Source organism: Apium graveolens, chromosome 5 (genome assembly GCF_009905375.1).
Source record: "Apium graveolens cultivar Ventura chromosome 5, ASM990537v1, whole genome shotgun sequence".
Taxonomy (NCBI): Eukaryota; Viridiplantae; Streptophyta; class Magnoliopsida; order Apiales; family Apiaceae; genus Apium; species Apium graveolens.
Genome location: NC_133651.1, coordinates 299,200,982 through 299,273,070, shown reverse-complemented (window position 1 = coordinate 299,273,070; position 72,089 = coordinate 299,200,982). Strand labels below are relative to the sequence as shown.

Below are 72,089 nucleotides of genomic sequence, written 5' to 3'. Positions count from 1 at the left end.
ACAGCGTGGCCGTGCGCTAGATCAGCACGAGCGCGCTTGGCTCTTGAATTTGGCCCTGAATTTTTTTCTTTTTCTGATTTTTTTGTGTTTTTCTCCTTTCTTCTTGCTTCCTCTACCTACTAATATACAACAGACTTGGGTTGCCTCCCAAGAAGCACTTCTTTTACGTCGCTAGCTCTACGTAGAATCTTGAGCTCCAACGGACAATAGAACGACACTAACCACCTCACGGTTTGCCACGTCACCATAGAAATGCTTCAACCTTTGACCATTTACCTTGAATGCTTGGCCCAGATCACTTTCAAAAATTTCCATCGCTCCATGTGGAAACACAGTTTTGATTAGGAAGGGCCCTGACCACCTTGACTTCAATATTCCAGGAAAAAGACGGGGATAAGAGTTGAACAAAAGAACTTGTTGCCCCGACACAAATGATTTGAGCACTAGACCCCGATCATGCCACCTCTTGACTTTCTCCTTGTACATTTTGTTGTTCTCATAAGCTTGAAGTCTAAACTCATCGAGTTTATTCAATTGAAGCATCCTTTTCTTTCCAGCAGCATCCAAGTCAAGATTCAATTTCTTCAAAGCCCAATATTCCTTATGCTAAAGCTCCACATGCAAATGACACCCTTTACCGTAAACCAACTGAAACGACGACATTCCTAATGGAGTCTTATATATTGTTCTATACGCCCAAACAACTTCATCAAGCTTCAAAGACCAATCTTTCCTCGATGGACAAACTTTCTTTAAAATGCGTTTGATATCTCTGTTAGACACTTCAGCTTGACCATTTTTCTGAGGATGATAAACCATAGCAATGCGATGATTCACATTATACCTTTGCATCATAGCAGTAAACTTGCGATTACAAAAATGCGACCCCCCATCACTGATTATGACTCTTAGAGTTCCAAACCTTGTAAATATCTTCCTGTGAAGAAAATTAAGCACTACTTTCGCATCGTTTGTTGGAAACACCTTAACTTCAACCTATTTTGACACATAATCAACCGCCAACAAGATGTACTGATTGTTACAAGATGAGATAAATGGCCCCATGAAGTCAATTCCCCAAACATCAAAGACCTCAACATCGAGAAGCACATTAAGAGGCATCGCATCCCTCTTAGACGTATTACCCACATGTTGACATCGATCACATTTCAAAATGAACTAGTGAGCATCTTTAAACAAGGTTGGCCAAAAGAAACCTTCTTGCAGAATACGAGCTGCTTTCTTTTCTCCACCATAATATCCTCCATAAGCTGTTGAGTGGCAATCTCGCAAGATCCCCCCGTTTCGCTGTAACGAATACATCTCCTGATGATTTGGTCAACTCCTTGTCGAAAAAGAAATGGCTCATCCCACATATGCCACTTCACTTCATGTAGAAACTTCTTCCTTTGAGCATAAGATAAGTAGGAAGGCATGATATTACTCACCAGGTAGTTCATAATGTCTGCAAACTATAGTTCTTCTTCATGCATTCCAAACAGCTGCTCGTCGGGAAAAGACTCATTTATCAATCTTATCCAATAAAGTAGCATTAGGGTTCTCTAAATACGAGAGATGATCAGTGACTTGATATTTAGTCCTCTTTTTATCTTTTATATCTAGTTCAAATTCATGAAGCAAAAGAACCCATCTAATCAATCTAGGATTCGAGTCCTTCTTTGAGACGAGATAATGAATTGCAGCGTGATCAGTGAAAATTGTCACCATAGTCCCAAGTAGATAAGATCGAAATTTCTCAAAACCGTAGACAATAGCCAAAAGTTCTTTCTCTGTAGTAGTGTAATTCAGTTGAGCACCATTTAGGGTCTTCCTAGCATAGTAGACTACATAAAATATGTTGTTCTTCCTCTACCCAAGAACCGCTCCAACTGCATAGTCACATGCATCGCACATCATCTCAAAAGGTTCATTCCAATCAGGTACAGTTATGAAAGGTGTCGCGATTAAATTCTTCTTCAATGTCTCAAAAGCTGCTAGGCACTCGTCATCAAACTTGAAACGGACATCTTTCTCTAACAAACTGCACAATGGCTTCAAAATCTTAGAGAAGTCTTTGATGAAACGCCTATAGAAATCCGCATGGCTGAGAAAACTGCGAATTCCCTTAACATAAATAGGTGGAGGAAGATTCTCAATGACCCCTACCTTAGATTTTTCCACCTCAAGACCCTTACTAGAAACCTTGTGCCCGAGAATAATGCTCTGTCATACTATAAAGTGATATTTCTCCCAATTGAGAACCAAATTGGTCTCAACACACCTCTTGAGAACGTGTCCAAGATTTTGCAAGTATTCATAACAAGAATTGCCAAATACCGAGAAGTCGTCCATGAACACCTCCACATTCTGGCCAATCATATCAGAAAAGATGGCCATCATACATCTCTGAAATGTGGCTGGTGCACTACACAAACAAAAAGAAACTCGTCTGAAGGCAAAAGTACCATATGAAAAAGTGAAGGTAGTCTTCTCCTGATCTTCTGAGGTGATACAAATCTGATTGTAACCCGAATAGCCATCAAGAAGACAGTAGTACTCATGACCAGCCAATCTATCAAGCATCTGATCAATGAAGGGGAAATGATCAAGTGATCCTTTCTAGTGGCCTTGTTCAGCTTCCTGTAGTCCATGCACACTCTCCACCCCGTGACTGTTCTTGTAGGAATAAGCTCATTCTTCTCATTTGCTACCACAATAATTCCACCTTTCTTTGGCACACATTGAATTGGGCTCACCCATGAACTGTCAAAAATAGGATAGATGATCCCTACATCTAGCCACTTAAAAATTTCCTTCTTCACTACTTCCTTCATGATCAGATTAAGTCTTCTTTGTTGCTCGACCGTAGGCTTGCTACCTTCCTCTAGAAGAATTTTATGCATGCAATAAGAAGGGCTGATTCCCTTGATATCTGTTATAGTCCAACCAATTGCCGATTTGAACTCTCTTAGAAGTCTCAAAAGCTTTTCCTCGTCACTACCTGAAAGGTCAGATGCAATAATAACAGGCAAAGTAGATGCATCACCTAAAAACACATACCTCAAATGCTCAGGTAAAGGCTTAAGCTCAAGAGTGGGAGCTTCCTCAATAGATGGCTTGAGGCGTTTAGGATCTTTGTTCAATTCCTCCATTCCAAGAGATTCAAAAGGCATATCAATCTTCCTCTTCTAGGGAGAAGCATTCAAATATTTTAATTGTTCTTCACCTTCGTCATCTTCACTCTCTGAATTTCCCAATAAGGCTTTTTCTAAGGCATCGGACCTTAGCAATTGATCAAGTTCTGAAGTCACCACAGAATCAACTAACTCTAACTTTAAGCATTCCTCATTTTCTGTAGTAAATTTCATAGCATTGAACACATTAAAAGTTATATCCTGATCCAACACTCGCATTGTGAGCTTACCCTTCTGCACATCTATCAAGGTTCGGTCAGTCGCCAAGAAAGGTCTTCCCAAAATTATGGGAATCTTATTATCCTCCTCGAATTCAAGAATGACGAAATCAGCAGGGAAGATGAGTTTATCAGCCTTGACCAAGACATCCTCCATAATACCTCGCGAATATGTAATAGAACGGTCGGCCAATTACAAGGTCATATAAGTTGGTTTTGGATCAGGTAAGTCCAACTGCTTGAAGATTGACAAATGTATCAGATTGATGCTAGCTCCCAAGTCACATAAGCATCTGTCAAAAGACACTTTTCCAATAGTACACGGAATAGTGAAACATCGTGGATCTTTAAGCTTCGGAGGCAACTTATGTTGCAACACATCAATACATTCCTCCGTGAGAGCGATTGTCTATAAATCATCTAGCTTCACTTTTTGAGAGAGAATACCTTTCATGAACTTTGCGTAACTAGGCATCTGCTCAAGAGCCTCAGTGAAAGGTATGTTGATATGAAGTTTCTTGAACACCTTCAGAAACTTCTCAAATTGCTTGTCCAGCTTTTTCTTCTGCAGCCTCTTAGGAAAAGGCAGTGGAGGATAGATCTGTTTCTCCCCTATATTACCCTCAAGAGGAATGTGCTCAATAGTAGTCTTCCTAGGTTTCACTAGTACTTCCTACTGCTCTACTTCTTTCTCAGCCCCGGTTTCTTCAGTCAACGCTTGAGTTTATTCAGAATTCGCAACCTTTCCACACCTCAAAGTGATTGCCTTTACCTACTCCTTAGCTTCCCTCTTTCCTGGCACTTCAGCGTCACTAGGTAGTGTACCAGGCTGACGATTTAGCAAGGCATTGGCAATTTGCCCAATTTGATTTTCCAAGGTCTTGATAGAAATAAATTGACTCTTGTACATAAGCTTCAACTCCTCCAATTCAGATTTTTCATTAGCTTGTTGTAGCTAAAGTTGCTGTCTTGGTGCATATTGCGATTACTGAAAACCAGGGGGTTGTATTGCTTAGCTGGATACTGTTGATAAGGCTGTTGAACTGCATTCTGAGCATTGCTCTAACAGAAATTAGGATGCTTGTGGTTGTTGGGATGATTAGTGGCTGGCACGGGTTGCTGCGAATGTTGAAAGTTGCTCACGAACTGAGCCCATTCAATAGAAATTGTGCACTGATCAGTCTCATGGGCACCAGCATAAAGCTCACAGATACTAGCGATTTGATTAGCCCCATAATTAGCCAAAGTTTCCACCTTTATTGTCAAAGCCTTAAGTTGGGCAGCTGTAGCAGTTGTTACATCCAATTTCAGAATTCCTGCTACTTTTTCCTGAGTCAGTCTCTGGGAAAGATTCTGGTATTCATTAGCAGCCATCAGTTCAATCAATTCATAAGATTCATCGTAGCTCTTAGCCCACAAGGCTCCTCCTGATGCTGCATCGAACATGGGTCTAGAAGTAGCACCCAATCTATTGTAGAATCAGTTAATAATCATCCAATCAGTCATGCCATGGTATGGGCACTTCCTTAGAATCTCCTTATATCGATCCCAAGCCTAACACAGAGATTCTCCAGTTTGCTGAGCAAACTGAGTAAGAGCATTCCTGATTGCAGCAGTTTTCGCCATAACGAAGAATTTAGTGAGAAACTTTTGAGCAAGATCTTCCCAAGTGGTGATAGACCCTGCTGGTAGAGAATGTAACCAGCACTTAGCTTTGTCCCTCAGAGAGAATGGGAAGAGGCGCAGCTTGATAGTATCTTCAGTCACATCATTGAACTTGAAGGTGTCACAGATCTCGGTGAAATCCCTGATGTGCATGTTGGGGTCTTCAGTAGGACAAGCCCCAAACTGAACTGAGTTCTGTATCATCTGAATCGTGCTTAACTTGATCTCAAACGTGTTATCCCTGATGGCTGTCCTGATGATGCTTGACTTAATGTCATTGATCTTAGGCTGAGAATAGTCATCAAAGCCTTAGGATTTTCTGCTTGATCTCCCATCCTTACTAACACTGGTTCCTCGACTTTCTCTTCTTCAAAAACTTACTTTCGAACCACCATAACTTCTTCCTCGGTTTTATCCAGTGTTCTCTTACGAGTACGCGAATGCGTAGGCATACACCCTCGCTAGAGTACCTGAAATAAGACAAGGAAATAGATAAGTAATAATGTCCGAGTCAATGAACTTTAATGACCACTGATGGAAAACACATAAATTAAAAATTAACACTGCTTCCTCGGCAGTGGCGCCAAAAACTTGTTAGTCGCTAAATACGCGCTAATAATACACATAAGTATACGCGTTCGCAAATAGTATAAGATGTAAATCAGATTCGTTCCCATAGAGACTGGCTGGTTAACTAATTAATTTATGCACTCAAGCAACAATGTATGGTTATTATTCAATGCCAAGACGATAACAAATTAAGGTTGTTTATAACTAAGATTTAAACTAACAATTATAACTAAGGGAATAATATTGATTGAATTAATATATATGATAAACATGGGATTCTAACTTCATTAAATACTTCATTCAATAGCCTTTTCGTTCTTAACCTTAGCATGTAATGGTGATGACACTAATCAGATAACACTAAACTGATAAATGCCAATTTTCGTTACACGTATAGCATACAACCAGACATCCATAAAAGAGATAGAAGCTGAATAGACACCAATTATATCGAGACCCTATATGTCTATAGAGTCTGACAACATAACGGTTTAAGCACAAGTTATCTATCTTGATTACATAGGGCAAATAAGATGGTTAAAATTACCCATGAATCGTGTATAACAATAACACATGAACCTATGCTAGCATGGTAAGTTCTAAACCCTTAAATTCACTTTCACTTCATTAAGAATTAACACACTATCTTATAAGTTCATGACGCTCATAAGACGAATATGCGCAACCAATACTAGGTTATCATACAATCACTACATACCAAGGCATCAAAAAAAATCAACTAAAGAAATCCATAAAAAAATCCGCTAGAACCCCATGATAACGATTAGCCCATAGTCGGACTCATCATCAACGTGGGTTCCGATGAAAGCATAGTATAATAAACGTAGTCTTTATAACGAATAATCAAACAAAATTAACACAAGAGTATAAGTTCTACAAAACAAGAAACGAGCATCCAAGATTACAATTCAAAACAAAGATTCATAAGAATAAACTAGATCGTCTTCGCTTTTGTTGAATTATGTTATAGGTCTCTTGCCGTCTTCTCCATAGTTCTGATATGTATCTGACTTGATATCTTATGAAAAATGACCTAAAGTTGTTAATATAGCAGCCCCATGAAATTTAGAAGTCTTTCTCTCAAAAGCCAAGTAGAAATAGGATTCTGTTACCCCGACACGGCGCGACCGCGTGCTTGATCAGCGCGGGCGCCTTGGCTCTCTGATGTTTGGGCGTGGGCGCACGCTTTGATCAGCGCGGGCGCACTTGGCTTCAGCCAAAACTTTGACTTCTTCTTTTTCTTACAGTTTTGAGCCGGTCTTCGCGAGATTTATTCCTTGGACACCATCCTAACACCATATTAACATCAAATTAATGCTAATTCACCTGATTCTCAGATTAATGCCTGAAATGCAAAAACACTAGAAAACACATTAAAACACCTATAACTTGAGTACAAATACACCAATTCAAAGCTTTACAGAGCGTAATAAAGTATCATAAATTCCACTCAATAACATATTCTGGAAAGTTTGGATCTTCAAAACCAAGAGGCTGACTGACATAGATTTCCTCTTCCAAATCTCCATTCAGAAAGGCACTTTTGACATCCATTTGATAGACTTTGAAATTGCATGGGCTGTATAGGCTAAGAAAATTATGATGGCTTCAAGTCTTACAACAGGAACAAAAATTTTATCAAAATATATTCCTTCTTGTTGACATTAGCCCTTAGCAACCAATCTAGCTTTGATCCTGACAACTATGCCATTTTCATACATCTTGTTTCTGGATACCCACTTGGTGTCAATTAGATTCTTTCCTTTATGCTTGGGTACCAGCTTCCATACCTTGTTCCTTTCAAATTGTTTTAGCTCTTCCTGCATAGCTACAACCCAATCAGGATCCAACAGAGCTTCTTCTACCTTCTTTCGTTCTTCCTTAGAAAGAATGTTGCTATACAGATATTCTTCTTGAGTTTCTTTCCTTGTTTGAACTCTAGAAGATGCATCACCAATAATGAGCTCAAAAGGGTGATCTCTAGTCCATTTTCTCTGTTATGGTAGATTAGCTCTAGATGAAGAGGCCTCATTATTTTCTTGATGTGTGACTGAGTTTTGATTAAGAGAAACTCCCCCTGAGTTTATAGTTTTTTGAATTAAAGATGGGGTTCTTTCTGTAAGTGATCTGTTTTGACTCTCAGCTTCTCTCATTATTTCGACGGATGATGCACTTGGTATCTCGACGGATGAAGCTAATTGTCTACCGACGGATGAAGCAGATTGTCTACCGACGGATGAAGAATTATGTGCTTCATTAGTTGTATATTTTTCTGCATTATTCTTAGCTACTATTTCTTGGTCACTTTCATCATCACTGTCATCACTCATCTCTACATTATCAAATTTGAGGCTTTCATGGAAATCTCCATCTTGCAGTCGTTCAATTTTTTTATCATCAAACACAACATGTACAGATTCCATAACAATGTTGGTTCTTAGATTGTAGACTCTATATGCTTTTCCTAGAGATGCATAACACATTAACTGGTCTAAACAAATCCATGTGCAACAGTTGCAAAGGTTCTTTCTAAATGATGCTTTAATCTGCTTTCCTTTCTGGAAGGCATCACACAATCCATCCTTAGTAAACTCCACTTGAGGAATACCTCTAACCAATTCTTTCTTGACTAACTCATTCCTGGTCTTGAAGTTTAGATGGGACAGCTTCTTGTGCCATAGCCAACTATCATCTTGACTTGTTTTAATGAGAAGACGAGTTACTGGTTCTGCATTTGATGAGTTGAAATCAGCTAGGTACACATTTCCTTTTCTCACTCCAGTGAGAACCACTTTGTTGCTCTTCGTGTTGGTCACAACACAGGCTTCTGAATTGAAAGTGACTGAGTTGCCCTTATCAAAAAGATGGCTGATACTCAACAAATTATGCTTGAGTCCATCCACTAGGGCAACCTCTTCAATGATGATATTATCCTTTGAAATCAAGCCATATTCCATGGTATAACCCTTGCAATCATCTCCAAAAGTGATACTTGGGCCAGCTCTTTCCTTGAACCCAGTGAGCATGGTAGAATCTCCAGTTACGTGCCTTGAGCACCCATTATCCAAATACCAAATATTCTTTTTGTTTCCCTGCACACATCAAAATTAAATCAAGTTGATTTTGGTACCCACATTTCTTTGGGTCCTACCTTGTTAGCCTTTTTCTTTGGTTTCTTAGGTATTTCAGATTCATCCTTAGTCACTTGAGTTGGACCTTTGAAACCATTCATTGAATCAAAATTGTCATGCACATTTTGATTAACAGGAAAAGACATGTTATTTGCAAACATGTTATTCCAGTAAGGCATGCTAAATGGCATTTGAGGCATACTAAATGCAGCATAATAACAAATAGGTGCAAATGACATATTAGCAAATTGTGCATTCATATTCTGTGTAGGCAAAACATTCATAGGCGTTGCAGACATGGCAGTCATGTTGGAAAAAAGAAGAAGGTGCAGACATGGAAGTAGGCATAGCAAGTTTGTAATTAACAGAGTTTTTAGAACAAAGTTTTTAGAAACTGATCCATATTTATCATTCAACTTAGCTAGCTTAGCTTTGCTAACTGGCTTATTGACATTTGACGGATGTGGCTCATTGTCTTTCGACGGATAATTCTTTTGATTATTCGACGGATAATTATCAACATCCGTCGAGTCCACATCTGTTGAAAGTCCTTCAACCAAGTTGGAATCAAGCTTCTTTTTTTCCAGGCTACATCAGAAAAATATTCTATACCTTGAACATTAGTGATTTGAGCATGGACATCTCTGGATGATTTCCATGCCTTAATCACTTCCTGTTCTCGTTCAAGTTGCTTTCTTAAAATCTTCTCTTTCTTTAAGGATTCTGTAAGTTCATCCTTAGCAACCTTGCATTTTAATTTCAATTTTTCAAACTCAATAAATTAAGTCTCTAGCACATTATTTCTTTCACTTAAAAACACATTATTTTCTTTAATTCTATTATTTTCTTTAGTGAGAGACTTGAGTGTAATACGCTGGTGAAATAATTCAGTAGACATGTCATTTATTGCATCATTACACTCATCTTTAGACAAATGAGCTAGGTTAGTTGTGATTACCTGATTGCTTGATGAACTTATCTCTATTTCATCTGACTTGGCCATTGGGGCTAGATTGACATAGTTGATTTCTTCAACTTCATCCAATCTATCTGCAGCCCAGTCATGCTCCTGAGTTATGAAAGCCCTTTCCTTTTTCTTGAGCAACTCAAAGTATTTTTGTTTATAATTAACAGGTTCAAACTTCTTTTTACCAGATTCAGGCTTTCTGCACTCACTGGAAAAATGCCCTGCTAAGCCATATTTGAAACACTTGAATTTTGACTTATCAACCATGTTTCTATTTGGCTTGGCTGCTCCAAAATTCTTCTTGAATTTGAGCTTGGAAAACCTCCTAAATAAGAATGGTAGATGCTCATCTATATCATCCATTTCATCTTGGCTCAACTGTTCTTCATTTTCAGCTACCAGCCTTTTACTCTTGCTTTCACAGACCTTTGATGTAGATTCAACAGCTTCCACCTTCATCTCTTTCTCCTTCTCTAACTCAGCAACTAGTGCAATGGATCCTCCTTTCTTTCTTCCCTTCTCCATCTTTTCATCTTGCTCTATTTCTAGCTCATAGGTTTTCAGGATGCCATAAAGTATTTCCAAGGTGAACTCCTTGTAATCTTGTGAATTTTTCAATGAGACTGTCATTGGCTTCCACTCCTTTGGGAGAGATCTAAGGAACTTGAGGTTAGAGTCTTTTGTTTGATAGACCCTTCAATGCAGTTTTAGAGCATTCAACAGTTTTTGAAACATACTGAAAATATCAGTGAGTGACTCACTTTCTTCACAGTGGAAGTGCTCATATTGCTAAATTAAGAGTTGCATCTTGTTCTTCCTTACTTGCTCAGTACCATCACAAATAACATGTATTGTGTCCCAAACCTCTTTGGCTGTTTTACAGTTAATGATGTTGTCAAACATATCACCATCAACACCATTAAATAGTATATTCATGGCCTTTTTATCTTTCCTGACTTGCTCAATGTCTGGATCAGACCATTCATGCCTAGGCTTTGGAACTGATGGTTCATTCCCTGTAGCAGCTCTCATAAGGACATGAGGACCTCTTTCAATACAGTCCACATAAGCTTCATCGTGAGAAAGAAGATGTAGGTGTATCTTCACCTTCCAGTGGTGATAGTTGTCTTTGTCCAGAAATGAAATCTTTACTCCAACATCCTTCTTGTTCATCTTGTTGACTGTTGTGATCTTTACACTCTTTGTGCTTCAAGAGCTTGCTCTGATACCAATTGTTATTCCCAAACAATACAACAAGAATTACAGAAGGGGGGTTGACTATAATTCTGGCTTCTTTTTGAGATTTTAAAAATGTTCTACCTTAATATATATAACAGTGTTTGATTTACAGTAATGCGGAATGGAAGAATAATAGAAATCAAAACACTAAGAAATAAAACACCAAGCTTTAAAACTTTCTGGTGGATTTGAATTTATCCACCAGATATATATATATATATATATATATATATATATCAGATTGAGAACTTTGTGTTGCTTTGAATAGCATACAGCTGCTTTACAAGTGAACAAACAAACTTACAGAGAAATTCTTAGCAGATACATCCTTATCTATTTCTCCGGAAAATTAAGCTTTCTTAGTTACTTTATTCTACTTGCTACTCTTGGTTTATATATCACCAAGTTACATGATAAAAAGATAAGACAATAAAACAAAAATGAATCTAGTCTAATATCATGCTGCTATATTACTCTATCCAGCATCTTTAAATATCTTCACATTTGCATGGAAATGGTAATGCTTCCTTGTTCGCAAAATCATGCTTAACAGGCTGCCACATTCCTTTTGCAAACACCTGACGCATGTGACTGTGCTGTCACTATCAATAACTATTTTGAATATGATCATCCGTCGGGACTATGTTGGTCATCCGTCGGGAGCCTTGGTGATCATCCATCGGGAGCCTTTGTAGATTATCTGTTGGGAGTCTTTCTGCCACTTAACTATATTTCACTTGTACAGGATTATGAGACATCTTATATTTAGAATTTTCCAACCTATTCTATACATCAATCTAACAGTCATCATGACTTGCAGAATCCTACAGCATCTATTCAACTAAAACATGTTGTTTGCAGAAATGTGCTACAATACTTATTGTTACATAAGCTACACTCTCGATGGATGTTCAGTTATCATCCGTCGGGATTGTAAAGTTCATCTGTCAGGACTATATTAGAACATCCATCGAGAGATACAAATTCACTAAGTTAAATCTACTAAGGTGTTTTGTTTAACTTATCATCAAGTTCACAACAAATTCCTAACAAGACCGTTACTTTCACGGAGGAATGCAGTGCTGTGCTGCAACAGAAATGGCCTCTGAAGCTTAAACATCCTGTAAGCTTCACTATTCCATGCACCATTAGAAAGGTGTCATTTTACAAGTGTCTATATGACTTGGGAGCTAGCATCAATCTGATGCCTTTGTCAATCTTCAAGAAGTTGGACTTGCCTGATCTAAAGCCTACTTATATGACTTGGCAGTTGGTCGATCGTTCTATTACATATCCGCGAGGTCTTATGGAGGATGTCTTGGTCAAGGTGGATAAACTCATCTTCCCTACTGATTTTATAATTCTTGATTTCGAGGAGGATAAAAAGATTCCCATAATCTTGGGAAGACCTTTCTTGGCTACTAGCCGAACCTTGATAGATGTGCAGAAAGGTGAGCTCATCATGCGAGTGATGGATCAGGATGTAACTTTTAATGTGTTCAATGCCATGAAATTCTCCACAAAAAATGAGGAGCGCTGAAAAGTGGAGTTGGTTGATTTCGTGGTTACTTCAGAACTTAATCAATTGCTAAGGTCTGATGCCTTAGAAAAGGCTTTGTTGGGGAATTCCGATAGTGAAGATGATGAAAGGGATGAGCAGTTACAATTTCTGAATGCTTCTCCCTAGAAGAGGAAGATTGATATGCCTTTTGAATCTCTGGGAATGGAGGAGTTGAACAAAGCTCCTAAGCGCCTCAAGTCATCTATTGAGGAAGCTCCTACTCTTGAGCTTAAGCCTTTACCTGAACATTTGAGGTATGCATTTTTAGGTGATGCATCTACTTTTTCTGTTATTATTGCATCTGACCTTTTAGGTAGCAATAAGGAGAATCTTTTGAGAATTCTTAGAGAATTCAAATCGGCAATTGATTGGACTATAGCAGATATCAAAGGAAACAACCCTTCTTATTGTATGCTTAAAATTCTGTAGAGGAAGGTAACAAGCCTACTGTTGAGCAACAAAGAAGGCTAAATCTGATCATGAAAGAGGTTGTGAAGAAGGAAATTCTTAAGTGGCTGGATGCAGGGATCATCTATCCCATTTCTGACAGTTCTTGGGTGAGTCCGGTTCAGTGTGTACCAAAGAAAGGAGGTATCACAGTTGTTGCGAATGAAAAGAATGAGCTCATTCCTACTCGAACAGTCACGGGGTGGAGAGTTTACATGGATTATAAAAAGCTAAACAAGGCCACAAGAAAAGATCACTTCCCTCTACCGTTTATTGATCAGATGCTTGACAGATTGGCCGAGCATGACTACTACTGTCTTTTGGATGGTTATTCTGGTTATAATCAAATTTGCATTGCTCAAGAAGATCAGGAGAAGACTAATTTCACTTGTCAATTTGGTACTTTCGCCTTTAGAAGGGTTTTTTTTGGGTTATGTGGATCACCGACCATATTTCATAGATGCATGATGGCTATCTTCTCTAATTTGATTGGTCAGAATGTGGAGGTGTTCATGGACGATTCTCTGTGTTTGGTGATTCATTTGATGAGTGTTTGTAGAATCTAGGTGACGTTCTCAAGAGGTGTGTTGAGAAAAATTTGGTTCTTAATTGGGAAAAATGTCATTTTATGGTACGACCGGGCATTATTCTTGGGCACAAGGTCTCTAGCAAGGGTCTTGAGGTGGATAAAACCAAAGTGGGGGTCATCAAAAATCTCCCCCACCAATTTATGTTAAGGGAGTTCGCAGTTTTCTTGGTCATGCGGGCTTCTACAAGCTGTTCATCAAGGACTTCTAAAAAATTTCTAAACCTTTGTGCAATCTTCTGGAGAAGGATGTCCCGTTTAAGTTTGATGACGAGTGCGTGGCTGCTTTTGAGTTCTTAAAGAAGAGTTTAATCACGACACCTGTCATAACTGTGCCTGATTAGAGTGAACCTTTTGAGATGATGTGTGATATAAGTGACTATGTAGTTGGAGCAGTTCTTGGGCAGAGAAAGAAAAACATATGTCGTGTGGTCTACTATGCTAGTAAGACCCTAAATGGTGCTCAACTAAATTATACTACTACGGAGAAGGAACTTTTGGCTATCGTCTATGGTTTTGAGAAATTTCGATCTTATCTGCTTGGGACAAAGGAGATAGTTTTCATTGATCACACTATCATTCAATATCTCGTCTCGAAGAAGGACTCGAAGCCTAGATTGATTCGATGGGTTCTTTTACTCCAGGAGTTTGAATTAGAGATAAAGGACAGAAAAGGGACTGAAAATCAAGTCGCTGATCATCTCTCGCGTTTAGAGGATCCAATTGCTACTTCACAATATATGTCATTAATTAATGACTTTTCCCGATGAGCAGCTGTTTGAGGTGCAAGAGGAAGAACGTCATTTACAGACATTGTGAACTACCTTGTTAGTAATATCATGTCTCCCGACTTGACACACGCCTAAAGGAAGAAGTTTCTGCATGAAGTAAAGTGGTATATGTGGGATGAGCCATTTATTTTTCGACAAGGAGCTGACCAAATCATTAGGAGATGTATTCCTTACAGCAAAACATGGGGATCTTGCAAGATTGCGACTCAACGGCTTATGGAGGACACTATAGTGGAAAAAAGACAGGAGCTCATATTCTTCAAGCAGGTTTGTTTTGGCTGACCTTGTTTAAAGATGATGATCAGTTCATTTTGAAATGTGATCGATGTCAACGTGTGGGTAATATGTCCAAGAGGGATGATATTCCTCTTAATGTGCTTCTCGAGGTTGAAGTCTTTGATGTTTGGGAAATTGACTTCATGGGGCCATTTGTCTCATCTTGTAACAATCAGTATATCTTGTTGGAGGTTGATTATGTGTCAAAATGGGTTGAAGTTAAGGCTTTACCAACAAACGATGCGAAACTAGTGCTGAATTTTCTTCACAAGCAGATATTCACAAGATTTGGAACTCCAAGAGTCATAATCACCGATGAGGGGTCGCATTTTTTCAATTACATGTTCACTGTTATGATGCAAAGATATAATATGAATCATCACATTGCTATGGCTTACCTCAAATGAATGGTCAAGCCGAGGTATCTAATAGAGAGATTAAGCGTATTTTAGATAAAGTTGTGTGTTCATTGAGAAAAGATTGGTCTTGGAAGCTTGATGAAGCTGTTTGGACGTATAGAATAGCATACAAGACTCCCTTGGGAACGTCGCCATTTCAGTTGATTTATGGTAAGGGGTGTCATTTTCCGGTGGAGCTCGAACATAAAGCGTATTGGGCTTTGAAGAAGTTGAATCTTGATTTGGATGCAGCTGGAATGAAGAGGATGCTTCAATTGAATGAACTCGATGAGTTTCAACTTCAAGCTTATGAAAACAACAAAATGTATAAGGATAAAGTCAAGAGGTGGCATGATAGAGGTCTAGTGCTCAAATCATTTGTGTCGGGGAAATAAGTTCTTTTGTTCAACTCTCGTCTTCGTCTTTTTCCTGGAAAGTTGAAGTCAAGGTGGTCAGGGTCGTTTGTTATCGAAATTATGTTTCCACATGGAGCGGTGGAGATTTTTGAGAATGATCCGGGCCAAGCATTCAAGGTAAATAGTCAGAGGTTGAAGCATTATTATAGTGACACGGCAAACCGCGAGGTGGTTAGCGCCATTTTGTTATCCGTTTGATCTCGAGTTTCTACGTCAAGCTAACGACGTAAAACAAGCGCTTCTTGGGAGGCAGCCCAAGTTTGTTATACATTAGTAGGTAGAGGAAGTAAGAAGAAAATCAAAAAATGAAAAAAATTGGGGGCCAACTACAGTAGCACGGCGCGCCCGCGCTGAGGTAGCGCGCGCCCGCGCTGAGGTAGCGCGCGGCCGCGCTGGTCCCCGAATTCTAAAAAAAAATAACAGCTAGGAATTAAAGAGAAAATCGGGGATTTTGATTTAAAATCAATTCCTACCCGAATTTTACTCTTCCGAATCCCAAATTTCCCTCCCCAAATCAAACCCATTATTCCCACTATTCTCATAATCAATTCCTACTTCTATTTCATATCTAATTATCTTCTCACCTCCTATATATACATACACTTATACACAAAATTCTCCATCACTTAAAAAATTCTCAAACATAAATTCTCTCTCAAACACATATCTCTTATTCTCTTTACTCAATCCCAACGGCACCCAAGAGACAAAGAACTCAAGTAAGCAGTAGCACCACCGATTCTTCGAGTGCGGGTGGTGTGAGGCCGAGGTTTTCTACTCCCGAGGCTAAAGTGGAGTATACGAAGCCTCTCTCGAAGCCTATAGCAAAGGAACGAGGTTTTCTACCGTCGGGGAAGGATGGTAAGTTGTTGGAGACGATCTTGGAGATAGGTTGGTTTACTTTTTGCGAGGCACCTGCTGTTGTGCCATGAGTGTTGTTCGAGAGTTCTATTCTAATACAAAGGCGGAGAAGAATGGTTTCACTGTGGTTAGGGGGATGACGGTTGAGTACAGTGTGGATACGATAAGGAGGGTGATTGAGCAACCCGCGAGGAATCCCAGTCAGTTGACCTGGAACGATAAGACTCCGGAGGAATTTGATCTGGATTTTATTGTTGCTACTCTGTGTGTGCCTGAGACTCATTGGAAGTTCAAGAGGGGCACGATTTATTATTCTACGTTCCCTGCTTCGAGCATGAACAGGTTTGCCCGTGCATGGAACACGTTTATTTGTGCTAACATCATGCCATCTTCTAATGTGCATGATGTGACTATGGAGCGTGCTCGACTGTTGTGGGGCATTCTTCAGGGTGATTATGTGGATCTTAGGATGGTGATTTACCAAGGTATTCTGAGAATTTTGAGAGGGAGTATATAACGACTCGTGTATTTCTGTATTATTTAAATGCAAAATTATGGTATTATTAAATGAATAATATATGTGTATAGCTTCTGTCAGCTATGTATTATTTTACTTTTATCTATGTGTGTGAATTATGGTATCCAGGGTGGTTCGTGTAGTTAATTATGGGCGTGTATTGAATTGTTTCCACTTTCAAAAGTGGATTTAATACAAGTTTATTTGTGTAAATATGTGGATTGTCTCTAAAATTGTTTTTATGACTTTATAATTTCAGTATTTATTTTTGGGATTTTATAAAATTTAGAAATCAATATTTCATCAATTATTTAACCCTGTATGATTTTCTGATTGCATTTATTTGTAAAATCTGTATTTAATTCCCGAATTCTTTAAAAATTATGAAACTCATATTTATTTAGGTTTGGAATATTCCGGGAATTTTAAAATTATTTTGGAAATTTTTGGGATTAATTTTACCCGCAAGTTGATTCGTTTAATTGATAAAAGCGGGTATAAATTGCATTTCAGAAATTATTTTAAAATTATGAAAATTACGTTTTTATTTACTCCGGGATATTTCTAACATTTTAAGACTGTTCTCGTAATTTTCTGGAATTGTTTTATGTGCACCTCAGCCCTTTGATTTCAAATTGCGGGCTTGTGATCGAAATCCGGGACACGTGTACATTCATTTGATACGTGTCAAATTGTTATAACAGGGTGATACACTTGTTGTACAGAGCTTGGCTAAAATAATAATAAATAATTATATTTAATTGGTATTTGAAAATTTATGGATTGATATTGTTTGGTTCGGATTGTGAATTATAATTGTGGATTGTGAAACTGTAATGATTGGATTGTTGGTTTATTAATCGTTGAGACGTCGAGTTGTTCGACGGGTAGGGCGATAAACAGAGGAGGTGCTGCCCGAATTTTTGGAAATTAAATTCGAAAATGCGGGACGTACCCTGTAATTATCGGAACGTCGAACAAGTATAAATAAGTATATACATATATCTTGTACGAAACCTGATTGTATGATGTGGTGAATGTTTTGTCAAAATCCAGTAACCCTAATTTCGTAAAATGACAAGTATACGTATTTTCTGAAAATGAACACCAAACCGATTTCTCGAGAACGTGAACCCTGACTGTTGGATGTGTTATTGTATTGTAATAATGTATATAATTATGAGTCGGGTTTGAATATCGTTGGGTAGAATTGGTGTCGAGGATATGTCAAGCATACCTAGACGTCTAACGTAGGATATTTCGGCTCTGTAGGTTCTAGTTGAAGGACTCCAGAAGTGAAATGGAACTAAGGATAATCTAGTGATCAGTCGACAAGCATAGCGAGGTTCCAAGCGAAGAACCTGAACGTTGAAGTCGGATCCAGGATAGTCTGATAGTAAGGCGATAAAGCCAGGTGTCTAAGTTAGTCCAAGGTCGATCGGTAATAGTGGTAAAGCTCTGCAAGGCAAGTACCTCTGACCATTCTTTTATGGTTCAGTGCATATGAATATCTAAATATTCTACTTTCGTAATGGAACAGAAATATTTTAAGTTGCGTATCCCCGTAGTTATAAATCACTGTTTTCAAATTATTTTGGGGAGAAGTGACTTCGAAAGGTACCTATCTCGAATGGATTGATTTATGAAATGGATTTTATATGTGTGCTGGTTAAATAAATGATTTTGAAAATGAGATAGGTACAAGTGTTTTGAAAACTGGATAAAACGGTCAGATATGGGATACATTGGGGCCACAGTAGGCCTATTGAGGTGGCGTAAGAGGCTAAATCGGTTGCGCGAACTATAAAACCGATTAGTCCAGCAGGTCAGAGACCTAGCTAGTCTCTGAGTTCCGGAACAGGTATATAGGATGGCAGTGGGAGATGTCCGGTGTTGATAGCCTGATCAACTATCTTCACATATCCACTAAGTATCTGATTTATGTTTTGCGGTTCCGTAGTGGAACAAATGATTTATACAGTGGATTTGGAAATGAAGATAGCATGCTAGAATTTAACTCTGGTATTTATACACAGCACACTACTGATGTTATTGTTTTACAGAGCATGCTAGTTTTTGTATCCAGTTTACACCTGTTATACATGTTTCTAACGAATTATGAATTTTGTTCCTATAACTTCTTTACTTTAAATCGTTTTATAAGTTATTCATATAGTGGTACTACTGAGCAATTGATTGCTCACCCTTGCAGAATTTTTTATATATGTATTGCAGATGCCTAGGAGATTCTTCCGTGGTAGTCGGGGCAGAGTTCCAGTTCTCATCGTGTCGGGCTCCTTTGAGATGGTTGTGTTGGACCAAGGGTGGTCTATTGAGTTGCTGTGTTAAGTTAACTGCGTCGAGATGATTGTTGTAAGTTGGTTTGTGTTAGTTGTAACCTAAATCATACTTAAACCTGGAAAAGATCTTGGTAAAGGGGTCGTAGTTATATTTTATCATTAAATTGTCTATCTTATGGTTGTTGTTGTTGACGTCAACTCCTGACCCCGGGGTTGAGGCCGTCATAGAGTACTACGGGTTGTATACCATATGCGTCTGTGGTGACAAAGCTGTGTGTCACAGTTGGTGTTCATTGGCCAGCATACGAGCAGCTGCAGATCCCGAGTGCTCCTATTACAACACCACTTTAGCTACAATACAAAAGTGGGATGGAGGCAAGCCTGATTTGAAGGGTCTTGTATATACTTTTGACCACCTACCTAGAGGGAGGCCAGCTGCTGGGGCAGCTCAGTCGAGTAGGACTGCATGGAGATCTCAGTTAGGCGAGGAGGCTGGTCCATCGCAGCAAGAGCAGGAGGAAGCAGGAGCAGATGTTGGAGTTGGATTGAGCACGACGCAGTATAAGCGTCTAGCGAGGAGGATGGATGCGATGCATGACATCTATAGCAGGTTTGCACGTGATCGCACCCAGGCATTGGGGATTGCATTCAGAGTCACAGGTGTTGACATCCAATGGCTAGTATTTGGTGAGGAGTCCATGTATCCACCTCCTGACACGCCTAACACTCAACCCATTGGGGGTGAGGATCCTGATTCCGAGTAGGTATGCCTGATTCCTTACTATTACCTTCACTGAGGACAGTGAAGTAGTTGAAGGAAATGTTTTGTGTGAGTCGCATATAGTTTGCATATTTTATGTTAGTTTAGTGCATATAGTTGCATTTGTCATGTACTTTTTTTTAATATTATTTTTGTAGTTTTTATGATAGTTTGTTCATATAGTTCATGCATTTGCATAATAACATAATCCCTTAGATGATTTTTCCGATTGACTTGTGATATTGATGCTAGTGTATTGATGTCATATTTAGTGATGTTAAGTCTTGTCGAATTGATTTGCATGCTAGAGACAATTGTATTTCACTAAGACTTATAGGTTGCTAGAGTGTTAGATCATGATCGTGGTTTGTTTGTTTATTGAGGTTTAATCGCTTGTTTATATTTAGAATTTAGGATATTCTCTTAATAATAAAATAACATGGATTTTTAAAAATTGGAGAAATTGGATTTCGTTGCTAGTTGTTGTGGCTAGGTGTCAAATGGCTAGTAGCCGGCTCATATTTATATGAGTAGTCTAGGGTTGAACGAGATGGAGCGAAACACACTCGTTCAGAAATTTGTGAAAAAAAATGAAAAAAAAATGAAAAAAAAAGAAAAAAAGAAAGAAAATAAGTGTTATGTATAATTGATCACGAGTGGGCTCTTTAGTACTCGAGTGATTAAGTTCTTAGGGGACTTTCTGCCTAGTGACCTAAGGCTTCTATAGTCTGGGATCCACTAGCCTAACGCTCGCTACATGGGTACTATTGTCTAAGTCTATTGTGGACCTCACACATTGCACGGTCAAATAAGCATACTTGTGTTGTTTTGTTGTCAATAAAAGCATGAATCCATATAAAACTCCATTAAAAGAATTGAAGTGTTATAAGTTATTTTGAGTCTAGCTTTTATTTTATTTATAACCTTGCGATTGCTTTGATGAGTAGTGAGTCATGATTATTGATCTAATTGCGATAATATATCTGTAAGCATTTGCGCACACGCACGTCTCTGGTTTGTAGGTTGATTTATAAGGTTTAATTGATCTCTATGCGAATAACTGCATTTGTTGAGATGTTGCTTGTTGATTGGTTTAATTATTCTATTGGGGATTGTTGCATTCATTCATTTTTATTTCTTGTTCTTTGAGTCTATTTATGCTTGAGGACAAGCATCGATTCAAGTTTGGGGGTATGTTGAGTGGCATTTATGACACTTTATAATGCTCTATTAAGCTTTGAATTGGTGTATTTGTACTCAAGTTGTTGGTGTTTTAATGTGTTTTATAGTGTTTTTGCATTTCAGGCATTAATCCAGAATTCAGGTGAATTAGCATTGTTTTAGTGCTAATATGGTGTTAGGATAGTGTCCAAGGAATGAAGCTCGGGAAACCAACTCATTGCAGCAAGAAAAGAAAGAAAGCAAAATTTTATCTAGGAGGCCAGCGCGCCCACGCTGTTATAGCGCGTGGCCGCACATAAACTTTAGAGACACAGCGCGCCCGCGCTGATCAAGCGCGTGGTCACGCCGGGTCGGGATGTTGAAATCTTGATTCTACTTGGCTTTTAATTGGAGGACTTCTACTTTGCATGGGATGCTATATAAACCTAAATAAAAGACTTTTTTCAAGATAGAGACATAACGGAGCTTAAGGAGAAGACGACAAGAAGACCTATAGCACAATTCAACGAAGGCGAAGAAGATCTAGTTTATTCTTATGAATCTTTGTTCTAAGTTATAATCTTGGATGCTCATTTCTTGTTTTGTTGAACCTAATACTCTGGATTTCGTACTTTTTTATTAATCGTTTATAAAGACTACGTTTATTATACCATGCTTTCATCGGAACCCACGTTGATGATGAGTCCGGTTATGGGCTAATCGTTATCGTGGGGTTTTAGCGGATTTATTTATGGATTTCTTTAGTTGATTTGTTTCGATGCCTTAGTATGTGGTGATTGTATGATAACCTAGTATTGGTTTTGCTTATTCATCTTATGAGCGTCATGAACTTATAAGATAGTGTGTTAATTCTTAATGAAGCAAAAGTGAATTTAAGGGTTTAGAACTTGCCATGCTAGCATAGGTTCATGTGTTATTGTTATGCATAATTCGTAGGTAATTTTAACCATCTTACTTGCCCTATGTAATCACAATAGATAACTTGTGCATTAAACCTTTATGTTGTCAAATTCTATAGACATATAGGGTCTCAACATAATTGGTATCTATTCAGCTTCTATCTCTTTTGTGGATGTCTGGTAGTATGGTATTCGTGCAACGAAAGTTGTCATTTATCAGTTTCGTGTTATCTGATTTGTGTCATTGCCATTACATGTTAAGGTTAAGAACAAAAAGGCTATTGAATGAAGTACTTAATGAAGTTAGAATCCTATGTTTGTGTCATATATTATTCAACACTCTTTACTTTCTTTAGTTAATGTTCTATAGTAAAATTCGCAATAGTTAATCATAGTATAATCAAAACCCAAATTCTTATTCGTCTTAGCATTGAATAATAGCCATATCATTATTGCATAAGTGCATAAATCACAAAGTTAATATGAGTCTGTCTCTGTGGGAACGAACTATAAATAATTATATATTACTTGCGAACGTGTATACTTGCGTGAATTTTAGCGCGTGTTTAGCGACTAACAGTATCAGAGCCAAATCTGAAAGTAAACAGATAAAGATCTTGGAAGATTGAGTGCTTAGAAATTGACAAGCATCAAGCTACCTGCCTTTGACAAGGTCAACTATACACTCTGAAAAAAGATAATGATGTTGTTCATAAGGATGATAAATCCCATATATATTCAGATCCTCAAGAATGGACCTTTTATTCCTATGGTAAGAGTTTCTGAATCTACAAAAAAAGACACAATCATACCAGCACGTTATGCCCCTAAAGACCCCTTAACCTACACAGAGCCTAAAAAGGAAAAGGTTGCCCTGGATAGCAGTTTACAACTCATATTAATTGAGTCTCTTGAATGTGATGTACAACAACATTGTCAACTTTGATTCTACTAAACAAATTTGGGAAAAGATTGAGATACTGTGTGAGGGGACAGAGGAAGTTAGATCTAACCAAAGGAGAATCTTTGTGTCACAATATGAGGGTTTCATGGCTAAGTCTAAAGAAGCAATTACTGAAGTTTTTGAAAGTTTCAACAAGTTGATTAATGACTGGCAACTTCATGATAAATATTATGAAGCTGAGGAGGTTAACCTAAAGTTTTTGCTAGCCCTTCCTGACCATCTTGAACAGAAGATATCTGCTATTAGAGAAGGAAAAGACTTGAGAAGGATGACACTGGAGGTGTTTTATGGGATTCCAAAAACATATGAACTTGAAATGTTGCTGAGAAAGTCATTGAAGGCAAACCAAGGACATGTAGTAGATGGATCTAGTGCCTTGATGGTCAATGATAGTGCAATACTTGAAGATGAACAAGAACCTCAAACTCCAGTCACTTATACTATTGACAGAAAAAAAAAGAGCCCCCAAAATAAGTCATATAAGAGCTAGAGGAGGATGAGTATTATACCTTTGATGAGCTAGAAGAGATGGATCAATCTATGGCTTACCTTGCTTGAAAATTTTCTAACATTATGGTGAAAAAACCAAAGTATTTCAAGAGCAAAGGACAAACCTCAAATAGCAACAACTGGAAAGGAAAGACTCAGTACAACTCACGTGGCAAAGGTGGATACAAAACTGGATCTTTTGACAGATCAAAAACTAGGTGCTTCAACTGTGATGGGTTGGGCCACTTTGCAACTGAGTGCAGGAAGTCAAAGAAAGTGAAAAAGGATAAATCTTATCTGGATTTGGAAGCAAAGTATGAAGCTCTCTTGAAAAAACAACATGGAAAGGCTTACATAGGTGAAGGCAAAAGTTGGGATGACACTGATGAAGATGATGATAATGAAGAATTTGGAAACTATGCACCCATGGATTTAGATCAAGGAGAATCATCCTCATCAAAATCAGAGGTACCAACTCTAACTACCATTGATTTAAATACAATCCAATATAAAGAAACTATTGAAAAGATGATTGTAGAAATGTTTCACATCCACACAAGCATGGTGGCAGCTACTGAGGAAGTTAGTAGACTGTCAAAGATTAATGAGAAGCTTGAGATTGAAAAGAAAGAATTGGAGATGCATCTTGTTGAGTTTGAAACAGTCAAGCAAGAAGATGAAAATATGAAAAACAAGCTTAAGTGTGCAAGTGAGATTGAAGCACTGCTGAGGGAAAAATTGAAAAATAATGAAGTGAAATTAAAGTCCTTAAAAAATACATATCAGTTGGTTGGACAATACCTTGAGAAAAATAAATCATGTGCTAATATAGCTATTGGTTTGGACTATGATACCTTGAACATTAAAAAGAAAAATGAAGGTGACAAAGGGAAAGAAATTGAAAATCAAGATGTCCCAGTTATGCTAAGAAAAGTAGATGCACATGTGAGGTTAATTTCAGTGAGGTTGAGTTGGTCATCAAGCAAGAACTTGCAGGTGAAGACAATGAAAAGAAGGATGCAGAAACCACAACCACAAATGAACCTGAAGAGAAGACAATTGTCAATCAAGTTATGAAGACACCAACCAAGGAGATTAAAACTGAAAATATTGGGAAAAAGAAAAAGAACAGGAAAGGAAAAATAGGTGTGAATAAGAGTAACAACTATGACTTTGTTGCAAATGCTCCCAGGAAGAAGTGTAAAAAATGTGGCTCAACGGAGTTAGGGATCCAAAGTTGGGACCCTACAAATACAATGAGGCATTGGCTGAAGACCCTTATTCATTCCGTGACAAATTTGACTACATTCCTTGCAATATGAAAGTGATGATAAGCTATCATAAACTGAGAGTAAACCTCAAAGAAGCTAATCTTGGATCTACAACTAAAAAGTAAACTTCAAATCTATCAATGAACATTATTTTTTTTTGAATCATCAAATTCTACTTTTGCTACTTCGTTAAAAAAAGAAAGTACACAACACTGCATGGGTAACTAAGCACACTTAATCCTTATTGTGTATAGGGCAAGGTGAAGAGAGTCATATGGATCATTGACAGTGGATGCTCCAGACATATTATAGGTGATAAGGCCCTGTTATCACAAATTGAGGAGATGGATGGCCCATTGGTAATTTTTAGAGACAACAATAAAGGATCCACAATGGGATATGGCAAGCTGGTTTTTGGAAATGTTGTCATAGAAGATGTAGCACTGGTTTATGGACTTGAAGTAAATCTTCTAAGTGTCAACCAATTTACTGACAAATGATTCAAGGTGAATTTTGAAAAAGAAGACTGCTCAATTATCAACAAAAAGACTGGTGAAACTGCTCTGAAAGGAGTTAGAAAAGAAAGCTTATTTGTTGCAGTTCTGAGTTCAGTAAACAAGGGTGGTATTTTTTACTTCTATACCAAGGCATTTGTTGAGAAAAGCAATCGATGGCACAAGAAACTCTCTTACCTAAATTATAAAGCAATTAATACCTTGGTGAAAGAGGAATTAGTGAGAGACATGTCAAATTTGGAATTTACTCAAGATGAAGTTTGTGAGGCTTGTCAAAAAGGCAAAATGAAAAGGTCCAGTCATAAAAGTAAAATTGTGAATTCCATAAGTGCATCATTGCAACTTATTCACATGGACATGTTTGGACCAATTAATGTCTTGTCTATATCTAGAAAGAAATATGCACTTGTGATGGTGGATGACTACTCAAGGTATACATGGGTAGAGTTTATGCATTCAAAAGATGAAACTCCACACATCATTATTTAACACATAAAGAAAATTGAAAAGCAAGATGAAGATCAAAATTGTGTAAAAAGATTAAGAAGTGATAATTGGCACAGAATTCAGAAATGCAGCATTGAGTGAATTTTGCAAAGGCATTATTCAAGAATTTTGAGCTGCAATAACACCTCAACAAAATGGTGTTGTTGAAAGGAAAAATAGAGCTTTAGATGAAGCTGCCAGAACAATGTTGCAAGATGTCAATCTGCCAACAAGTTTTTGGGAAGAAGCTGTGAAAACTGCATGTTATACTCAAAACAAATATCTAATCAACAAAAACCATGGCAAAACTCCTTACTCAATTATATCAAAAAAATCCTATTGTGAAGCATCTGCACGTGTTTGGAAGCAAGTGCTTTGTGCTAAAATACAACTCTGAATATGTGGGAAAATTTGACTCTAAGGTTTTTGAAGAATTTTTTCTGGAATATTCATTGGAAAGAACTGCCTATAAAGTTTATGTGCTTGAATAGAATAAACTTATGGAAAGCATAGATGTGACCTTTGATGATGACAAGTGTCCGGGCTTGGAATGCATTGATGAAAATGAAGTTGAAATTTTGAAGTTTGAAAATCTCAATATTGACTGTGATTTGGAGGATGATGCTGATATCAACACAGAAAATAGAATGGAGAAAGAAACAACTGACCATGTGATTCATTCTAATCAAGAAATAATTTCTTCTGAGTTTGATGGCCGAAACTCGGGGGGGAAGAAGATGGTGGTTCTGCAAGTCATGCCAATGGTGAAAGCAATTCTAGTCAACAAGATCACACCAGGAAATGGGATAAAAGTTACACTAAAGATGCAACAATTGGTGATCCAGAAAGGTTTCGAGCACATAAAGGCAAAGGAAATAGTAATTAAAAAATGTGAAAAACTAGAATTTTCAAAACCCATCGCGGGATCCATGCGAAAAACATATATTTAATTTCTGAATCGGATTTTTTACTGTTGAGTGGCATTTATGACACTTTATTATGCTCTAATAAGCTTTGAATTGATGCATTTGTACTCAAGTTGTTATGTGTTTTCTAGTGTTTTTGCATTTCAGGCACTATTCAGGTAATCAAGTGAATTAGCATTGTTTTGGTGCTAATTTGGTGTCCAGGTGGTGTTGGAATAAAAGCTCGTGGAAAGCCGGCTCGAAGCAGCAAGATTTAAGAAGAAATCTGAGTGTTTCCCAGAAGGACGGAGCGCCCGCGATGTGATAGCGCGCGACTGCGCCGGGGTTCCACAAATGCAGCACGCCCGCGCTGTGATAGCGCGCGCCCGCGCCGAGGCCGAATTTCAGAATCCTGTTTCTACTACAATTCTAAAAGGGAAGGCTTCCAGATTGTTGAGGTCTGTTATTTATATTCATATTAGGTCGTTTTTAATATATATCAAGTTAGAGACGGACCAGAGCACAAGGAGAAGATGACAAGAGACCTTTAACACAATTCAACAAAGGTGAAGACGATCTAGTTTATTCTTGTGAATCTTTATTTTAAGTTGTAATTTGGATGCTTGTTTCTTGTTTTGCTGAACCTATACTCTTGTTTGTACTTGGTTTTATTTATTCGTATAAAGACTACGTTTGTTATATCATGGTTTCCTCGGAACCCACGTTGATGATGAGTACGATTATGGGCTAATCGTTATCGTGGGGTTCTAGAGGATTTATTTATGGATGTCTTTAGTTAAATTGTTTGATGTCTTAGTATGTGGTGATTGTATGATATCCTAGTATTGGTTTTGCGTATTCATCTTATGAGCATCGTGAACTTATAAGATAGTGTGTTAATTCTTAATGAAGCGAAAGTGAATTTAAGGATTTAGAACTTGCCATGCTAGAATAGGTTCATGTATGTGTCATGCATGATTTGTAGGTAATTTTAACCATCTTACTTGCCCTATGTAATCAAGATAGATAACTTGTGCTTAAACCGTTATGTTGTCAAATTCTATAGACATATAGGGTCTCAATATAATTGGTGCCTATTCAGCTTCTATCTCTTTTGTGGATGTCTGGTAGAATGGTACTCGTGCAACGAAAGTTGGCGTTTATCAGTTTCATGTTATCTGATTAGTGTCATCACCATTGCATGCTAAGGTTAAGAATAATAAGGCTATTGAATGAAGTATTTAATGAAGCTAGAATCCCATGTTTGTCATATATATTAATTCAGTAAATTTTATTCTCGTAGTTATAACTGTTAGCGTAATTCTTAGTTATAAACAATCTCAATTTGTTATCATCTTAGAATTGGATAATAATCATACATTGTTGCTTAGGTGAATAAATTAAATAGTTAACCAATACAGTCTCTGTGGGAATGAACTACAAAAGATTATATACTACTTGTGAACTCATATACTTGCGTGTATTATTAGCGCGTGTTTAGCGACTAACAAGTTTTTGACGCCGCTGCCGGGGACTGCAGTGTTAATTTATAGTTTATGTGTTTTCCATCAGTGGTCGTTAAAGTTCATTGACTCGAACATTGTTACTTATTTGTTCCTTGTCTGGTTTCAGGTACTCTAGCGAGGGTGTATGCATACGCGTTCGTGTACTCGTACGAGAACACTGGATAAAGCCGAGGAAGAACTTGTGGTAGTTCGTAGGGAAGTTTTTTAGGAAGAAAAGAAGGTAGAAGAAGAAGAAAAAGTTGAAGAGCCAATTGTAGTAGCTATGGGTGATCAAGCAGAAAATCTGAAGGCTTTGATGGACTATTCTAAGCCGAAGATTAATGACATTCAGTCTAGCATCATCAGACCAGCCATCAGGGCTAACACTTTTGAGATCAAGTAAAGCACGATCCAGATGATACAGAACTCAGTTCAGTTTGGGGGTTCTCCAACTCAAGACCCCGACATGAACATCGGGGATTTTATCGAGATTTGAGACACTTTCAAGTTCAATGATGTGACTGAAGATGCTATCAAGCTACGACTCTTCCATTTCTCTCTGAGGGACAAAGCTAAGTGCTGGTTACACTCTCTACCAACAGGGTCTATCACAACTTGGGAAGATCTTTCTCAAAAGTTTCTCACTAAATTCTTGCCCATGGCAAAAATTGCAACAAGCAGGAATGCTCTTACCCAGTTCGCGCAGCAAACTGGAGAATCTATGTGTGAGGCTTGGGATCGATATAAAGAGATGCTAAGGAAGTGTCCACACTATGGTATGCCTAATTAGATGATTATTAACAGCTTCTACAATGGATTGGGTCCTACTTCTAGGCCCATGCTTGATGCAGCATCAGGAGGAGCCTTGTGGGCTAAGAGCTACGATGAAGCCTATGAACTTATTGAACTGATGGTAGCTAATGAGTACCAGAATCCTTCCCAGAGACTGACTCAGGGGAAAGTAGCAAGAATCCTGGAGTTGGACATAGCAATTGCTATCGCTGCCCAACTTAAGGCTTTGACAATGAAGGTGGACACTTTGGCTAATTATGGAGTTAATCAAATCACTAGTGTCTGTGAGCTTTGTGCTGGTACCCATGAGACTGATTAGTGCGCAATTTCTAGTGAATCATCTCAGTTCATGAGCAACTTCCAACTATCGCAGCAACATGTGCCAGCCACCTATCATCCTAACAACCGTAATCATCCTAATTTCAGTTGGAGCAATGCTCAGAATGCAGTTTAACATCCTTATCAGCAGTATCCAGCTAAGCTGTACAACCCCCTGGTTTTCAGCAACAGCAGTATGCACCAAGACAATAACTCCAGCTGCAACAAGCTAATGAAAAATTTAAATTAGAGGAGTTGAAGCTTATGTGCAAGAGTCAAGCTGTTTCTATCAAGACCTTGGAAAATCAGATTGGGTAAATTGCCAATGTCTTGCTAAATCACCAACCTGGTACATTGCCTAGTGACACTGAAGTGCCAGGAAAGAAGGAAACTAAGGAGCAGGTAAAGGCAATCACTTTGAGGTCTGGGAAGGTTGTGAATCCCGAACAAACTCAAGAGTTGACTGAAGAAGCTGGGGCCGAGAAAGAAGCAAAACAGCAGGATGAAGAAGTGGAACCAATGAAGACTATTGTTGAGCACACTCCGCCTGAGGGTAATACAGGGGAGAAATAGATCTATCCTCCACCGCCTTTTCCTAAGCGGTTGCAGAAGAAAAAGCTGGACAAGCAATTTGAAAAGTTTCTGGAGGTGTTCAAGAAACTTCATATCAACATACCTTTCGCTGAGGCTCTCGAGCAGATGCCTACTTAAGCAAAGTTTATGAAAGGTATTTTATCTCGGAAGGTAAAGCTAGATGATTTAGAGACTGTCGCTCTCACGGAGGAATATAGTGTTGTGTTGCAACAGAAGTTGCCGCCAAAGCTTAAAGATCCGGGAAGTTTCACTATTCCATGTACTATTAGAAAAGTGTCTTTTGACAGATGCTTATGTGACTTGGGAGCTAGCATCAATCTGATGCCTTTTTCAATCTTCAAGCAGTTGGACTTACCTGATCTCAAGCCAACTTATATGACTTTGCAGTTGGCCGACCGTTCTATTACATATCCGCGAGGTATTGTGAAGGATGTCTTGGTCAAGGTTGATAAACTCATCTTCCCTGCTGATTTTGTAATTCTTGATTTTGAGGAGGATAAGAAGATTCCCATAATCTTGGGAAGACCTTTCTTGGCAACTGGCCGAACTTTGATCGATGTGCAGAAGGGTGAGCTTATAATGCGAGTGCTGGATCAGGATGTTACCTTTAATGTGTTCAATGCCATGAAATTTCCTACTGATAATGAGGAGTGCTTAAAAGCAGAGTTGGTCGATTCGGTGGTCACATCGGAACTTGATCAATTGCTAAGTTCTGATGCCTTAGAAAAAGCCTTATTGGGGAATTCAGATAGTGAAGATGATGAAGGTGAAGAGCAACTGCAGTATTTGAATGCTTCTCCCTCGAAAAGGAAGATTGATATGCCTTTTGAATCTCTTGGAATGGAGGAATTGAACAAAGCTCCTAAACGTCGCAAGCCTTCTATTGAGAAAGCTCCATCTCTTGAGCTTAAGCCTTTACCTGAACATTTGAGGTATGTATTTTTAGGTGATGCATCTACTCTGCCTGTTATTATTGCATCTGACCTTTCAGGTAATGATGAGGAAAAGCTTTTAAGGATTCTGAGGGGGTTAAAGTCGGCAATAGGATGGACTATAGCAGATATCAAGGGGATTGGCCCTTCTTACTGTATGTATAAAATTCAATTAGAGGAAGGTAGCAAGCCTACAGTCGAGCGGCAAAGAAGACTTAATCCTATCATTAAGGAAGTAGTGAAAAAGGAAATTCTGAAGTGGTTAGATGCAGGGATCATCTATCCTATCTATGACAGTCCATGGGTAAGCCCGGTTCAATATGTGCCAAAGAAAGGTGGAATTACTGTGGTAGCAAATGAGAAGAATGAGCTTATTCCTACATGCACAGTCACGGGGTGGAGAGTCTACATGGACTATCGGAAGCTGAACAAAGCCACTAGGAAGGACCATTTTCCATTGCCCTTCATTGATCAGATGCTTGACAGGTTGAGACCAATCAGGTTCCCAATTGGGAGAAATGTCATTTTATGGTGCGTCAAGGCATTATTCTCGGGCACAAGGTTTCTAATAAAGGTCTAAAGGTGGACAAGGCCAAGGTGGAGGTCATTGAGAATCTTCCTCCACCTATTTCTGTCAAGGGGATTCGTAGTTTTCTTGGTCATGCGGGTTTCTACAGGCGTTTCATCAAGGACTTCTCAAAAATTTCAAAACCTTTATGCATTCTGTTAGAGAAAGATGTTCCTTTTAAATTCGATGATGAGTGCCTTGCAGCTTTTGAGATATTGAAAAAGTGTTTAATCACGGAACCTGTCACAACTGCATCCGATTGGAATGAGCCTTTTGAGATGATGTGTGATGCAAGTGACTATGCAGTTGGAGCAATTCTTGGGCAGAGAAAGAACAATATATTTCATGTAGTCTACTACGCTAGTAAGACTCTAAATGGTCCTTAACTGAATTATACTACTACGGAGAAAGAACTTTTGGCTATTATCTACGGTTTTGAGAAATGTTGATCTTATCTACTTGGGACTAAGGTCACAGTTTTCACTAATCACGCCGCCAATCGATATCTCATCTCAAAGGACTCGAAGCCTAGATTGGTTTGATGGGTTCTTTTGCTCGAAGAATTCGAACTAGAGATCAAGGACAGAAAAGGAATTGAAAATCAAGTTGCTGATCATCTCTCCCGTTTAAAGAATACTAATGCTACTTCATTGGATAAGACATTGATAAATGAGTCTTTTCCCGACGAGCAGTTGTTTGGAGTGCAAGAAGAAGAACCGTGGTTTGCAGACATTGTGAACTATCTTGTGAGTAATATCATGCCTCCTGGCCTATCTTATGCTTAAAGGAAGAAGTTTCTTCATGAGGTGAAGTGGTATATATGGGATGAGCCATTTCTTTTTCGCCAAGGAGCTGACCAAATCATCCGGAGATGTATTCTTTACAGCGAAACGGGGGGGATCTTGCAAGATTGCCACTCAACAGCTTATGGAGGACATTATGGTGGAGAAAAGACAGCAGCTCGTGTTCTTCAAGCAGGTTTCTTTTGGCCAACATTGTTTAAAGATGCTCATCAATTCGTTTTGAAATGTAATCGATGTCAACGAGTGGGTAATATGTCTAAAAGGGATAAGATGCCTCTTAATATGCTTCTCGAGGTTGAGGTCTTCGATGTTTGGGGAACTGACTTCATAAGGCCATTTGTCTCATCTTGTAACAATCAGTATATCTTATTGGCAGTTGATTATGTGTCAAAATGGGTTGAAGTTAAGGCATTTCCAATGAATGATGCAAAAGTGGTGCTTAATTTTCTTCACAAGCAGATATTCACAAGGTTTGGAACTCCAAGAGACATAATCAGTGATGAGGGGTCGCATTTTTGCAATCGCAAGTTCACTGCTATGATGAAAAGATATAATGTGAATCATCGAATCGCTATGGCTTATCATCCTCAGACAAATGGTCAAGCTGAGGTATCTAATAGAGAGATCAAGCGCATTTTAGAGAAAGTGGTATGTCCATCAAGGATGGATTGGTCTTTGAAGCTTGATGAAGCTATTTGGGCGTATAGAATAGCATATAAGACTACATTGGGAATGTCTCCGTTTCAGTTGGTTTATGGTAAGGGGTGTCATTTGCCTGTGGAGCTCGAGCATAAAGCATATTGGGCTTTGAAGAAATTGAATCTGGACTTGGATGCAGCTGGAAAGAAGAGGATGCTTCAGTTAAATGAACTTGACGAGTTTCGACTTTAAGCTTATGAGAACAACAAGATGTACAAGGAAAAAGTCAAGAGGTGGCACGATAGGGGTCTAGTGCTCAAGAAATTTATTCCAGGGCAACAAGTTCTTTTATTCAACTCTAATCTCCGTCTTTTTCCTGGAAAGTTGAAGTCAAGATGGTTAGGGCCCTTCATAATCAAAATTGTGTTTCCGCATGGAGCGGTGAAAATTTCTGAGAATGATCCGGGCCAAGCATTCAAGGTAAATGGTCAATGGTTGAAGTATTATTATGGTAACACGGCAAACCACGAGGTGGTGAGTGCCGTTTTATTGTCCACTTGATCTCGAGATTCTACGTCGAGCTAGCGGCGTAAAAGAAGCGCTTCTTGGGAGGCAACCCAAGTTTGTTGTACATTAGTAAGTAGAGGAAGCAAGAAGAAAAGAGAAAATCACAAAAAAATCAAAAAAATTAAAAATTTCAGGTCTAACTACAGAAGCATGGCGTGCCCGCACTGTCTCAGCGCGCAGCCCCGTCATTTACACAGAAACACCGTGCGCCCGCGCTATTACAGTGCGCGGCCGCGCTGGTTTGGCAGAAGTAGCGCGCGCCCGCACTGTTTCCCGATTTTGGAAAAAAATAAAAGGCAGTTAAGGGGGGAAAACGGGAATTTTGTCCCAAAATCAATTCCCAACCGAATTTTACTCCCCCACATCCCATAATTCCCTCTTCAAATCAAACTCATTACTCTCATTATTCCCATAATTAAATCCCACTTCTATTTCATATCTAATTCTCTTTTCACCACCTATATATACATACACCCCATACACAAACTTCTTCACCAATTCACAAACTCTCAAACACAAATTCTCTCTCAAACACAACTCTTATTCTCTCTAATCAATTTCCATGGCACCCAAGAGACAAAGAACTCAAGTCGATAGCAGCGCCACTGATTCTTCAACTTCGAGTGGTGTGTGGCCCAGGTTTCTACTCCCGAGGCTGAGGAGGAGTACGCGAGGCTTCTTGCGAAGCCTATTGCTAAGAAGAGAGGTTTTCTGCCATCTGGGAACGATGATAAGCTTTTGGAGATGATCTTGGAGATGAGCTGGGTTCCTTTTTGTGAGGCACCAGCTGCTGTGCCTATGAGTGTAGTTTGCGAGTTCTATGCGAACGCCAAGGCCGAGAAGAATGGCTTCACTATGGTGCGAGGGAGGACGGTTGAGTATAGTGCAGAGGCTATCAGGACGGTGATTGAGCAGCCCACAAGAGAGGTGGGGCAGGATACCTAGAACGATAAGACTCCAGAGGACTTTGATCTGGATCTTATTGTTTCTACTCTGTGCCGGCCCGACACATATTGAAAGATCAAGAGGGGCACAGTCGCCGAGTATTCTATGTTCCCGACGTCCGGTATGAACAGGTTTTCTCGTGCATGGAACGCTTTTATATGTGCTAATATCATGCCATCGTCACATGTGTATATGGTGATTGTGGAGCATGCACGTCTGCTATAGGGCATTTTGCAGGGTGATTATGTAGATTTGGGGATGGTGATATACCATGGGATTCTGAGGTTCTTGAGGGGGAGCACTACGGGTTCTATTCCGTATGCGTTAGTGGTGACAAAGCTGTGTGTGGAAGTTGGTGTGCATTGGCCCGCACATGAGTAGTTGCAGATTCCGAGTGCTCCGATCGATAGCACTACTTTGGCTATGATGTAGTAATGGGATGGAGGCAAGCCCGATCTGAAGGGGCTTGGGTATTCTTTTGACCACCTACCTGGTGGGAGGCCAGCTGATGGTCAGGGGAACAAGACTACATGGAGATCTTAATTAGGAGATGAAAGAGGACCATCGCAGCAACAGCAGCAGGTAGCTGGAGCGGACATGGGAGCTGGTTTGAGCTTGACACAGTATAGGCGTCTTGCGAGGAGGATGGATGTGATGTACGACATCCATAGTCGGTTTGCACAGGATCTCACCCAGGCACTTGGGACTGTGTTTAGAGCCACCGGAGTTGACATTCAGTGGCCAGTATTTGGTGAGGACTCTGTGTATCCGCCTCCTGACACACCTGACACTCCACCCCTTAAAGGTGAGGATTCTGATTCAGAGTAGGTATGCCTGATTCCTTACTATTACCTTCACTGAGTACAATGAATATTTTAAGTTTGGGGGTAGTATTTGAAGGAATATGTTTGTGTGAGTCCCATATAGTTTGCATGTTCATGATAGTTTAGTTCCATATAGTTTGTATATTTTTCCATGTAGTTTTTTTATTTTGGTAGTTTTATGATATCTTGTTCATGTAGTTCATATATTTGCATTATAACATGATCCCTTAGATAATTTTTCCGATTGACTTGCAATATCGATGCTAGTGTAGTGATGTCGTATTTAGTGATGTTGAGTCTTATTTGATTGATTTGCATGCTAGAGATGTAATATCCGGGATATATCGTGTAATTATTTTTGATATTATTATGTGTGCCCAGTATCTATTCTGTGAGTTAATTGTTAAGTGTTATCTGTACTTGAATATTCAAAAATAATATTAACTGAGTATTTTAATTTTTATATGTCCAAAATAAAATATAGATAATTGTCATATCTTCCTAATTATTTTTATGTTGAATTATGGATTTATAAGAATCATATGAAATTTCTAAAATCTTTTTCCGGGTAATTAAAATCTATTTTATAAAAACGGGAACCAACAGACGTCAACCGTTGTTACGTTTTTGGAACCCGAAACTCTTCCGAGAACTCCTTCCTAACCTAATTATAATATTCCGAGCATTTTCCATGTTTCGACTTTTTCGATCCGGCTTACGGTTTGTCCTGCGCGGGTCCCGGCGCAACATTTTTGATACAATATTCGTTTCGGTAAATCAATAAAACCCGTATTTTCGATAAACGGGAGCTTTTTATTAAACTATACCAATTATCACTTCGTAATACGTGTAACCAGGCGCTGAGACCAAGACCGCAGTACAAATTGTACTGATTTGGATAATTATCCCGAAAACCGATACCGTTTGGATCAGTTTTTACAAATAAACGTACCGTTTTATATTTGGAATGATCCAACGGGATACAAATTTTCCATAATTATAAATAGCCTTTTACCGTATTTTATTTCGTATCAAAATCATATGCAGATAGTTAATTATATAATTTTCAGAGAAAAGCCCTAATTTCTTAAAACTGTTCTAAGAATCAAACAGCAAAACGAAGGCGTTACCGATCTCTGTTTTCAAAGCTTGAGTAACCAAAACGAAGGATTTAAAGTGTTCTATCAGATTCTGAGCTTTGTTTCACTGCAGAATTCAAGATTATTTTTCTAAAAATTTATTTATTTTCGAATTTATTTTATTAAAAATATGATTTTTTGTTCGGATGATTGTTTGTATGATTTGATGATTGCATGTTGTAGAGCTTGTTTTCCTGATGATTTTCATATGTCATACGTCTGATTTGGAGTTCAATAACATGTTCAAATTTGAGTTTGATTTTCGAATTTCAAAATTAGGGTTTATAACCCGTATGAATGTTCTTAATTAAAATTTGGGGGTTTCTTATTCTGTGATAGATTGATGATGTGTTATAGTGGGTTGTGTTCTCAATGAAATTTGCAATCTAGTCGTATAAGTTTCATGAACCAACGAGGTCTGTAGAGAAGGGAGTTGTGTTTTGAAGTTTTTCGATGTTCGCCGGAAACTGGAAAAATTCACGGCCAAATTCCGGCCAACTCAGGGATTGTTAGGATGAATTGATTGCATGGTTGAATTACTGGTGTTGTGTAGATGTGATCTGGAGGTGTTGGTGGGGTGAGGACGCCGGGAACGTGTTCTCCGGCCACCTCTGTGTTTTCCGGCGAAGAGCTGGAAAATTACAGTTTGGTACCCCAACTTTTGAAAACGATGCAGTTAGGTCCCTGAAGTTTCCAGACTTTGCAAATTTAGGATTCCTGTTTATAAAATGTTTAAAAATCATATTTCCTATTTATTTTTATTATAAAAATTCATTTTTAATTTCTGAAAATTCTAAAAATTATTATTTTAATTCTGAAAATTATTTTTAATTCACAAATAAATCTAAATTAATTAGTTAATTAATTTCAGTTAATTTATAATTGATTAATTGGTCAATTAATTTAAAAAATTAATTGATTAATTGATTTAATTAATTATTAATTGATTTTAATTAGTTATTTAATTAGATTTAATTATTTAAAAATGATTTAAAAATTCTGAAAAATAGTTTCGAGCTTTAAAATATTATTCTAAATTATTTCTAAGGCTCGATAATTATTCTAAAAATTATTTTGGAGCCAGAATGGGCCAACCGAACCCTGTTTATTAACCCGAAATTGATCCAACGACCCGTTTTAATTCCGAAAAATGTTTTAAAAATCATTTTAAATACAAGAAAGCCTATTTATGACCCGAGACTTCTTTATAAATAATATATCATTGATTACGTGATGTATTATGTGCTACATGTGACTTGTTAATTGATTATCGGTCTATATATTCGGTGTTTACTTGATTATTGCATAACTTTCAATCCGTTAATCGGATTTGGGTAAAACGAAGGGTAGATAGAAGTATGTGTTGAATAGAATTCTGTGAGTAAATTATTGATAGATGATTATGATATGTGAGCAGAAGAGGCAAGATGTAGGAAAGGGAAACAGGTAGTTGAGGAGTAAAACGGTTGTGATTGGAAGCGAATGCAGTGTAGTAAGCTAATACCAGGCAAGTGTTCTGAACTTTCTCGAGATATTGTAGTACTTGATAATCCTGTGATATTGCAAGTGCTTTGAAGCACAGAAACCTAAATCCTGATTTCAGTTATTGTCCTTGAGCCATGAATCATATTCTTTCTAATCCATTGACTATTGTATACCCAAACAAGAACCACAAATCTATAATACTACTCTACAAATACATACAAACTAAATACCAAACACTGAAATAAACTATTATATACTCAACCCATGGTATCTTATACTTTGAAAGACCGAATCCTTGAAACCTTGAAACGCTGATTCCTTTGTTATTCAATTCTTTCATTACCCAGCATCCAAGCTTTTAAATTGCCTTATTGATCCTTACAAGGGTTGAAACCCTTTCATTGTTAAACATTTATTGTTGTTAATGATTTCGGTTATTGTTTATTATTGCATATTCTGTTATTATGTTAGAATTGGATTGTTTTTATAAAATTGTGGACCAGATTCGTGGTCAGGCCATATAATGGTCAAGTTAGGCCAATTTGTGCCTTGGATCCAGTAGTTAGAGCAATGATGTGTGCCTTGCTCGAGGTTAGTGCGTGACTGATCAGCAGCCTAACCTTGGTTTTTAAATTAAAAGTATAATATCCAATTCTAAATCATAATCCATTGTTCACTTGATATCATAAACATATTCACCTGATGATCATTATTCTCAGTTTTGTCATGTTGACTTGCTGAGCTAGTTAGCTCATTTGTGCGATGTTGTTTATATTCTTTCCAATTAAAAAGGAACCAGTTGGTAAAGAGGATCCCCAGTCTAGCGCGAGAGCTAGGGGTTCAGGTTGAGAAAGCTGAGCTAGTAGGCTTCTTTTGGAATAATTTAAGTTTGTAAAAGTTTGTAATAATGTTTAATACTCAGTTTGAATTTGAAATAGTTGGGATTTGAACGATTTATAATATATTAATGTGTTTGGCTTGTGTGCATACTTTAACCTGTTGAGGTCCGTGGTGATTGGTAAGTAGGGTCATTGCATATATTATTATTATCTTTATTATTGTTACAAGCAGGTTATAATTAAGGTGTTTGTGTGGACCCCAAACTTCTGACCCGGGTTTGGAGGGCGCCACAGGTTTGGTATCAGAGCTACAGGTTATAAGTCACTGACACAAGCCTAGGTTAACGGGAATGGGTAGAGGGTTAGGATTAGAAGTAAGGTATAAGATGATAGAACGTCGAGAGGTTGAGTGTTATGGTATAACCGGTATTAGTATAGTTTATGTCGTGGTACGAGATTCTTATATTACGATATAATTTCAGATAGCAGAGATGGCCGACTCTTTTGTTCTCGTATCATCTGATCACTCAGAGCCTTCAGTTGGAGCACCAGCATCGGATCCACGTCCGGTGATTCCACCAGCATTGGCTATTCTACCTCCACCGGTGTTGCAGCCCGTACCATTGCAGGCTATTCCACCTCCAGGTATGTGGCCACCTGTTAGAGGACCCCCACCTGCTGATTCAGGCTTTACTAGTCATTCAGTCACAGGAGTACCTTTCCAGTTCTCTTCATATCCTGTTCCATATCATCAGTTTGAGGCTTGCCTTATGGAGCAGCGATTCCTACAGGGTCAGATCCAGGAGTTATTGCATATCATGCGTACCAGAGAGAAGGGGAGTGGTGAGAGGCCACTTAGGGAGAGGCTTCAGGTGTTTCGCAGAATAGCTGCTGTAAGGATTGCTGAGGCTATACATGAGGACATCACCCCTGATTTCCTAGTGGATTGGGCTAAGTGGATCCTAGAGGAGCTTGAGGAGATAGGAGGTCCAGATTTGCCATGAGTTAGAGATTCTGAGATGGAGATGCTGAGCAGTGTTGTTATGGTTATGTAGTATGGACAGTAGTGTGTAGTGTGTATCAGAAGACTTTTGAGTTGTATTTATAGACTAGCGATGCTGACTAGTGAGTAGGTTGTTGTACCCTTTTTGCTTTTACTTTCGAAGCGTCTTTACGCTTGTACTACCCTAAAACTTTTGATCTATATATATCAGTACCTTTTCCTTTCCAACACTGTCATTTACTTTATCGCACCTGTTTTACTTACCTTACTTATTGCACCAGTATACCTGTGATACCATGTGCCCTATTTTCCATAACTGTTTATATTCTGTAAAGAAACATGCAATTTACTTAGTTACAACTATTTTCAAAAAGAGATATTTCTATTTCACAAAACTTTTCTTTTGTACAAATATTTGATTCAAAAGCTAAATAAATTGATTGATTCTTTACAGAAAATGCCTCCCAGAAGAAATACCCGCACCAACACCCAGAATGAAGAAACCAACAATAATAATAACCAAGATGATACAACCCAGAATGTGAACCCAGGACCCATGGACCCAGCAATAGCCCAGATTCTTCAAATCTTGGCCCAACAAACAGTTCACCTGACACAACAACAGCAGAGACAGACCAATCCCCAGGTAACTTTCAAAACTTTTCAGGCAGTAAACCCACCAGAATTCAAGGGTTCCTTAGAGTCAATTGAAGCAAATGTGTGGTTAAAGGAAATAGAGAAGGCTTTTGCCTTGGTAAAAGTGAAGGAGGAGCAGAAGGTTGAATTTGCAAGTTACTATCTGAAGAATGAGGCCACCTATTGGTGGGAAATGGTGAAGACATTGGAAGGCACAGATGTTATTAGTTGGGAAAGGTTCAAGGAATTGTTTTTAGAAAAGTATTTTCCTCAGTTTGTTCAGGATCAAATGGAGCTGAAGTTTTTAGAGTTAAAGCAAGGGAATATGTCGGTAACAGATTATGAGGGTAAATTTGAGGAATTGTCAAGGTATGTGCCGTCGTATGTTGATACTGATAGGAAGAAAGCTAAAAGATTCCAGCAAGGTTTGAAACCATGGATCAGAGGGAAGGTAGCCATTTTTGAATTGGATACCTATGCAGGAGTGGTACAGAAGGCTATGATCGCAGAGACGGAGAGTGAGATGTTCTAGAAGGAAAAGGAAAGCAAGAAAAGGAAAGTTGAAGGAAGTGAGGGTCGGTCACAAACAGGGAAGTTTTCAAACTTTAAGAAGGGCAAGTTCCAGCCAGGGAGAAATTTTAATTTCAGAAGACAAAATGCAGGAGACGGAGGCCAGGGCAACCGTCCAACTAATGTGAATCAGCCGAATCAGTTGAGATTAACTTTTCCAGATTATCAAGTTTGTGGAAAGAAGCGTGGAGGAGTTTGTAACAAGTTGAATGTGGTATGTTTTAAATGCAACCAGAAAGGGCACTATTCAAGGGAGTGCCGAAATCAGCCAGCAAGAGAGCCAGCAAATAAGGATCAGCCTATCCGGAATCCAGCAGTGAAGGTTCCAGCTATTGGATTTACATGCTTTAAATATGGGAAGCCAGGACATATGGCCAGGGATTGTAAGACATCAGCCCCAGTTAGTAATGCATTGAGAATTATGGGATCTACCCCAGCAGTAAATGAGACTCCAAGGGCTAGAGTTTTCGACATGTCAGTGAAGGATGCTATCCAGGATACGGATGTCGTGGCAGGTACGCTTAATGTGAATTCTTTATGTGCCAAAGTGTTAATAGATTCGGGAGCAACTCGATCGTTTGTTTCACAAGATTTTGTTAATAAATTAAATTGTCCAGTTGAGTGCTTAAATGAAATAATGACTGTGGAATTAGCAAATCAAGAACGTGTAGCTGTGAATCAAGTTTGTGAGAATTGTGAGGTTGAGATTTTTGGTAGTAAGTTTTGTGTAGATTTGATACCATTTAAGTTAGGAGAATTTGATGTGATATTAGGGATGGATTGGTTATCTAAGCATGATGCTCAGATAGATTGTTGAAATAAGAAAGTAATGGTGAAAATGCCAGACGAAAGAATAGTAACGTTCAAGGGACAGAAGCAGGTAAAGAAGTTCTTAACGATGATTCAAACCAAGAAGTTACTACGACAAGGATGTGAGAATTTCATAGCATATGTGATCGACAGAAGTCAGGAGCCAGCAAAACTTGAAGATATTCCAGTTGTAAATGAATTTCCAGACGTATTTCCCGACGAGTTACCAGGACTTCCTCCAGATAGAGAAATTGAATTTGCAATTGACTTAACACCTGGAACCGAACCAATATCCAAGGCCCCGTATAGAATGGCGCCCGTTGAGATGAAAGAGTTAGCAAAGCAATTGCAAGAGCTGTTAGAGAAAGGAGTAATTAGACCCAGCGTATCCCCGTGGGGTGCACCGGTATTATTTGTCAAGAAAAAGGATGGAAGCATGAGATTGTGCATCGACTATAGAGAGCTCAACAAGTTGATGATCAAGAATAAGTATCCGTTACCCAGAATTGATGATTTGTTTGACCAATTGAAGGGAGCCAAGTATTTCTCCAAAATCGATTTAAGATCAGGATATCATCAACTAAAGATCAAACCAGAAGATATACCAAAGACAGCTTTCAGGACAAGGTATGGGCATTACAAGTTTTTAGTGATGTCTTTTGGATTGACCAACGCCCCAGCAGCGTTTATAGACCTGATGAATAGAATTTTCAAAGAGTATTTGGATAAGTTTATTATTGTGTTTATAGACGATATTTTAATCTATTCAAAGATGGAGGAGGATCATGCAGAACATTTAAGGACAGCTTTGGAGATTTTAAGGAAAAAGAAGTTATATGCTAAATTGTCGAAGTGTGAGTTTTGGCTACAAGAAGTTCAGTTCTTAGGACACATAGTCAGTAACGAAGGGATCAAAGTGGACCCGGCAAAGATCGAAGCAATTACGAATTGGGAGAGACCGAGAACACCCACTGAGGTAAGAAGTTTCTTGGGATTGGCAGGATATTATCGACGATTCGTTCAGAATTTCTCAAGGATTGCCACACCATTAACAAAGCTTACACGAAAGAATGAAAAGTTTATATGGAACGACAAGTGCGAAGAAAGTTTCCAGGAGTTGAAGCGGAGATTAATCACGGCACCTGTTTTGTCACTTCCAGACGATCAAGGGAATTTCGTAATTTATAGCGATGCTTCTCATAAAGGATTAGGATGTGTTTTAATGCAGCACGAAAAGGTGATTGCGTATGCGTCAAGACAATTGAAACCACACGAACAAAAGTATCCTACTCATGACTTGGAGCTAGCAGCTATAGTTTTTGCTTTAAAGATTTGGAGACATTATTTGTATGGAGAAAAGTGTGAGATTTTCACGGATCACAAAAGTTTGAAATATATATTTACCCAGAAGGAACTTAATATGAGACAAAGGAGATGGTTAGAATTGATCAAAGATTATGATTGCTCGATTAATTATCATCCCGGTAAGGCGAACGTTGTAGCAGATGAGTTAAGTCGGAAGGAAAAGTTAAATGTATTATCCGTACCTGAAGAGATATATAAAGAATTTTAAAAATTGGAATTGGAGATTAGAATTTGCAAGCCTGAGGAAGCAAAAGTGTACAGTATGATTTTCCAACCGGAGTTATTGGAGAAAATAAAGAAATGCCAGAAAGAGGTAATGGATCAAGATATAAATAGTTTGGTAGGTGAGGAATTATGCACGCAACAAGATGATCAAGGTATTCTTAGGTTTTCTTCAAGAATTTGGATTCCACCAGTAACGGAGCTGAAAAATGAAATTTTACAAGAGGCACATAGTTCAAGATATTCCATCCATCCAGGGAGTACCAAAATGTACAGAGATTTAAAGAAGAATTATTGGTGGCCAGATATGAAGAGGGAAATTGCGGAATGGGTTAGCAAATGTTATACCTGTCAGAGAGTTAAAGCAGAGCATCAAAGACCAAGCGGATTGCTACAGCCATTGGAGATTCCAGAGTGGAAGTGGAAACATATTACCATGGATTTCATAGTTGGATTACCAAGGACAAGGGCTAATCATGATGCCATTTGGGTTATAGTGGATAGACTTACCAAGTCAGCTCATTTTCTGCCTATAAATGAAAGATTTTCGCTCGACAAGTTGGTCCATATGTACCTAAAAGAAATTGTAGTTCGTCATGGAGTTCTAGTGTCTATCGTATCTGATCGAGATCCAAGGTTTAATTCAAGATTCTGGAAGAGTTTTCAAGAATGTTTGGGAACAAGACTGAATATGAGTACAGCTTATCACCCCCAAACGGATGGCCAAAGTGAAAGAATGATCCAGACAATCGAGGATATGTTACGTATTTGTGCTATTGATTTCAAAGGAAGTTGGGACGAACATTTACCCCTGGTAGAGTTTGCTTACAACAACAGTTATCATGCCAGCATTGGAATGCCACCCTATGAAGCCCTTTATGGACGCAAATGTAGATCTCCAATATATTGGGATGAAGTAGGAGAACGCAAAATACTCGGACCTGAATTGGTGCAACAGACAAAGGAAGTTGTTGAACTTATCCAGAAAAGATTAATAGCCGCTCAAAATCGTCAGAGGAAATATGCAGACCAATCAAGGAAAGACATGGAATTTAAAGAAGGAAGCTTGGTATTACTAAAAGTATCACCATGGAAAGGACTAACGAGGTTTGGAAAGAAAGGGAAGCTAAGCCCAAGATATGTCGGACCTTTTGAGATCCTAAAGCGCGTTGGTAAAGTAGCTTACGAATTGGCATTACCTCCGCACATGGAGCACATTCACAATATTTTTCATGTATCGATGCTCAAGAAATATAATCCAGACTCCAGGCATGTAATAGAATATGATCCAATAGAGCTTCAGGCAGATTTATCATATGTAGAGAGTCCGATAGAGATTCTAGAGGCAAGAGAGAAAGTATTGAGAAATAAAGTGGTAAAGTTAGTAAGAGTATTGTGGAGAAACCCAAAGGTTGAAGAGTCAACCTGGGAGTTAGAAAATGATATGAGAGAAAAATACCCTCATTTGTTTTCTTAGCAGATTCTGAGGACAGAATCCTTTTAAGGGGGGAAGGATGTAATATCCGGGATATATCGTGTAATTATTTTTGATATTATTATGTGTGCCCAGTATCTATTCTGTGAGTTAATTGTTAAGTGTTATCTGTACTTGAATATTCAAAAATAATATTAATTGAGTATTTTAATTTTTATATGTCCAAAATAAAATATAGATAATTGTCATATCTTCCTAATTATTTTTATGTTAATTTATGGATTTATAAGAATCATATGAAATTTCTAAAATCTTTTTTCGGGTAATTAAAATCTATTTTATAAAAACGGGAACCAACCGACGTCAACCGTTGTTACGTTTTTGGAAACCGAAACTCTTCCGAGAACTCCTTCCTAACCTAATTATAATATTCCGAGCATTTTCCATGTTTCGACTTTTTCGATCCGGCTTACGGTTTGTCCTGCGCGGGTCCCGACGTAACATTTTCGATACAATATTCATTTCGGTAAATCAATAAAACCCGTATTTTCGATAAACGGGAGTTTTTATTAAATTATCCCAATTATCAGTTCGTAATACATGTAACCAGGCGCTGAGACCAAGACCGCAGTACAAATTGTACTGATTTGGATAATTATCCCGAAAACCGATACCGTTTGGATCAGTTTTTACAAATAAACGTACCGTTTTATATCCGGAATGATCCAATGGGATACAAATTTTCCATAATTATAAATAGCCTTTTACCGTATTTTATTTCGTATCAAAATCATTTGCAGATAGTTAATTATATAATTTTCAGAGAAAAGCCCTAATTTCTTAAAACTGTTCTAAGAATCAAACAGCAAAACGAAGGCGTTACCGATCTCTGTTTTCAAAGCTTGAGTAACCAAAACGAAGGATTTAAAGTGTTCTATCAGATTCTGAGCTTTGTTTCACTGCAGAAATCAAAGTTATTTTTCTAAAAATTTATTTATTTTCGAATTTATTTTATTAAAAATATGAATTTTTGTTCGGATGATTGTTTGTATGATTTGATGATTGCATGTTGTAGAGCTTGTTTTCCTGATGATTTTCATATGTCATACGTCTGATTTGGAGTTCAATAACATGTTCAAATTTGAGTTTGATTTTCGAATTTCAAAATTAGGGTTTATAACCCGTATGAATGTTCTTAATTGAAATTTGGGGGTTTCTTATTCTGTGATAGATTGATGATGTGTTATAGTGGGTTGTGTTCTATGTGAAATTTGCAATCTAGTCGTATAAGTTTCATGAACCAACGAGGTCTGTAGAGAAGGGAGTTGTGTTTTGAAGTTTTCCGATGTTCGCCGGAAACTGGAAAATTTCACGGCCAAATTCCGGCCAACTCAGGGATTGTTAGGATGAATTGATTGCATTGTTGTATTCCTGGTGTTGTGTAGATGTGATCTGGAGGTGTTGGTGGGGTGAGGACTCCGGGAACGTGTTCTCCGACCACCTCTGTGTTTTCCGGCGAAGAGCTGGAAAATTACAGTTTGGTACCCCAACTTTTGAAAACGATGCAGTTAGGTCCCTGAAGTTTCCAGACTTTGCAAATTTAGGATTCCTGTTTATAAAATGTTTAAAAATCATATTTCCTATTTATTTTTATTATAAAAATTCATTTTTAATTTCTGAAAATTCTAAAAATTATTATTTTAATTCTGAAAATTATTTTTAATTCACAAATAAATCTAAATTAATTAGTTAATTAATTTCAGTTAATTTATAATTGATTAATTGGTCAATTAATTTAAAAAATTAATTGATTAATTGATTTAATTAATTATTAATTGATTTTAATTAGTTATTTAATTAGATTTAATTATTTAAAAATGATTTAAAAATTCTGAAAAATAGTTTCGAGCTTTAAAATATTATTCTAAATTATTTCTAAGGCTCGATAATCATTCTAAAAATTATTTCGGAGCCAGAATGGGCCAACCGAATCCTGTTTATTAACCCGAAATTGATCCAGCGACCCATTTTAATTCCGAAAAATATTTTAAAAATCATTTTAAATACCAGAAAGCCTATTTATGACCCGAGACTTCTTTATAAATAATATATCATTGATTACGTGATGTATTATGTGCTACATGTGACTTGTTAATTGACTATCGGAGATATTCGGTGTTTACTTGATTATTGCATAACTTTCAATCCGTTAATCGGATTTGGGTAAAACGAAGGGTAGATAGAAGTATGTGTTGAATAGAATTCCGTGAGTAAATTATTGATAGATGCTTATGATATGTGAGCAGAAGAGGCAAGACGTAGGAAAGGGAAACAGGTAGTTGAGGAGTAAAACGGTTGTGATTGGAAGCGAGTGCAGTGTAGTAAGCTAATACCAAGCAAGTGTTCTGAACTTTCTCGAGATATTGTAGTACTTGATAATCCTGTGATATTGCAAGTGCTTTGAAGCACAGAAACCTAAATCCTGATTTCAGTTATTATCCTTGAGCCATGAATCATATTCTTTCTAATCCATTGACTATTGTATACCCAAACAAGAACCACAAATCTATAATACTACTCTATAAATACATACAAACTAAATACCAAACACTGAAATGAACTATTATATACTCAACCCATTGTATCTTATACTTTGAAAGACCGAATCCTTGAAACCTTGAAACGCTAATTCCTTTTTTATCCAATTCTTTCATTACCCAGCATCCAAGCTTTTAAATTGCTTTATTGATCCTTACAAGGGTTGAAACCCTTTCATTGTTAAACATTTATTGTTGTTAATGATTCCGGTTATTGTTTATTATTGCATATTCTGTTATTATGTTAGAATTGGATTGTTTTTATAAAATTGTGGACCAGATTCGTGGTCAGACCATATAATGGTCAAGTTAGGCCAATGTGTGCCTTGGATCCAGTAGTTAGAGTAATGTTGTGTGCCTTGCTCGAGATTAGTGCGTGACTGATCAGCAGCCTAACCTTGGTTTTTAAATTAAAAGTATAATATCCAATTCTAAATCATAATCCATTGTTCACTTGATATCATAAACATATTCACCTGATGATCATTATTCTCAGTTTTGTCATTTTGACTTGCTGAGCTAGTTAGCTCATTTGTGCGATATTGTTTATATTCTTTCCAGTTAAAAAGGAACCAGTTGGTAAAGAGGATCCCCAGTCCAGCGCGAGAGCTAGGGGTTCAGGTTGAGAAAGCTGAGCTAGTAGGCTTTTTTTGGAATAATTTAAGTTTGTAAAAGTTTGTAATAATGTTTAATACTCAGTTTGAATTTGAAATAGTTGGGATTTGAACGGTTTATAATATATTAGTGTGTTTGGCTTGTGTGCATACTTTAACCTGTTGAGGTCCGTGGTGATGGTAAGTAGGGTCATTGCATATATTATTATTATATTTATTATTGTTACAAGCAGGTTATAATTAAGGTGTTTGTGTGGACCCCAAACTTCTGACCCGGGTTTGGAGGGCGCCACAAGAGACACGTGTATTTCAAAGTCTCATAGGTTGTTAAAGTGCTAGATCATGATCATTGTTTAATTAATTTGTCGAGGTTTAATCGCTTGTTTATATTTAGAATTTAGGGTATTCTCTTAATAATAAAAGACATGCATATTTAAAAATTGGAGAATTGGATTTCATTGCTAGTTGTGTGGCTAGGTTTCCAATGGCTAGTAGCCGGCTCATATTTTTATGACTAGTCTAGGGTTGAATGAGATGGAGCGAAACGCACTTATAATCTCATAATTTTGCATTAATTAATACCTATTTATTGTTTGCTCCCGAATTTAATAATTTAATTTGTTACATTTATAGGTATTTTGTACAAAAAGCAGAAAAAGAAGAAAAGAAAAGAAAGGAAAAGAAAATGGGAGTTGGCTACATTCAAGGGTCAAGATTCTACCAATATACATGGCAAATGTATGGATTAGATTCAATCAACACCCCTAAAACCCTAATTCTTATCCTATAAATACCCACCCCTTGTCTTGTAAATGACACCAAGTAGCACATAGCTAACCTAGTATTTTTCATTTTTAGTTGCAGCCTCCTTTCCTTAAAAGTTATAGATCTACTTTTCAATTTGCAAGCATTCTTCATCTTTGTAAACAATCTTTTTTATATTAATGCAAGTCTTTTTATTATGGTTGTCTTTATAGTTTATTGAGCTATGATATCTTTCTAAATCCAACAAATAATAAATTTGGGGATGTGAAAGGAGTTATTTTAAGTTTTTGTTCTTAAATTTACTTTTATTTAGGTAGCATAATTTTGAGATCTAATTTTACACTCTCAACTAAAATTCCTACATTAAATTAATTTATGTTAGGAATTTGGTTGATTGAATACATTTTAGTTTACCATAGCTTAATCTTTAATTAGTTAATTTTCAACATTTAATTTAATTTTAACCTCAATAACCAATTTCTAAATTATTTTATTTTGATTGTTATTCATTTATTTCCCTGTTGCAAAGTCGAACCCAAGCCCTGTTCTCTTTCACCTTCAAGTGTAGTGATAATTCAAAAACAAACCAAACCCCCATATCTCCTCTTCTTCACAAATCTCTGAAACCACATCTCTGTTTCATTTTTTTCTCTTAATACGCAATAGCCCCGAGTTTAGTCTGTTGTTCGAATTCCCCTGCTTCATTTCATGAGTCATTGCGCCGAGTCACTAACTGAGTCTCACCTTCTTCTCCGTTTTCGACTCACAAAAAGTTAGTATGGGTTCGAGATCTCCTTTTTTCGATGTTCAGATTACTGCCATCGGTTTACTTGAATTTCGCCTTCTTGTTTTGACCGAGTTGGGGTTTGTTTCGTTTGACTGAGTCGCGTCGACTTGCCCCAATACGTTTTCTCCGGGATCGAGTAGCAGTTTTAGTGTCAATTTACTTTTGTTTGAGTACTTTTGCTGAGTTATGTTAGTTGCTGAGTCTCAATCGAAGTTCTGTAGTCCGAGTTGAGGCTGAGTCCCGGGTTTCGTTTTCTTCTTCTTAATTCATAATAGTTCGAGTCACGCAACGAGTACATCAACGAGTTGCCCGAGTCATTGCCCGAGTCACGCAACCAGAAATGCAGCGTGGCCGGGCCGAGGCCGAATTTCAGTATCCTATTTCTACTACAATTCTAAAAGGGAAGGCTTCCAGATTGTTGAGGGTTGCTATATATATTCATATTAGGTCGTTTTTAATATATATCAAGTCAGCGACGGACCAGAGCACAAGGAGAAGACGACAAGAGACCTTTAGCACAATTCAACAAAGGCGAAGACGATCTAGTTTATTCTTGTGAATCTTTGTTTTGAGTTGGAATTTGGATACTTGTTTCTTATTTTGCTGAACCTATACTCTTTTTTGTACTTGGTTTTATTTATTCGTATAAACACTACGTTTGTTATATCATGTTTTCATCGGAACCCACGTTGATGATGAGTCCGATTATGGGCTAATCATTATCGTGGGATTCTAACGGGTTTATATATGGATTTCTTTAGTTAAATTATTTGATGTCTTATTATGTGGTGATTGTATGATATCCTAGTATTGGTTGTGTGTATTCGTCTAATGAGCGTCACGAACTTATAAGATAGTGTGTTAATTCTTAATGAAACGAAAGTGAATTTAAAGATTTAGAACTTTCCATGTTAGCATAGGTTCATGTATGTGTCATACATGATTTGTAGGTAATTTTAACCATCTTACTTGCCCTATGTAATAAACATAGATAACTTGTGCTTAAACCGTTATGTTGTCAAATTCTATAGACATATAGCGTCTCAATATAATTGGTGTCTATTCAGCTTTTATCTCTTTTGTGGGTGTTTGGTAGAATGGTACTCGTGCAATGCAAGTTGGCGTTTATCAATTTCGTGTTATCTGATTAGTGTCATCACTATTGCATGCTAAGGTTAATTATAATAAGGCTATTGAATGAAGTATTTAATGAAGTTAGAATCCATATTTATCATATATATCAATTTAGTAAATTTTATTCTCGTAGTTACAATTGTTAGCGTAATTCTTAGTTATAAACAATCTCAATTTGTTATCGTCTTAGCATTGGATAATAACCATACATTATTGCTTAGGTGCATAAATTAAATAGTTAACCAATACAGTCTATGTGGGAACGAACTAGAAAAGATTCTATACTACTTGCGAACTCGTATACTTCCGTGTATTATTTGCGCGTGTCTAACGACTAACATTTACCTTAAGAAACTTTACAAATTGGTTGAATAATGGAGATCCAAAGATTTTTCAATCACCACGCATCCACACGAATGCTTAAACTCAGGGATTGGATGTGTACTAGCACAAACTCGTTTCTTCTTGCTCTCTCCATCTTCCATCTTGGTGGCTAGGGTTTAAGTAAAAGTCTTTCTTTTAAAAATCAGCCACGAGATATTATATAGAGAGTAGAAAATGGAATTATAACTTTTAACTAATTAGGAGTTATTATTAATTCAAAATTCCTATTTGTATAATAATTAAATAATACCTAATTACTTAACAACTGAATTTCATAATTAATATTAGTAATTTCGAATGTCATTATTTATCTAATTAATTAAGTCATACTTAATTAATATTATAAATAATTTGAATTACTAATAATTTAAATCCAATTTAAATTAAATAATCCTCCAAGCATTCTTTGTGTGCGACCCTATAGGTTATTATTACGTTGGCAACGAATTTTAAATCTAATTTAAAATGGTAAATAATGAGCGGCATCTAGTAATACATCATTACTACCCAAGTAATAATAATTTAATCGATGATCGATTTAACCTTTCATGAATAATGTACAATATAATATAATCTTTAACCACATATTATAGATTAAACTAGAGGCATGTAATGTGTCATCCTCATCAATATTTAATGCAGGTTTCCTTGATCAATGAGTAGACCATCATATCAAATCAACATTTGAGCGTGGCCACGCATTTCATAGTCTAGCTCACACAAGAGGTCAATAACACCACTCCTAAAATTAGGAGGGTTAATCTTTTCTATATCATTCATATTTCTCATACGATTCATAATATACCCGAAAGACAATTTTATCATTACCCGGACAAAGGTAACTTTTAATGTAATCAAAGTACATTGATTCTCGTATAAAATATAATGATTTCAAGTCTAAGGACCATTACATCATTATCACAGTGAGAATTACTTATGACACAACATACATGTAGAATCTCACATTGGGTCTGTCCAGCACCATGTACGTTTACATCTGCCTATATTTTTGACTTTAGTATCACTATACCTATGATCAATGAGATGTGATCATCAGTCAACAAACACACCAACCTTAATGCAATATTATTGTCCCTTAATAATAATACTTGGCTAGGGGCCTTTAGGAATATTGATACTATTCTTATAATCTCATTTTTAAGTCACGTACTTAGTGATATAGAATTCATATCATATTCCAAGGACATTTATTAATATAACATTTATATCGCAGTAAATTTAGAATTAATAAATTATAAAAGGAATAATCGATAGAACAAAAATATTAATAATCCAAAAGTCTTAAACTAAAACATTATAGTGTTGTCTCTAGAACACAAATATTAACAATCTCCCACTTGAACTAGAGCCAATCACCCATATATCTAATACTCATGGAACTAGTATAACCATCATGCTTCTGCTGCGATAAAGCCTTGGTCAGTGGGTCTGAAACACTATCCTTACTATGCACTTTACATTTATATCTTCTTGATCATTAATCTCACTAATAAGGTGATATCGCTTATGGACATGCCTAAATAGTCTCCTTGGCTATGTCGAAATCTCAACATATTCGGTTTCCATTATAGAATCATCAATGTTCTTGTTGTCAACTATTCCAGCTAACATCACTTATATTTAGACAAAACACAAAATAGAAATAAACACATAATCATCCTTGTCTGTCCAAAAATTAGGTTCAGAAATTAGCATCAGTGTAACCCTTTACAACTAGTTCCCTATCTTCTCCGTACACCAAAACTAAATATTTGGGCCTCTTTAAGTATAATTATTTTTCGCGCCTTAATTTTTAATTTTTCGAATTAGTTGTACTTGCTCTCTTTGTTTAATTTTTTTTTTAGAAAATTGAAGATTTGGAAAGCTCGTTGGAACTCCGAATATTTCCGAGGCTCAAAGGAATTTTTAAAAGCTTGCTTGGGTAACCCGTATCTCTCTCTTTTCGTATTTTTCACTAGTTAAAAAAAAATCACAAAAAAATGAAAATTCAAAAAAATAAAATAAAAAAATAGTTAGTTAAATACATAATTGTTGCATCATGCATTTGTTCACCTAGGAGCACATCATCTTAGATTTTATTTTCTTGTTTTTAATTTTTCGTACCTTATAAATTGTGGTGATTGCTGGAGGACCCAAGGTACGTTAAATTTCTTCTTTTCTTTAGTTAGGACACGTAGTTTAGAGCATCCATAATTGTTTATCGCTTTTATATCTCGTTGTGTGTTGCATCATTTAAATAAACTTCAAGGGCAAAACCACATCATAAGATAAGGGGAGGGATTTCATCACTCTTTCCTTGGCCCACAACCAATAAATCCATCATTTTGCATACCATAGCCTTTTTAATAAAATTAAGTAGACATTAGCCCCTAGGACTTCGCGCTCAACTAGGAAGAAAACCTGAAACGATCAAATCTCTAAGTATTCATTATTTGGTGTCTAGGCTAGCGAAAGCTTACCTGTCCATTTAGATTGATGACTAGGCTGGTGTTTAGCCTCTTAGCAATGCTAGCACCTACTTGGCCAATCAGAAAGAATACTTTTAGTTTTGTGAATTTTAGTAATATCTTTTTGTTAGAAGCAAGTCTAGAGTTTTTTAGAGAACCATAGATTTAAAATTTTTCTTTCAATTTTTCACCCTTTCTTTTGCGTGTTTTCAATTCTTGCACTTATTTGCAACTTGATTCATATCCTGTTTATGCGTACTACGTGGATTAGAGATAATTCCTCTAGGTTAGTGAGACCAATTGAGCGTACTTCCTCATCGGAATCCGAACCCGTAGAAATTCTTTAACCCGTAGTAAACATGACAGTTTCTCTTAAGGATCCTTATTACCCCGCCCGTTCGGCCCAACCTTCTTGTATTACTCTTCCACCATTTAATGGTAATAATTTTGAAATTAAAGGTCATCATATTAGTATGTTACCTAAATTTACCGGGAGTGAAGGTGAGGATCTGTATCTTTTTATTCATGAATTCGAGGAGGTTTGTGCCTTACAAAAACTCCAGCAATTAACCGAGGATTCCATTAGGCTTAGACTAATCAATTTCTCTCTTAAAGAAAATGCTAAAAAATGGTTATATAGCCTACCGGTTAATTCTATTTCAACTTGGGAGGGATTCGTAGTCATTTTTCTAAAAAAATATTTTTCAAATCATAAGACTACGAGACTTACAAATGAGATTAATCAATTTCATCAAAAGGAAAATGAGTCTTTTTGGAAATATTTTGATAGATTTAAAAATCTTTTGTCCCAATGTCCCCACCACGGAATAGAAAAGTGGAGACTTTGTAAGATTGTTTACGAGGCCTTAGATAGTTCTACAACTGCGTTGTTAAAGTCTATATGTCAAGGCAAATTCATGGAAAAAGACGAGGATCAGGGTTGGGAGTTTTTCGAGGAACTAGCGGAAATGACCATATTGTGGCCATCTACTAAGGAGCCGAATAGGGAGCCTAGTAAGTACAATAAAACACTTGGTTCATTTGCTAACAAAGGCTTGCATTTAGTGGGCAATTCTATAGAAACCGAAGCGAAGTTAGCTACTCTTACTAGAAGATTGGAAGCTTTAGAAACCACTAATGCCCCTTCCCAAGCGTCTATGTGTGCGAACTATAATTCTTATAGTCATGGACCTCAAAACTTTCAAGAGTTTGATCAAGTGAATGCTATGTTCCAACCTAGACCTAGGAATGACCCTTTTGCACCCACATACAATCCCGGGTGGAAGACCCACCCGAATTTCTCATGGATCCAAGGCCAAAACTACCAATCTCCTCAACCCACTTTTCAAAAGCCTAATCCAAACTCTTACCCCACCTCTAGTCAAAATCCTTATCCAAACCCAATTCAAGCACCCTTGAATCCTTCCGGGTTTAATGATTCGGATAAGAGACTTAATACCTTAGAAAAGAGTATCGAGGCTTTGCTAAAATCTTAAACTAATTTGACTCAATCTCAACAAGCCTTCATGCAAACCATGACCCAAGATAGGCAATTATTGAATTCCAATTCCCAATCCATATCTAAGTTAGAGGTTCAAATGAGTCAATTAGCTAACATGATTTATGAGCGCGAGAAGAATGAGTTTCCAAGTCAACCCGAGGTGAATCCTAAATTTCCGCTTAATCAAAGACCTCATGATATGAACGCCGTCATCTCTCTACGGTCAGGAAATCAAGTGAGAAATCGAGTTGGTGTTGATGCTAACGAAGAAGAGAATTTGAGTTCGGAACCTAATCCCTCACCTTTGAGTCCGAGTCTAGATCACTCGAAGCAACCCGAGAATTTCGAGTCTAGCGAAACACCTCATTCGATTGCACCACCTTCGAAACCTAGCCCCGATTTGTCTAACGAAAGAGTCTTCACGCCGAAAGCTCCGTATCCTCAATGAATTATTTCGAACAAACAATCGGCTCAAGTAGACAAGATCTTAGAAGTTTTCAAGCAAGTTAAGGTCAACATTCCTCTTTTAGATGTCATTCAACAAATTCCTTCGTGTGCTAAGTTTCTAAAAGAGTTGTGTACTCATAAACGAACCACTCATGTTCTCAAGTTAGTTTGATTCTCTCGAATGAAATTCCTGTGAAATATAAGAACCCTGGTTGTCCTATTATTTCTTGTGTCATAGGCAACACTTTTGTTGACAAAGCTTTACTTGACTTAGGTGCTAGTGTGAATCTTCTTCTGTATTCTGTCTACCAAGAATTAGGTCTAGGTGAACTTCAAAAGACCAATGTCACACTTCAATTAACTGATCGTTCTATCAAAATTCCTAAGGGAATAATTGAAGAAGTGTTGATTAAGGTTGGTGATTTTGTTTTTCCCGTTGATTTTGTGGTCCTAGAAACTCAACCAGTCAAAAATCCTAAAAATCAAATACCAATCATTCTAGGAAGACCTTTTCTAGCCACATCCAATGCCTTGATTAATTGCAGGAACGGTTTAATGAAACTAACATTTGGAATTATGACCATTGATCTCAATATTTTTCTTATCGGAAACCAACCCAATGACTATTTTGACCAACACATGGAAATTAATTTAATTGATAAAATGCTTGATCATGAAACCATGAGTGTCGATGATGCTCTTGACTTTTGCTTAAATCATTTTGGTCAAAATTGGGTTGATTCTTATTACACTAATGAGGTCAATGAGATGTTAGAGTCCACCATTCCTACAACTAACCAAGAGCTTCAACCACTCCTTTTATCCCTTTATCAAGCTAGTGAACCAGTTGAGCCAAGTCCACCAGAATTAGAACTCAAACCTCTTCCTAATATTCTTAAGTACAAGTTTCGTGGTCCTAATAAATCTTATCCCGTCATAATTGCTTCTAATTTGACCCCATCTCTAGAAGAGGAACTATTAAGTATGCTTAAGGAGAATAAGGAAGCCATAGGTTGGAGTATTTCTGATATTAAAGGAATTAGTCCGGCAATTGTCCAAAATAGGATTCACTTAGTTGATGATGCTAAACCAGTTAGGGAGCCACAAAGGAGGTTGAACCCAACTTTGATGGAAGTTGTTAGGAAGGAAATTCTTAAGTGCCTATATAATGGGATAATCTTTCCAATATCTGATAGCTCGTGGGTGAGTCTGATTCAAGTAGTACCTGAGAAATCGGGTATTACGGTAGTGACCAACGAGAATGATGAGCAAGTTCCCACTCGTGTTCAATCTGGTTGGAGAGTGTGTATAGATTATAGGAAACTCAATTATGCTATTAGAAAATATCACTTTCCTTTACCATTCATCGATCAAATGTTAGAAAGGTTAGCGGGTCATTCCTATTATTGTTTCCTAGATGGTTTTTCCGGCTATTTTTAAATCCCCATTACTTCTGGAGATCAAGAAAATACCACATTCACATGTCATTTCGGAACGTTCGCTTATCGTTGTCTAGCTTTTGGTTTGACCACGACCCCTACTACATTTCAGCGATGCATGATGAGCGTTTTTTCCGATATGGTAGGTGAATTCCTAGAAATTTTCCTAGATGATTTTTCCATCTTTGGTTCTTCTTTTCATCAGTGTCTAAACCACCTTGACCTAGTTTTGAAAAGGTGTAATAAATGAACCTCGTTCTTAATTGGGAAAAATGTCATTTCATGAGTAAAGAAGGAATCGTCCTTGGTCATAAAATCTCGGAAAAGGGAATTGAAGTTGATAAAGCTAAAATTGATCTCATTGATAATCTCCCTCCACCAAAATCGGTCAAAGCAATTCGCTCTTTTTTAGGACATGCTGGTTTTTATAAGCATTTCGTTAAGGATTTTAGTAAAAAGGCAAGACCCTTGACCAATCTTCTTTCCAAAGATGTCAAATTCGAGTTCAATAGTGATTGTTTACAATCTTTTGAACACCTTAAGAAAAAATTGACTTCATCCCCGATAATTAAATCCCCTGATTGGAATGAGCCTTTTGAGTTGATGTGTGATGCCTCTGACTATGCAGTTGGGGCAGTTTTAGGGCAACGAATCAATAAGATACCTCATGTCATATACTACGCTAGGAAGACCTTAAATGATGCCCAACTTAATTACTCAACCACCGAAAAAGAGCTTCTAGCCGTAGTATTTTCCCTCGAGAAGTTTAGGTCTTATCTTATTGGTTCAAAAATCATTATTTACACTGATCATGCCGCCCTGCGATATCTTTTCTCGAAAAAGGACTCAAAATCTCGTTTGATTAGATGGATCTTGTTGCTCCAAGAATTTGACCTAGAAATTAGGGATAAGAAGGGGTCTGAAAATGTCGTTGCCGATCATCTTTCTCGATATGTAGTAGAGTCAACCGTTGACTTACCTTTGAATGAATCTTTTCCGGATGAACACCTTCTTTCTATCTCTACCCTCCCTTGGTTTGCCGACATTGTTGATTACCTTGTCACCGGAAACATTCCGACTCATTGGTCCAAGCAAGATAAATCCAAATTCTTTTCACAAGTCAAATACTTCTTTTGGGATGACCTTTATCTCTTCAAGTATTGCCCGAACCAAATCATTAGAAGGTATGTCCCAAATCACGAGTTTAGAAGTATCCTTTCCTTCTGTCATGATCAAGCTTGTGGAGGTCATTTTAGTGCCAAAAAGACGGCTGCCAAGATACTTCAAAGTGGTTTCTATTGGCCTAGTTTATTTAAGGATTTCGCGGAATTCTGTGCCGCTTGTAGTAGGTGTCAACACTTAGGAAATATCACAAGACATAATATGATGCCAATGAATCTGATCCTAATTATCGAATTTTTTGATGTTTGGGGGATAGATTTTATGGGCCCATTTCCTTGCTCATTTTGCAACCTCTACATTCTCTTAGCGGTCGATTACGTGTCTGAATTGGTCGAGACCATTCCAACTAAGTCTAATGATAACAAGGTCGTTCTTAAATTCTTAAAAGATAATATCTTTTCTCGATTTGGTACACCTAGAGCTATCATTAGTGATCAAGGCAAACATTTCAAGAACCATCATTTTGAGTCTCTCTTAAAAAAGTACTCGATCACTCATAAATTGGTCACCCCTTATCATCCTAAAACTAGTGGTCAACTTGAAGTCTCAAATAGGCAAATCAAACAGATTTTAGAAAATACTGTCAACTCCAATATAAAAGATTGGTCAATTAAGTTGATAGATGTTTTATGGGCCTATAGGACCGCGTTTAAGACTATCTTGGGTATGTCTCCTTATCGGATTGTGTTTGGTAAAGCTTGTCATTTTCCGGTTGAACTTGAACATCGAGCCTTATGGGCCATTAGGGAGTTGAATTTTGATTTACCCACTGTCGGTAGTCATAGGAAGTTGCAATTGTCTGAGATAGAAGAAATGAGAAATGATGCTTATGAAAATGCTAAAATCTATAAAGAAAGAACCAAAGTTTTTCATGATAAATCAATTTTGAGAAAATCCTTTTCTCCCGGTCAAAAAGTTCTTTTGTACAATTCTAGGCTTCATTTATTTCCCGAAAAATTGAGATCTAGATGGGAGGGACCTTACATTGTTAAAGTAGTTTTTCCTCATGGTGCTATTGAAATTGAAAATCTTAAAAATGGTGAAATATTCAAAGTTAATGGACAACGTCTCAAACCATTTTTAGAGTTACCAGTCGATTCCGAGGAAGAGGTCATCCACCTCATTGACCCAGGTGATAAGTGGCATTTTATACCACTTAAACGTCTTATAATGGCTTGAATTGATGTCTTGAAATCAGGTATTTTGTGTATTTGATGTATTTTTCTAGTGTTTTTTCCTTTCAGGGTATAACTTGGGTATGTAGGAAGAATTCATCAGAAATAAGCCTAGGTAAGTGCATGGCATTGGTTGTGGAAAGTTGGGGGCAGAACGCAGCAAAATCAGGAGCAGAATTCAGAATTTTCCAGAAGGTGCTTGGGTGCCCGCTCAGGATGTTGGGCGGCCGCTTGGGAGCTTGGGTGCCCGCTCAGGAATCTGGGGCGGCCGCTCAGGGACGAGAATTTTAATACTGAATTTTATAATCCTTATTCTGACGGACTTCTGAGACGGCTGGTTCTTGTGGGCTTCTATATAAGTAATTCTCAGAGACGTTTCACAGAAGGGTGGTATCAAGCAAGGAGCAAGGAGAGAAGGAAGAAGACCGTTTTAGCACATCACAACGAAGAAGAGGAAGCATACATTTTCTTGTGATTCTTTTATTCGTTGTATCAGTGGATGCTAGTTTTCTTTACTTTGAACCTTATTACTCTTGTGACGTACTCTGGTTTTAATAAGTATTTTTATTAGTTTATATTGTGTGTTATTATCATGTTTTCATATGAACCCATGGTGACGATGAGTTTTATCATGGGCTAATCGTGATCATGGGGTCATAACGGATTTACTATGGATATTTTTAGTTAGTTATTTAATACCTTAGTGTGTGATGATTGTATGATATCTAGTATAGGTTGTGCTTATTTGACTTATGTGCGTCGCGAACATATAAGATAGTCTGTTAATCTCCTGTGAAGCGACGGTGGATCACGAGGTTTAGAACTTGCCATGCTAGCATAGGTTCATGTATGTGTATGCATGATTAGTGGGTAACTCTAACCGTTTTACTTGCCCTGTGTAATGATAAAGAATAACTTGTGCTTAAATCGTTATGTTGTCAAATTCTGTAGACATATAGGGTCTTAACATAATTGATGCCTATTCAACTTCTATCTTAATTGTGGATGTTTGGTAGAATGGTATTAGTACAATGAAAGTTGGCTTTTATCAGTTTCGTGTTGTTCGATTAATATCATCACCGTTACATGCTAAGGGTAATAACGATAACTACTGAAGGAAGTAGTAATGAAGTTATGATCTCATGTGTGTTTAATATTGTTAATTCAAGTGTCAATTAAGTGTTTAATTCTTGTAGTTAATTGTAGTTAATAATTAGTTAATCAAATCTAAGTGTTATTGTCTTGACATTGAGAAGTAATCATACATTGGTGAGTAAGTGTTAATTGAACATAACTAGTCTGAGTCTTTGTGGGAACGAACTAGAATTTATTCTATATTACTTGTGAACGCATATACTTGTGTGAATTATTAGCGCGTGTTTTATACCTAACAAGTTTTTGGTACCGCTGCCGGGGAGTCGGCGTATTTGTTTAGTTTATGTACTTGCCATCAGTGGTCATTAGGACTCATTGATTAAGACGTGTTACTTATTGTTTCCGGTTGTGTTTCAGGTATTCTAGCGTGCGTGTATGTAAACACGTTCTCGCACTCGCAAGAGAACTTTAGATACGGCTGAGGAGACAGACTCAGTTCTTGATATTCCGGAGAAGATAGATTTTGAAGATTCGGATAAAGAGAGTGAGCAGAAAGAACCAGTAATCATGGGTTATCGTATAGTTCCAGCAGCAGATCCAGCTCTTATGGACTTTTCTTAGCCTAAAATTGATGACATTTAGTCAAGCATCCTTCATCCGGCTATTCAGGCTAACACTTTTGAAATCAAGCCGGGCACTATTCAGATCGTGCAGAATTCTGTTTCTTTCGGAGGTGCTGCGACTGAAGACCCCAACATGCATATCAGGAATTTTGTCGAGATCTGTAGTACTTTCAAATATAATGGTGTGACTGATGAGGCTATCAAGCTAAGTCTTTTCCCATTCTCTTTGAGGGATAAAGCTAAGGACTGGTTACATTCTGAGCCAGCTGGGTCCATCACTACTTGGCAAGATCTTGCGCAAAAGTTTCTGGTGAAATTCTATCCAATGGCGAAGACTGCAGCTATGAGGAGTGCTCTTACTCAGTTTACGCAGCAACCAAAAGATTCTATGTGCGAAGATTGGGAGCGCTACAAGGAGATATTGAGAAAGTGTCCACATCTTGGTATGCCTGACTGGATGGTGATCAATGGTTTCTATAATGGTTTGGAGGCCCAATCTCGGCCCATGCTCGATGCAGCAGCTGGAGGCGCCTTGTGGGCCAAAAGCTATACTGAGGCTTATAATCTTATTTAAACTATGGCTGCAAATGAGCATCAAAACCCAACTCAAAGGATGATGTCTGGAAAGGTAGCAGGTATTCTGAAAGTCGATGCAGCTACAACTATTGCAGCGCAGCTCCAAGCGCTGTCTTTGAAGGTCGATTCTTTAGCCAACTATGGATTCAATCAGATAGCTATGGTCTGTGAGCTTTGTGCAGGTTCTCATGCTACGGATCAGTGTTCTCTTGTTAATGAATCTGTTCAGTATGTGAACAATTATCAACGACCGCAGCAGCCTGTGCCAGCTACTTATCATCCTAACAACAGAAAATCATCCCAATTTTAGCTGGAGTAATAATCATAATGTTGTTCAGCAGCCATATCAGCAGCCTATCTGTAAGCAGTTTAATCCACCTAGATTCCAGAAACCACAGCATTATGCTCAAATGCAATCATATCCTCAACAAGGAGGTGCTGCTCCACCTTCTACTGCTGATTTTGAGGAGCTCAAACTGTTGTGCAAAAGTCAGGCTGTTTCTATCAAGACCTTGGAAAATCAAATCGGTCAATTAGCCAATGTTGTGCTCAATCGTCAACCTGGCACACTTCCCAGTAATACTGAAGTTCCAGGAAGGAAGGAAGCTAAGGATCAAGTAAAGGCTGTTACCTTAAGGTCTGGAAAAGTTGCTGATGCTGAAAAAGTGAAAGATGGAGAAGCTGAAGTTATTGATGAAGAAGAGAAGCAAAAGGAGAAAGCGGCGGAACCAAGGAAGACTATTATTGAACACACTCTTCCTAAGGGTAATACAGGGAAGAAACAGCTCTATCCTCCACCACCTTTCCCTAAGAGATTGCAACAACAAAAATTGGATAAGCAGTTCGGTAAGTTTCTGGAGGTGTTCAAGAAACTTCACATCAACATACCTTTTGCTGAGGATCTGGAGCAAATGCCTAGTTATGCACAATTCATGAAGAGTATTCTTTCAAGGAAGGTGAAACTGGATGACCTTGAGACTGTTGCTCTAATGGAAGAGTGCAGTGCTATGCTGCAACAAAAATTATCTCCAAAGCTTAAAGATCGAGGTAGCTTCACCATTCCTTGCACCATTGGCAAGTTGTCTTTCGACAAGTGCCTATGTGATTTGGGAGCAAGCATCAATCTGATGCCATTGTCTATCTTCAAAAAGTTGAATTTTCCCGATCCAAAGCCCACCCACATGTCTCTACAATTGGCTGATCATTCTATTACATACCCACGAGGCATCGTGGAAGACGTGTTAGTAAAGGTGGATAAGCTCTTCTTCCCTGCAGACTTTGTCATTTTGGATTTCGAGGAAGATAAGAAGATTCCCATAATCTTGGGAAGACCTTTCTTGGCTACAGGCCGTACCTTGATAGATGTGTAGAAAGGTGAACTTACTATGAGGGAGCAGGATCAGGATGTGACATTCAATATATTCAAGGCAATGAAATTCCCTACAGAAGACGAGGAGTGCTTAAAGGTGGATTTGATTGATTATGCGGTAACTTCAAAACTTGATCATATGCTAATGTCTGATGCCTTAAAGAAAGCCTTAGTGGGGGAATTTGACAGTAACGATGAGGATGGCAATGAGCAACTACAATATCTAAATGCTTCTCCTTGGAGGCGAAAGCTAGACATGCCATTTGAATCTCTTGGTACTACTGATCTCAAGATTGCTGAAGGAAAGCTCAAACCATCTATTGAGGAAGCACCTACTTTGGAGCTTAAACCGTTGCCTGAACACTTGAGGTATGCTTTTTTAGGTGATGCATCTACTTTACCTGTTATTATTGCATCTGACCTTTCAGGTAGTGAGGAGGACAAGCTCTTGAGGATTTTGAGAGAATTCAAATCGGCCATCGGATGGACTATAGTAGATATAAAAGGGATCAGCCCTTCGTACTGTATGCATAAAATTCTGCTAGAGGAAGGTAGTAAGCCGACTGTTGAGCAACAGCAGAGACTTAATCCTATCATGAAAGAAGTGGTGGAGAAAGAAATTCTGAAGTGGCTAGATACATGAATCATATATCCTATTTCTGACAGCTCTTGGGTGAGCCCCGTGCAATGTGTACCTAAGAAAGGAGGTATAACTGTGGTAGCAAATGAGAAGAACGAGCTCATCCCCCCTCGAACAGTCACAGGATGGAGGGTATGCATGGATTACAGAAAGTTGAACAAAGCCACGAGAAAGGATCACTTCGCTCTTCCATTTATTGATCAGATGCTTGACAGGTTGGCTGGTCATGAGTATTATTATCTTCTGGATGGCTATTCGGGGTATAATCAGATTTGCATTGCACCAGAAGATCAAGAAAAGACTACCTTCACTTGTCCATTTGGCACGTTTGCTTTTCGCAGAGTTTCATTTGGCTTATATGGTGCACCTGCCACTTTTTAGAGATGTATGATGGCTATATTCTCTGATATGATTGGAAACAATGTCGAATTGTTCATAGACTACTTCTCCATCTTTGGACATTCGTATGATGAATGTTTGAATAATCTTCGTTCGGTGCTCAAAAGGTGGGTGGAAACTAATTTGGTGCTCAATTGGGAAAAATGTCACTTTATGGTGCGTGAAGGCATTATTCTTGGGCATAAAGTCTCTAGAAGGGTCTTGAGGTGGATAAATCCAAGGTAGGAGTCATTGAAAATCTTCCACCACCTATTTCTATGAAAGGAATCCGATGTATGAGTCGTAAAGTAGGTTCGCTCAGGAGCTCACCCTTGCACTTGGGACTGCTTTCAGAGGCCTTGGAGCTGACATCCAGTGGCCCGTTTTTGGTGAGGACTCTGTTTATCCGCCTCCTGACACTCCACCCTCTGAGGGTGGTGATGATGATTTCTCCGAGTAGGTATACCCTGTGTTCCTTTCTATTACCTTCACTGGGGACAGTGAAGATTTAAAGTATGGGGGTGGTAGTTAAGGAATATTTTGTGTTTGTATCATGTAGATTGCATTCATGCATGTTTTTGTTTTGTTTTTGAGTCTGTGACGCTTGAGGACAAACATCGATTTAAGTTTGGGGGTGTGATAAGTGGCATTTTATACCACTTAGAACGTCTTATAATGGCTTGAATTGATGTCTTGAAATCAGGTATTTTGTGTATTTGATGCGTTTTTCTAGTGTTTTTGCATTTTAGGGTATAACTTGCGTATGTAGGAAGAATTCATCAGAAATAAGCCTAGGAAAGTGCTTGGCATTAGTTGTGGAAAGTTGGGGGCAGAACGCAGCAAAACCAGGAGCAGAATTCAGAATTTTCCAGAAGGTGCTTGGGCGCCCGCTCAGGATGCTGGGCGGCTGCTTGGGAGCTTGGGCGCCCGCTCAGGAATCTGGGGCGGCCACTCAGAGACGAGAATTTTAATACTTAATTTTATAATCCTTATTCTGATGGACTTCTGAGATGGTTGGTTCTTGTAGGCTTCTATATAAGTAGTTCTCAGAGACGTTTCACAGAAAGGTGGTATCAAGCAAGGAGCAAGGAGAGAAGGAAGAAGACCGTTTTAGCACATCACAACGAAGAAGAGGAAGCATACGTTTTCTTGTGATTCTTTTATTCATTGTATCAGTGGATGCTAGTTTTCTTTACTTTGAACCTTATTACTCTTGTGACGTACTCTGGTTTTAATAAGTATTTTTATTAGTTTATATTGTGTGTTATTATCATGTTTTCATATGAACCCATGGTGACGATGAGTTTTATCATGGGCTAATCGTGATCATGGGGTCATAACAGATTTACTATAGATTTCTTTAGTTAGTTGTTTAATACCTTAGTGTGTGATGATTGTATGATATCTAGCATAGGTTGCACTTATTTGTCTTATGTGCGTCGCGAACATATAAGATAGTCTGTTAATCTCTAGTGAAGCAATGGTGGATCTCGAGGTTTAGAACTTGCCATGCTAGCCTAGGTTCATGTATGTGTATGAATGATTAGTGGGTAACTCTAACTGTTTTACTTGCCCTGTGTAATCATAAAGAATAACTTGTACTTAAATCGTTATGTTGTCAAATTCTGTAGACATATAGGGTCTCAATATAATTGATGTCTATTCAACTTCTATCTTAATTGTGGATGTTTGGTAGAATGGTATTAGTATAACGAAAGTTGGCTTTTATCAGTTTCGTGTTGTTCGATTAATATCATCACTGTTACATGCTAAGGGTAATAACGATAACTATTGAAGGAAGTAGTAATGAAGTTATGATCTCATGTATGTTTAATATTGTTAATTCAAGTGTCAATTAAGTGTTTAATTCTCGTAGTTAATTGTAGTTAATAATTAGTTAATCAAATCTAAGTGTTATTGTCTTGATATTGAGAAGTAATCATATATTGGTGAGTAAGTGTTAATTAAACATAACTAGTTTGAGTCTCTGTGGGAATGAACTAGAATTTATTCTATATTACTTGCGAACGCGTATACTTGCGTGAATTATTAGCGCATGTTTTGTGCCTAACACCATGATCAAGTAAGTCACTTTCAGTATGTAGTTTTAACTCTCTTCATCCCTTATCAGGTATATTCTCATCATTCGCCTTGCTTATTTCTCTCTTTTGCATACATTGAGGACAATGCATGATTTAGGTATGGGGGAGGGTTTTAGTGTAATTCTTAAAAAAACAAAAAAAATTATCCAAAAAAAAATTGAAAAAATCAAAAAATTCAAAAAAATAGAGACATTTTTAGCTAAGTTGTTTTACTCTCCCTTGAACTTTAATAATAGTTGGTGTTAACATGTTTTTCAAAACCTTATATATATAGTGCCTTTTAGATTTTTTAAACGTAGTTAAGTAAGGTATCTTTTTGAAACTTGTGATTGAACGGTTTTCACTCTAGATTCCAGGACAGTACTTTTTGCACAAGACCTTTGTTGGAGAGATTGTCTAGGAATGTTATTCGATACTTGAGAGAGAACACACATGTTGAAACAATGTTGAATCGAATTTTTGCGAAAAGAAAAAAAACAATAGAAAAATGCAAAAAAAAAGGAAAAAAAATAATAATAAAATTTGATGAATAAACTACTTCAATACCCATTGTTCTATAAACAAAAAAATCTTTAGATAATGGGCACAAGTAGAATTGTCTAGTCTTGTTTTGTGGCCTTTGTTACTCGAGTTATTAAGTTCGTCGGGGGATTTCAAAACCTAGTGCCCTAAAACCATCTGGTTTGGGAGTCACTGACCTAAAGTTCGCTACATGGGTAACATAGAAACCCTAAAAAAACAGACATCATAAAGTCAATTGAAAAAAAAAAGAAAAAAAAAAGAAAAGAATAATTTTGTGAAGTTTGGCTAGATACTTGTTTTGATAGAGAATGGGTCAGTTCAGTATTAGTTGAAAAGGAGAAAATGTTCTTAGACAGTTAAATCCATCAAAGGCCTTAAATTCACTAACAACTTGGGATCTTTTGTAAAAATTCTAAGTCGACATAAGCAGATTTGAGTCACCTACATCTTGGCTATTATTAGAATACTGTTTAAGGCACATATTTTCCTTATAAAATCTTTTTGTTGACACCAATGAATATTAGAGTAAAATTGAAGTAGATGCTTGTTAAATTGTCTCAAAGAATTTATGGGTATATCTTCTGTAAACCCTTAGGAGACAACACTCCTCCTATGGAGATCGTCCATGGGTTTAACGAGTTGGTAAACCTAAAATTTTCCGTCAAGCCTACGAAAAGGAGCATAGGATTTTTCTTTGTTAGCATTTTTATTTTTAATTTTACTCGAGGACGAGCAAAAGATAGGTATGGGGGCATTTGATAATCTCATAATTTTGCATTAATTTATACCTATTTATTGTTTGCTCTCGAATTTAATAATTTAAGTTGTTGCATTTATAGGTATTTTGTACAAAAAGCAGAAAAAGAAGAAAAGAAAAGAAAGGAAAAGAAAATGGGAGTTGGCTACATTCAAGGGTCAAGAACACACATGAAGAATGTATGGCTTGGATTCAACCAACACCCCTAAAACCCTAATTCTTATCCTATAAATACCCACCCCTTGTCTTGTAAACGACACCAAGTAGCACATAACTAACCTAGTATTTTCCATTTTTAGTTGTAGCCTCCTTTCCTTAAAAGTTGTAGATCTACTTTTCACTTTACAAGCATTCTTCATCTTTGTAAATACTCTTTTTTATATTAATGCAAGTCTTTTTAATATGGTTGTCCTTATAGTTTATTGAGCTATGATATCTTTCTAAATCCAACAAATAATAAATTTGGGGATGTGAAAGGAGCTATTTTAAGTTTTTGTTCTTAGATTTACTTTTATTTAGGTAGCATAATTTTGAGATCTAATTTTACACTCTCAACTAAAATTCCTACATTAAATTAATTTATGTTGGGAATTTGGTTGATTGAATAAATTTTAATTTACCGTAGCTTAATCTTTAATTAGTTAATTTTCAGCATTTAATTTAATTTTAACCTCAATAACCAATTTCCAAATTATTTTATTTTGATTGTTATTCATTTATTTCCCTATTGCAAAGTTGAACCCAAGCCCTGTTCTCTTTCACCCTTCAAGTGTAGTGATAATTCAAAAACAAACCAAACCCCCATATCTCCTCTTCTTCACAAATCTATGAAACCACATCTCTGTTTCATTTTTTTCTCTTAATATGCAATAGCCCCGAGTTTAGTCCGTTGTTCGAATTCCCCTGCTTCATTTCAGGAGTCATTGCGCCGAGTCACTAACTGAGTCTCACCTTCTTCTCAGTTTTTGACTCACAAAAAGTTAGTCTGGGTTCGAGATCTCCTGTTTTCGATGTTCAGATTACTGCCATCTGTTTACTTGAATTTCGCCTTCTTGTTTTAACCGAGTTTGGGTCTGTTTCGTTTGACTGAGTCGCGCTGAATTGCCCCAATACGTTTTCTCCGAGCTCGAGTAGCAGTTTTAGTGTGAATTTATTTTTGCTTGAGTACTTTTGCTGAGTTGTGTTAGTTGTTGAGTCTCAATCGAAGTTTTGTAGTCCGAGTTGAGGCCGAGTCATGGGTTTTGTTTTCTTCTTTTTAATTCATAATAGTTCGAGTCACGCAACGAGTTCACCAACAAGTTGCCCGAGTCGTTGCCGAGCTGTCACGGCTCGAGTTATTTCGCGAGTTGTATTTTGTTCTGTCACTGCTGCGATGTGCTTTACAACCGAGTTCCTGTGAATGTGTCCTATTAAATTGGTTTTGAGTTTCTTTCTATGTGCTGTTTTAGCCGAGTTTCTTCGGTGTTTCTTTTTTTCTCTTTTGATATTGATATGTTAGCCTAGTTGTTAGCCGAGATGGTTGTTTCCGATTATTGTTGAATCATGCAAATATCAGCTTCGGGTTGTATTGTATTGTGACTGTTACATTTGTAATTAAACAAATTAAAAGCTGTGTTGTTTTACCAAGTCGTATGTTTGAAGTTGTTTTGTCGAATAATTATTTTTAGTTTTTACAAATGTTACAGCGCAGTGTTTGAGATTAATGGGTTGTTGGTTTGATTTTATTTAGTTAAAATGTTGGTTGAATGAGCTATTGATTTGGTCTTTGGTTAGCTAGTTGTACGAACACTTTATGCCCGGTTTTGTAAAATAAATTTTGTAAATAATTAATTAATTAGTTTTTCTTAATAATTTTCTAGGGATTATTAGTAGTAAATAACTAGATTAAGTAATTAGTATTTAGAATAATTTTAGATTAATTTTCTCTTAAGATTTGTAGTTAATAATAATTTGTAGATAAATCACGTTTTGTAAGTAAATTTTCTTGTTCGAATTAATTTAGAAATTAAGGAATTGCTTGAAATTTATAGTCTTTGTGGATTCGAATCTCAAATTATTAAAACGAAAATTGTGCACTTGGAATTAAAATGTTTACATTTGGTACATCACACACTCATTCAAAAATTGTGAAAATAGAGAAAAAAATGAAAAGAAGACAAAAAAAGGAATAAGTGTTATGTATAATTGATCACGAGTGGGCTTTTTAGTACTCGAGTTATTAAGTTCTTAGGGGACTTTGTGCCTAGTGACCTAAGGCTTTTATGATATGGGATCCGCTAACCTAACGCTCGCTACATGGGTGTTATTGTATAAGTCTTTGTGGACCTCACTCATTGCACGATCAAATAAGCATACTTGTGTTGTTTTGTTGTGAATAATAGCATGAATCCGTATAAAACTACAATATAAGAATTGAAGTGTTATAAGTTATTTTGATTCTAGCTTTTTATTTTATTTATAATCTTGCGATTACCTTGATGAGTAGTGAGTCATGATTATTGATCTAGTTGTGATAGTATATCTGTAAGCATCTTCACACACGCACGTCTCTAGTTTGTAAGTTGATTTGTATGATTTGATTGATCTTCATGTGAATAACTGCATTTTTTAATATGTTGCTTGTTGGTTGGTTGAGTCATTCTATTGGGGATCATTGCATTCATATAGTTGCTTTCATGCATTTTTGTTTCTTGTTCTTTGAGTCTGTTTATGCTTGAGGACAAGCATCGATTCAAGTTTGGGAGTATGTTGAGTGGCATTTATGACACTTTATTATGCTCTAATAAGCTTTAAATTGATGCATTTGTACTCAAGTTGTTATGTGTTTTAATGTATTTTCTAGTGTTTTTGCATTTCAGGAACTATTCAGGTAATCATGTGAATTAGCATTGTTTTGGTGTTATTTGGTGTCCAGATGGTGTTGGAATAAAAGCTCGTGGAAAGCCGGCTCGAAGCACCAAGATTTAAGAAGAAATCTGAGTTTTTCCCAGAAGGACGGCGCGCTAACGTCGGGGTTCCAGAAATGCAGCGCGCCCGCGCAGTGATAGCGCGCAGCCGCGCCGAGGCCAAATTTCAGTATCCTATTTCTACAACAATTCTAAAAGGGAAGGCTTCCAGATTGTTGAGGGTTGCTATATATATTCATATTAGGTCGTTTTTAATATATATCAAGTCAGAGACGGACCAGAGCACAAGGAGAAGACGACATGAGACCTTTAGCACAATTCAACAAAGGCGAAGACGATCTAGTTTATTCTTGTGAATCTTTGTTTTGAGTTGTAATTTGGATACTTGTTTCTTGTTTTGCTGAACCTATACTCTTTTTTGTACTTGGTTTTATTTATTCGTATAAACACTACGTTTGTTATATCATGTTTTCATCGGAACCCACGTTGATGATGAGTCCGATTATGGGCTAATCATTATCGTGGGATTCTAACGGATTTATATATGGATTTCTTCAGTTAAATTGTTTGATGCCTTAGTATGTGGTGATTGTATGATATCCTAGTATTGGTTGTGTGTATTCGTCTTATGAGCGTCACGAACTTATAAGATAGTGTGTTAATTCTTAATGAAACGAAAGTGAATTTAAGGATTTAGAACTTTCCATGTTAGCATAGGTTCATGTATGTGTCATGCATGATTTGTAGGTAATTTTAACCATCTTACTTGCCCTATGTAATAAAGATAGATAACTTGTGCTTAAACTGTTATGTTGTCAAATTCTATAGACATATAGCGTCTCAATATAATTGGTGCCTATTCAGCTTTTATCTCTTTTGTGGGTGTTTGGTAGAATGGTACTCGTGCAACGCAAGTTGGCGTTTATCAATTTCGTGTTATCTGATTAGTGTCATCACTATTGCATGCTAAGGTTAATTATAATAAGGCTATTGAATGAAGTATTTAATGAAGTTAGAATCCATATTTATCATATATATCAATTCAGTAAATTTTATTCTCGTAGTTACAATTGTTAGCGTAATTCTTAGTTATAAACAATCTCAATTTGTTATCGTCTTAGCATTGGATAATAACCATACATTGTTGCTTAGGTGCATAAATTAAATAGTTAACCAATACAGTCTATGTGGGAACGAACTAGAAAAGATTTTATACTACTTGTGAACTCGTATACTTCCGTGTATTATTAGCGCGTGTTTAACGACTAACATTTACCTTAAGAAACTTTACAAATTGGTTGAATAATGGAGATCCAAAGATTTTTCAATCACCACGCATCCACACGAATGCATAAACTCAGGGATTGGATGTGTACTAGCACAAACTCGTTTCTTCTTGCTCTCTCCATCTTCCATCTTGGTGGCTAGGGTTTAAGTAAAAGTCTTTCTTTTAAAAATCAGCCACGAGATATTATATAGAGAGTAGAAAATGGAATTATAACTTTTAACTAATTAGGAGTTATTATTAATTCAAAATTTCTATTTGTGTAATAATTAAATAATACCTAATTACTTAACAACTGAATTTCATAATTAATATTAGTAATTTCGAATGTCATTATTTATCTAATTAATTAAGTCATACCTAATTAATATTATAAATAATTCGAATTACTAATAATTTAAATCCAATTTAAATTAAATAATCCTCCAAGCATTCTTTGTGTGCGACCCTATAGGTTATTATTACGTTGGCAACGAATTTTAAATCTTATTTAAAATGGTAAATAATGAGCGGCATCTAGTAATACATCATTACTACCCAAGTAATAATAATTCAATCGATGATCGATTTAACCTTTCGTGAATAATGTACAATATAATATAATCTTTAACCACATATTATAGATTAAACTAGAGGCATGTAATGTGTCATCCTCATCAATATTTAATGCAGGTTTCCTTGATCAATGAGTAGACCATCATATCAAATCAACATTTGAGCGTG

General features: G+C 37.2%; 1 protein-coding gene and 3 non-coding genes across 4 annotated transcripts; 2 read left to right on the top strand and 2 right to left on the bottom strand.

Annotated features, from left to right (window-relative positions):
* The first annotated feature begins 4,916 nt into the window (after positions 1–4,916).
* On the top strand, positions 4,917–5,023 carry LOC141663375 (small nucleolar RNA R71). Its single transcript, XR_012551450.1, has one exon. It is a non-coding gene; the product is annotated as a small nucleolar RNA R71 (small nucleolar RNA).
* Positions 5,024–28,807: 23,784 nt separating this feature from the next.
* Positions 28,808–28,914, bottom strand: LOC141662279 (small nucleolar RNA R71). Its single transcript, XR_012550400.1, has one exon. It is a non-coding gene; the product is annotated as a small nucleolar RNA R71 (small nucleolar RNA).
* Positions 28,915–53,728: 24,814 nt separating this feature from the next.
* Positions 53,729–54,865, top strand: LOC141661103 (uncharacterized). Its single transcript, XM_074468081.1, has one exon. The coding sequence runs from the start codon at positions 53,729–53,731 to the stop codon at positions 54,863–54,865; it is 1,137 nt and encodes a 378-aa protein (XP_074324182.1).
* Positions 54,092–54,198, bottom strand: LOC141662833 (small nucleolar RNA R71). The gene has a single exon (XR_012550933.1). It is a non-coding gene; the product is annotated as a small nucleolar RNA R71 (small nucleolar RNA).
* Positions 54,866–72,089: the final 17,224 nt, after the last annotated feature.

Bases quoted from the DNA above. Each gene is read 5' to 3' on its own strand.
- LOC141661103 (XM_074468081.1), top strand. From the start codon at position 53,729: ATGACAGTTTCTCTTAAGGATCCTTATTACCCCGCCCGTTCGGCCCAA.